This window comes from Squalius cephalus, assembly GCF_949319135.1.
Source record: "Squalius cephalus genome assembly, chromosome: 8".
NCBI lineage: Eukaryota > Metazoa > Chordata > Actinopteri > Cypriniformes > Leuciscidae > Squalius > Squalius cephalus.
Window position 1 is genome coordinate 22,289,029 of NC_137129.1, and position 72,089 is coordinate 22,361,117.

General features: G+C 39.9%; 2 protein-coding genes across 2 annotated transcripts; one reads left to right on the forward strand and one right to left on the reverse strand.

Moving 5' to 3' along the window:
* Positions 1-23,048: 23,048 nt before the first annotated feature.
* On the forward strand, positions 23,049-43,246 carry ppt2b (palmitoyl-protein thioesterase 2b). Its single transcript, XM_079878439.1, has 8 exons — positions 23,049-23,359; positions 27,072-27,225; positions 36,243-36,338; positions 36,543-36,650; positions 39,729-39,812; positions 39,913-39,997; positions 40,122-40,176; positions 41,976-43,246. Exons 1-8 carry the CDS (start codon positions 23,225-23,227, stop codon positions 42,117-42,119), a joined length of 861 nt encoding a protein of 286 aa, XP_079734565.1. The 5' UTR covers positions 23,049-23,224; the 3' UTR covers positions 42,120-43,246.
* Positions 43,247-51,430: 8,184 nt separating this feature from the next.
* Positions 51,431-53,851, reverse strand: LOC307163304 (uncharacterized protein; the record flags this gene model as incomplete). Its single annotated transcript, XM_079879344.1, has 4 exons — positions 51,431-51,643; positions 52,636-52,909; positions 53,045-53,155; positions 53,763-53,851. The coding sequence occupies 4 exons, from the start codon at positions 53,849-53,851 to the stop codon at positions 51,431-51,433; spliced, it is 687 nt and encodes a 228-aa protein (XP_079735470.1).
* Between the last annotated feature and the right edge of the window lie 18,238 nt (positions 53,852-72,089).

Genomic DNA, 72,089 nt, shown 5'->3' on the forward strand with positions numbered 1-72,089 from the left:
GGAATTGCACTAGCATGGTTTAAATCATACTTATCTGACCGTTATCAGTTTGTAGCAGTAAATTAAGAGATGTCTCATCGATCACAAGTTCAGTATGGCGTACCACAAGGCTCAGTACTAGGACCGCTGCTGTTCACTCTGTACATGCTACCATTAGGAGATATCATTAGGAAACATGGAATTAGCTTTCATTGTTATGCCGACGATACTCAGCTGTATATTTCTTCAAAACCAAACGAAACCTACCAATTCACAAAATTAACGGAATGCATAGCTGATATAAAAAATTGGATGACTCGTAATTTCCTACTTCTAAATTCTGAAAAAACAGAGATTCTAATTATTGGACAAAAAACTCCCACACGTAATAACCTAGAATACTGTCTAACACTTGATGGCTGCTCTGTTAAGTCTTCGTCGTCGGTTAGGAACCTGGGTGTGCTCTTTGATACCAATCTTTCATTTGAAAGTCATGTGTCTAGTATCTGTAAAACTGCATTTTTCCATCTAAAAATATATATCTAAATTACGTCATATGCTCTCATTGACAAATGCGGAACAATTAAGGCAAGGAAAGTTTATTTATATAGCACATTTCATACACAATGGCAATTCAAAGTGCTTTACATAAAATAAATTAAAATAATAACAAGAAATAAGAATAATTAAAACAGTTAAGAAGAATAAAAAATAAAATACAGTACAAACAGTCGGACGAACATTGGCACAGTGCTCATTCATTAAATGCATAGCTAAACAGATGTGTTTTGAGTCTGGATTTGAAAGTGACTACTGTAGGAGCACGTCTGATCTCCTCTGGAAGCTGGTTCCAGCTGCGGCTGGCATAATAGCTAAAAGCAGACTCGCCATGCTTAGAGTGAACCCTTGGTATTTCTAGCTGATATGATCCTAGTGATCTGAGTGATCTGTTGGGTTTATATTCATTGAGCATATCTGCAATGTATTGAGGTCCTAGGCCATTGAATGATTTATATACCAGTAATAATACTTTAAAATCAATCCTAAATTTAGCTGGGAGCCAGTGTAAAGACCTGAGGACTGGTGTGATATGTTCATATTTTCTGGTTCTGCTCAGAATCCTGGCGGCAGCGTTCTGTATGAGCTGCAGCTGTCTTATGGTCTTTTTGGGAAGGCCAGTGAGGAGTCCATTACAGTAATCCACCCTGCTGGTGATGAAAGCATGCACAAGTTTCTCTAAGTCTTGTCTGGAAACAAAGCATCTAATTCTTGCAATATTTTTCAGATGATAGTATGCTGATTTAGTTATTGCTTTGACATGACTACTGAAACTAAGGTCTGACTCTAGTGTCACACCAAGTTTCCTGACTTGATTTTTAGTTGTTTGACCCCTAGAGTGAAGGTATGCGTTCACCTTGAGAACTTCATCTTTGTTTCCAAACGCATTGACTTCAGTTTTGTCTTTGTTTAACTGAAGAAAGTTTTGACACATCCAACTGTTGACTTCATCAATGCATTGGCACAGGGAGTCAATGGGGCTGTAATCGTTAGGCGATAGGGCTAAGTAAATCTGTGTGTCGTCTGCATAGCTGTGATAAGCAATTTGGTTCTTTCTCATTATTTGGCTCATTGGGAGCATATACAGGTTGAACAGGAGTGGCGCAAGAATTGAGCCTTGAGGGACTCCGCATGTCATGGATGTCCACTCAGACTTATGATCTCCTATACTCACATAATAACCTCTCCCATCTAAGTATGACCTGAACCATTTTAGGACTATCCTAGAAAGCCCCACCCAGTTTTCCAGCCTGTCAAGAAGTATGTTGTGATCGACAGTGTCAAATGCAGCACTGAGGTCGAGTAGTACCAGCACCGATAATTTGCCTGAATCAGTATTTAAGCGAATATCGTTTATTATCTTTATGAGTGCTGTCTCTGTGCTGTGGTGCGGTCGGAAACCAGATTGAAAATTGTCAAAGTATCCATTCGAGCATAAGAATTTGTTCAGCTGATTGAAGACAACTTTTTCAATGATCTTGCCTATGAAAGGAAGATTTGAGATCGGTCTATAGTTGCTTAATATGGTCTTTTCCAGATTGTTCTTTTTCAGGAGGGGCTTGACAACTGCAGTTTTCAGGGAGTTTGGAAAACTCCCAGAGAGAAGTGAGGCATTTACCACTTCTAGAAGATCTGCTTCTAAACTGTTTAACACACTTTTGAAAAATTATGTGGGAAGTGTATCAAGAGCGCAGGTTGATGTTTTAAGGTGCTGTACGGTTTCTTCCAAAATTTTGCCATCAATTTCTTTGAAATCAGACATAGTAACTACTTTCTCAGGTGGTTTGATCTGTCTGACCCCAGGGCAACTCAAGGATGTGCTGATCACCTTTCTGATATTATTGATTTTCTCAGAGAAGAAAGAAGCAAACTCCCTGCACTTGCTGTCTGAGAGCATTTCACTGGCAATCTGGCTTGGGGGGTTTGTCAGTCTCTCTACAGTAGCAAAAAGAGTGCGTGTGTTGTTTAAATTACTGTTTATAATATTTGAGAAGAAAGTCTGTCTAGCTTTGCCTAGTTCCATATTAAAAGCATGGATGCTGTCTTTGTAGATGTTATAATGGACTACAAGTTTAGTCTTCCGCCACATGCGCTCTGCTTTTCTGCATTGTCTTTTCATATTTTGCACTGCTGTTGAGTTTCTCCAAGGTGCTTTTTGTCTGCCACTCTTCTTCCTGACTTTAACAGGAGCAATATCATCAATTACACTTTTTACTTTTGAGTTAAAAGAATCAAGGAGAAAATCAACAGTGTCAGCAGATATGCTTGGTGTTAAGGATATAGCCTTCATAAATAGTACACTAGTGTTCTCATTTAAGCATCTCTTCTTGACAGACACAGATCTAGCTTCAGTGGCAGGAGAGATTAATATATCAAAGAAAATACAGAAATGATCAGACAGTGCTACATCCTTAATAACAATCTATGAAATGGTTAGACCCTTACTGATAAGTAAATCTAAAGTGTGACCATGATTGTGTGTGGGTCCATGTATATGCTGAGTCAGATCAAAAGTTTTTAAAACACTTTTGATTTCTTTCGCCATATTATTCTCTGCACTATCTATGTGGATGTTACAATCTCCAGCAATGGCAAAACAGTCAAACTCTGATGTAATTGTTGATAACAGTTCTGTAAAGTCCTCAGCAAAGGCTGGAGAGTATTTTGGAGGCCTGTAAATAATGATAAGTAAAATGCGTGGAGCACCTTTTAACACAATACCCAGATATTCGAAAGACAAGTAATTCCCAAATGATGTTTGCTTACATTGATAGATATCTTTAAAAAGAGCAGCTAGACCCCCACCTCTCTTAACAGCTCTGCAGACACTCATAAAAGTAAAGTTAGGAGGGGCTGTTTCATTGAGGACTGTTGCACTGCAGCTGTCTTCAAGCCAGGTTTCATTCAGAAGCATAAAATCCAGATTGTTTGTGGTTATTAAGTCGTTGACAAGAAGTGATTTATTTTTAAGTGAGCGGATGTTAAAGAGTGCTAACTTAACAGACTTACTTTTCCCCACAGCAATATTAGTTTGACGTGTAAGAGGCACCAGATTAGTTAGGTTTGCTGTACGGCTATTGAAGGCCTTAGACTTTCTATCTTGTAATAGAACAGCAATAGAGGAAGATACAGGCACACTGGGTTCCCGTTTGTTCTGTAAACATTTGAGAAAGTTACTGTTATCAAAACGGGGACCCGACACATATCACTGAGAGCTGGTATCAGTTGTTTTTGGTTCACCTCGAGCTGATGGAGGAGGGTGTGGGCCCTGGCGTTGTGGCAGAGGCCGAAGAGCTCTCACAGGAGGGGGAGGGCGAGCTGGGCCCGCAGGCTTTGATGGTGGTTGTGGTGCCTGTCGTTTTTGTTTGGTATCTGGGGGCTTGCAGCAAAAGAGTGGGATAGTCTGGTTCCAGCATACACCAGTTCTTCCATTTTCTGTGAGAAGCAAAGGAGTGGAGTTGCTGGAGAGAGGGATAACGTGTCTGGTGAAAGGGGCTGTTGCTCTGGTGTTATCGGAGGCTGTGATATGCTGTCCTGGCTTCCCTGGCTGTTTTCCAGGAAGTCGTCCTTGGGTGCTGAATCTTGGAGCAGTTCTAATATGTCACAGTCTGTCTGTGGTGAGCTCTGTGGGCAGGGCTCAGCTGATATTGTGTCCGTGAGCAGAGGTTGTTGTGGCGGAGTGGTGTTATCATGTCCATTTTGCTGTAGTGAAGTCCCGTGGTTATTCATACTGTGTCCAGGTGTGTGTGTGCCGTTCAGATTGAGTTGATTGGCACACACTGCAGAAGGATGATTGAGGGAGAAGTAGATATTGTCCTTTAACACTCTTGAACCAAGTTTGTTTGGGTGATGGCCATCCCGATGAAAAAGTTGTCTCTGACTCCAGAAAAGATTGAAATTGTCAATGAAGTTCACTCCTTTTATATTGCAGGTTTTTTGCAGCCATGTATTAAGCCCAAGCAACCGTGAAAACCTGTTTGTTCCTCTTGCTGGGAGAGGTCCACTGATGAATGTTTGAACTTTCAGACTTTCAAGTGTTTCAAAAAGTTCATTGAAATCCTTCTTAAGGAGTTCTGACTGCTCTTTATCAATATCATTCTTCCCCACATGAATGATGAGTCAATTTGCAGTCTTATGTTTCATCAGAATGTTCTGAAGTTCCCTGTTTACATCAGAAGTTGTTGCTTGTGGAAGGCAGCACGTAGTTGTATCCCTGCTGCTAATGTTTCTGATTATGGAGTCCCCCACTATCAGAGTCCTGGGCTCGGCTGCGCTCTGAGCTGAGTGCCGCTGTCTGCTCGACCTTGAGCGCCAGTTAGCATCAGTGTTAGCTACTGGCTGATTCAGTCTGTGTTCGATCACATTCATCACATTTGGGGATTCCTCATTTACATTCATTAGCACTTCAAATCTGTTCTCAAGATGTATAGGCGGTGGTTGGAGACCAGTGTTTGCAATCCTTGTCAGAGCTGTATCTGGGGTAGAGGATGCTACTGCGGCAATATGTGATGCTCGTGACAATCTGATGTCTCGAGTGCCTTTGGGTCTCGCTCCCTGTTTGTGCCATCGATTAGTAAGTTGATCGGCTTGTTTCTCTACCTGTCGAGGAGCACTAGTTTCATGGGACTCACCGGTATGCTGAGGGTGTCCATGACAAAGCTCTGTTGTGTGCTCCGTCTGGTTTGGTGGTCCCGTAAGTAACTTTGTTTCAAGAACTGCAATCCTTTGTAAAAGTCTGTGGCAGTTAGTGCAGCAAGTAGATTCCTGAAGAGGCATTTTCTCTTATCCTTTAGGCAGTTGTGTTTTCCTTTCCCGGAATGTAAGCTGGTCGGGTAAAAGAATTCTCAGTTTTTGTAGTAATCCAAACTTTGTCGTATGAGCACTGTGCTGATTTGCTGAAGTTAAAATTAGGTGATAAAAGGAAATAAAATAAAGGAAATAAAATATTAAAAAAAAATAGGAGATAAAATGTAAAAGCGATAGAGCAAAGCGCGGAGCAGTAAGCAAGAGCGTCCGAACAGTAGCTGAGCAGGAAGTCAGTTTTTGCGTTCATGCGTTCATGACCTCAAGGCTAGATTATTGTAATGCTCTACTGGGTGGTTGCCCTGCACGCTTAATAAACAAACTACAGCTAGTTCAAAACGCAGCAGCTCGAGTTCTTACCAGAACCAGGAAGTATGACCATATTAGCCCGGTTCTGTCAAAACGGCACTGGCTCCCTATTAAACATCGCATCAATTTTAAAATATTGCTGATCACTTACAAAGCACTAAATGGTTTAGCTCTGCAGTACTTGAGCGAGCTCTTAACGCATTATAGTCCTTCACGTCTATTGCGATCTCAAAATTCCGGCCAGTTGGTAATACCTAGAATATCAAAATCGACTGCTGGCGGTAGATCCTTCTCCTATTTAGCACCAAAACTATAATAATACATTATAGACTTCTATAATTCAGTGTTAGGCTGCATAGATTAGGTCAGCTGGAACCGGGAACACTTCCCATAAATCCTGATGTGCTCGTTACATCATAAGAAGAATGGCATCTACGCTAATTTTAGTGTCTTTTGTTTATCCCGAGGTTTTCCCGCAGCCTGCCGGATCCAGGCCGTATCCAGATCTGATGAAGGACCTGCGCCTGGACCCGATGACAACGCAGTGCTGAAGTGCCAACTAGTCTCTCTCTATGGAGAATCCCTTTACCACTCTACAGATAAAGCGTCGTCGGGAAACTCAATTCACGTATCTACCCCGAATTGATAAAATAAAATAAAATTCTGTATCAAAAATTATAAGGAAACACCAGTACTTTGTTTAGGCTTGGTTTGTAGGGAATTCCAAACCTGCACACATATATTCAAACGCACATAACTATAGAACCAATTCTTAATGCGCATGTTGAACGCCATCAGCGTTTCTCACAGGTTCGCGTTTAAAGTCTGTGTAGAGAGAATGGTGTCGTCTTAGCGGCCCCTAATTTAATAACAAATGATTGTTGCGACGGAAGCGAATCAATCAAAACTAACTTTAGCTGGAAAATAACTTTATTAAAGAACCACTATAAAGCCAAAACAATCTCTGTTACCTTAAATTATACATTTGTCTCTGTAAAGCTGCTTTGAAACAATCTACATTGTTAAAAGCGCTATATAAATGAAGATGACTTGACTTGACTTGACGCGATTCATATTTAGGCTAAACAGTCTTTACAAATATGTACCCTTCATTCATCTCACAGAAACGCGATTCATATTATAGAAACGCGATTCATCTTTTTGCGGTTTACATAGGCCTACACTAACGTTATTCCATAACGTTATTCCACATTAACACTTGAGAAAAGATAACTTAGCCTACCTCACTCCTCAGCGGAATCTATTGCTCCTCATATCAGCACTGTTTTTAGGAAACTTTTCTCCAGGATTATTAGGTAGGCTATATTATGCCTCACTCGCGGCGCGCTGTGTTTACAGCTGATGTGGGTGTTTCACAGGTCTAAAATGGTTCTCAGAATTCGCGTTTGAATAGCGCGCGCTCTCCGGGGCGTGGTCACATTACATTTGAATGAGCTCTAATGAGCTCGACTGGAATCGCTCTCTTTTAATACAGATTTCACAAGATGAGAATATTTGTTTTTTATATAAATTACTTCATTTAAAATAAGAGAATTCAAGCTTCATGCCTGTGCGTCTGTATGCCTGTTTGACTGAGTATTCGCTGAGTTACAGTTCATTTTCGGACGCGTTTCAGAATGGACTTAACTGACAGAGAGAAGGCAGAACTCGCATCACATTTATTTTTCTTTATTTGGCAAAAAGCACAACACTTTGTTTTTATTGTGAGTATACACAAAAATAATACACATTTAACAGAATCGATTGATGTATGAAACTTGTTTGTAATATCAAAGTCAACAGAGCAAAATGAATTTCTTTTGATCTGATAAGAAAAAGAAAAAAACCAGGGGGTTAATAGGCGTTCCCTCTCGGGAGCAAAATCCTCCACTATACCTTTAATGTTTCCAAATTATATGAAGCATAACCCATGAAGATAAAACGACTGTGAAGCTTTGGGGGTGTTGGACTCGATCTACTCCATCTGTGTTTTGATCACGTTTCTGAATCTGATCAAGGCGTAGTCTTTGACACCATTTCCCACACCATCCTCATCGACTGACTAGCTTCCCTTGGATTATCTGATACACTGCACTGGTTTAAATCATATCTTTCTGGCCGTACTCAGTTTGTACAACTTAAAACATTCAGATCCCATTCCACCCCCCTTTCCTCTGGTGTTCTCCAAGGTTCTGTCCTTGGACCCCTTTTGTTCATTATCTACCTTCTCCCTCTTGGCCATATTTTTCGTAAACATAACATCCAGTTCCATTGCTATGCAGATGACACCCAGCTCTACCTATCCACTAAACCCACCACATCCCTCCCTCCCAATTCTCTATCCAACTGTCTTCAGGAAATCAGATCCTGGGTTCTCCCTAAACTTTCTCAAGCTCAACAGTGACAAAACTCAACTCCTCCTTATTGGCACTAAATCCATTCTATCTAAAATAAATGACTTCTCCATCTCCATCGACAATTCATCTGTGTTCCCCTCCATCAGTCACATAACACCAGTCCTGCAGCAACTTCATTGGCTCCCCTTCAAATACCGTATAATTTATAAGATCCTCCTCCTTACATTTAAAGCTATCAACAATTCTGCCCCTAAGTATCTCACTGAGCTCCTCCATATCAAGATACCCACTCGTTCTCTCAGGTCCTCTTCCTCCATTCAGCTCATCCTCCCACATGCTCGTCTGGTTACCATGGGGTTTAGAGCTTTCAGTCATTCAGCCCCACACCTCTGGCACTCTCTGCCCCACTACATTCAACACTCCACGTCCATAACCATTTTCAAAACTCACTTAAAAACTCGTCTTTTCAGACAGGCTTACTCTCTTTAATTTTTTATTTGTTTTGACTGTAATGACCCCACCCTTTTTCTTGTTTTTTATTATTATTATAATCATGTTATTTTATTGCCTGTTTTTTCTTATTGCTTGTTTAATGGATTGAGTGTTTTATTGTTGATTTTGTAAGGTGACCTTGAGTGTTGAGAAAGGTGCCTATAAATAAAATGCATTATTATTATTATTATTATTATTAAAAATGTGATTTTCTCATCTTTTTCATTTAAAATGTTGCCTTTCTTTATGAAACTTACCAACATTCAAGTGTGGATAAAAAAGGATGCATGAAGCTAATAAAATGTTTTTAAAATTAAAGGTTAAGTTTAATAGTTTAATACAGTTAAAGGTATTTTTCAAGTATAAAAAATAACTTTTGAACATAGTAGTATAGGCTTACTGCAAGTACAAAAATTATATATAAATAGTAAACTATAAGTATAATGTTAAGTTTACTTAAAGAAAACTTGTAGTATAAAACTACTAAACTAGTAGTTTACTGAGAGTACACAAAATCATAAATCATACCTACCTGACCGCACAAATGCACTGGGTTTAAATCATACCTATCTAACCGTTATCAGTTTATAGCAGTAAATGAAGAGATGTCTTATCAATCACAAGTTCAGTATGGTGTACCACAAGGCTCAGTACTAGGACCGTCGCTGTTCACTCTGTACATGCTATCATGCTATCTCTGTACATGGAGATATCATTAGGAAGCATGGCATTAGTTTTAACTGTTATGCTGATGATAGGCAGAGCTCTATATTTCTTCACACCCTGACGAAACTTACCAATTCACGAAATTTACAGAATGCATAGCTGATAATGATATAAAAAAACTGGATGACTAGCAACTTCCTACTACTTAATTCTGAAAAAACAGAGACTCTTAATTATTGGACAAAAAATTACCTCACGTAATAACCTAGAATACTGTCTAACACTTGATGGCTGCTCTGTCAAGTCTTCGTCGTCGGTTAGGAACCTTGGTGTGCTCTTTGATACCAATCTTTCATTTGAAAGTCATGTGTCTAGCATCTATACATTTTTTCATCTTAAAAATATATCTAAATTGGGTCATATGCTCTCATTGAAAAATGCAGAACAATTAGTCCATGCGTTCATGACATCAAGGCTAGATTATTGTAATGCTATTATGGGTGGCTGCATTGCACACTTAATAAACAAACTACAGCTGGTCCAAAATGCAGCAGCTAGAGTTCTTACCAGAACCAGGAAGTATGACCATATTAGCCCGGTTCTGTCAACACTGCATTGGCTCCCTATTAAACATCATATACCTTTAAATATTGCTGATCACTTACAAAGCACTAAATGGTTTAGCTCCCCAGTACTTGAGCGAGCTCTTAACGCATTATAGTCCTTCACGTCTATTGCGATCTCAAAATTCGGGCCAGTTGATAATGGTGGTAGATCCTTTTCCTATTTAGCCCCAAAACTTTGGAACAATCTTCCTAACATTGTCCGGGAATCAGACACACTCTGTCAGTTCAAATCTAGACTAAAAACACATCTCTTTGACCTAGCATACACATAACACATTATAGACTTCTATAATTCAATGTTAGTTGCATAGTGCATTAATGCATAGTTTAGGTCAGCCAGAACTGGGAATACTCCCCATAAATCCTGATGTACTTGTTACATCATAAGAAGCATACTATAAATGACAGCAACACCTCCCCCTTTGCCTTTCAGACGAGGTTCATGTTTATAACCGTAATCTTGTGAGGTGGACTCATTTAAAGTCATGCAATCGTTTGGTTTTAGGCAGGTTTCTGTCAAACACAGCACATCTAGGTTATAGTCTGTAATCATAGCATTAACAATAAGTGCTTTTGAAATTAGGGATCGAATATTCAGCAACCCAAGCTTTATCATTTGCTCATTTGTATTATATATGTTTTTTATTTGTTCAATAAATACATTTTATTACATCAATACAATTTTTACCCTTAGATGGGTTTGGGAGTTTTTCAATTCCGCCACAGACCAGGAAAAACCGAGTCTAAAGTCAGTGGCGCATTCAGATGCTATTTTAAGGGCGCATGCTTGGCCATAATGTAGCGTGTGCACAACGCGCATACACTTTGCTTCTCTCATCTACACAGATGCAGCAGTTGACATTTTTGCAAACCATACATAATTACAAGGAAATATATTCCACACGAGTTAAATCATTGTGGTGTCCATGAAGATGTGAAAAAATAGGCATAAATCTAGCTTACACATTTACCCAAATTATTATACGCCTGTTTAACCAAAGCTTATTTGGGTGGGTTTCTCCCATCCCAATACAATGTCACTTCTCTGTCTTTTACGGCCCTGACGAGAACGTCGGTCTCCTCAGCTGTGAACCGCTCCTGGCGTGCGCCTGGCAAATCCGCTGTTATAATAGCGATTCACAGTGGGTGTTTCACTGAGTGGGGAGAATCTATTTGTTATGGTAATCGGAATGGAAGAGCTGTGTTTTGTCCCGCGACTACAGCGTCTCATGGTCACCCAGGTGCCCTTCTGCACGTGCTCTACAGCCGAAACAATGTACAGAGTTCACTAAGCTAGTTGCATCCAAAGCAGTATCTAAAGCCCTTGCACTCAGCTGAGTAAAGCATTTCAACTGAAATGAAGTTCTCCCTATAGACTGTAAAAAAAAATATGGACGTAGTGTCCGTGACGTCACCCATAGGTTTCTGAAGAGTATTTTTGAAGCCCAAGGTAGGCGGAGCCAGTCGTCGGCATCTTGGTAGCGCTTCACTCCTGGAAAAACGAAAATGGGCAAAAAGGTGGGATTAGCTGAGGTGACATGACGGCTAACAGACAGCAGACAAACGGCTAGTAAATGACAGCAGCGGCAATCCACGTCACTCAAGTGGTCACGCCCTTAATTATGCAGAACTTTAAGGCTTAATATAATTTAAACTGATGAGTTATAAAAAAATTCACCCCCCCCCCCCCTCTCACAGTTTTCATGAAGGGCAAAATTAGCTATATAGACCAAAACCACTTTGCACCAGGCTGTAAACATTTTTTTCTGCTATAAAGTTGGGCATTTTAACATTGGGGGTACTCACTTTTGCAGCCTGTCTTTAGCAGCTAGTCGATGAATTGCAGTTTAAGTCACTTCTGTGTTGGTTTTGAGAGAGAGAAAGGAGAAGGTTGCCACTTGGTTCTCTCCTGTGACTATCAGGTGAGACTCATAGAGCACATTGGGCCTCATTCACCAACCATTCTTACGAAGAAATGTGCTCTTAAACCCCACTTACGCACTTTTAGGAAGATTCTGACATTCACTTATGTTTACTTATCTTGGATTTGTTCTTAGCTTAGAACAAAATGTATGCACACTCAAGAGCACTCTTACGCACATTTGAGTGATGACAGTTTTCTCCAAATAATTGGTTACTGCATTTTATTTAATTCTACAGTAATTTACAATGATGGTACTTTACTGTAATGTATTTCTGATCATTTGTTGAAAAAAAAAATCATAGTATGCAAAGAAACACTAACACTGCAATTTACATCAGCAATTAAGCGAGTATTTGATCGGACGGTTTAGGCTTCCAAGACACGTTTTAATGGAGCTGTATGATACTTTGGAGCCAGTGCTGCAAAGCCATACCCAATAGTCCAATCCCATACCACCCCATGTGCAGGTACTCTCCACCTTGGGATTTTTAGCCACTGGGACATTTCAGCGGGAGTTAGCAGACCGGGTGGGCATATCACAGCCATCCATCAGCTGCGCTCTCCCACGAGTTGTGTAAATCAACTGGCCACACAATATATTTTCTTCCCCTACACCGCGCAACAACAGCTGCCGGTCAAGAGAGGTTTCTACTCTATTGCTGGTCTGCACAACGTAATCAGGGCAATAGACTGCACTCACGTATGCATTAAGGCACCCTCACCAGACCCATTCCAATACCTCAACCGCAAGCAATATCACTCAATCAATGTACGAGTCATCTGCCACTCCGTCAGCCATCTCTTGAACGTGGTCTCCTGCTTCCCAGGAGGTGCACATGACTCTTATATTATGCAGAACAGTTCTGTGGGAATGCGCCTGGAACAAGGAGCTGCTGGAGACGCATGGCTCATTGGTAAGCACCGTTGAGTAATTTCAAATTCCAATTTTTGGTTTCAAAAAGTGGGTTTCTTCATTAATGACTTGTTTCATTAGGAGATTAAGGGTATGCCCTTGCGCCCTGGCTAATGACGCCATTATTAAACCCTCAGACGCACCAAGAGGCCTCTTATAACAGAGGCACGCACGCACCCACTCCACCATTGAGCGAACCATCGGTATTCTGAAAGGACGCTGGATGTGTTTGGACACAGCAGGTGGTAAGCTGCTTTACAAGCCAGAGAAGATGAGTAGGACTACTTGTTTTATTCAGGTTTGAAAAATGGAGAACATGTTGTAGAATAATCTAATTCCAACAATTTAGTTTTAGTTTTTCTAGCTTTTGATCGTCTCTTCACCGTTTTTAGGTTTACAGAATAATCATGGCCTGTTGTGTGTTACACAACATCGCTATGAAGCATGGTGTTCCACTTCCACTTCAGCCACCACACCAGGATGTGCGTCCTGACCCATTGCTGGGACCAGACAACCGACTTGGCGTGGAAGTCAGACAACAAATAATTTCTCGTTTTTTATTTGTTTTTTCCTTTAAATACCACAAATTAAACACATGAAATGACACGGGTTTCAGTGCGCGTTCTTTATTTTTTAAAATGTGTGTTTATGTCTTTGAGTGTTTCTGATATTGTGGCCAGAGTAGAAGCGATTTCACAGAGACTCCTGGTTATCCAAGACCCCATCGACAACGATGACACGTGCACTTGGACGGGACCTGGGGGCATGTACAGAGGCAGGCCTACTGCAGGAAGGCCGAATGGTGTCAGGTCCCTCTTCACAGAGGGGTTGCCTGGATTGTAGATCGGTAAAAAACAAAAACGATTCTAAAACTAAAACAGTCACAGTGGACTGATTTATTTTTTATTTTTTTAGATGTTTCAGTTTGTTCAATATAAGCCTACTGCAAAAGCAATAGGATTTTAAACTGAATAAACTAGGAATTCAGGTGAGGACTCATTCACAGTCACATAGGCCCACATTTGGTTTGACAAACTGGTGTAAAATTCCTTTCCAATGGTTTCACCGTTGCTTTGAGTTAAAATTGTAAAAATTCAGAAAGACTTGCTTACCGTCTGATTCACTGGTGGGAGATGGCCTTGGAGGATATTAATCTGTTGATATAGGTCCCTGGTCAGTGTACAATTGCTCCGATGATGGCACACCTGAGAGTGCCGTCTCACCAATAATGGCCCCGATGCGCTGGTCAATCTCAGATAACTTGGTCAGCATATGTCTCTTATGTTTGGCAATGGATTTTTTAGTCTCTGATTTTAAATCAAACCATTTCTTTTTTACATCTTCAATTGAGCGACGTTGTCCAGAAACAGAGTTCACGGAATCCGTGATCTCCTTCCATGCCTCCGTTTTGTTGGTGGCTTTAAAACCACTGGAAACACTACTAAATGTAATGCCTCGTTTGGCATTTACCTGTTGCAGTAGAATTTCTATTTCAGAATTACTGAGTGGTGGGCTCCACCCAATGAGGGGTAGACTACCAGCTTCACGGCGGCTGGTGATGGAGCTGGCTCCATCCAGGGGAAGACTGGGTTCACAGAGAGGGAAACTGTACGGTGGAGGAATACATTGTATGGGGTCAACATAGGGAACCACTACATACAGAACACTAGCCAGATTACAAGGGCTCACATGAAAAGGGGGATACCAAGAGTAATGGGTCTGATAGTGAGTTCCTCCACCGAACTCATCCACCACAATAGTGCTTAAGTAATAGAGAAGGGTGACCCAGGTTTCACCATTCAAGGAAAACTCTAACTGGAGAAAAAAAGCATGTTATCACTAAAAAGCACACATCACCTCAGAGAGTATAAATGCATGCAGTTTGTCTGATTTTTACCCATTATAACCTAAGGCTCGTGAAAAAACTGTTTCCATGCGTAGATTATAAAATCTCGCAAAAGCGTTGGGTGTGGCCCAGCCTTCAGCTCTATATTTGTCTACTGACGAAGCACCGTTCGCTAGAGCCAATGTGGCTGCAATACCCATGGAAGAGTGAGCCCTCACTCCCAGTGGGCACGGTACATCCTGGGCCTGATAAGCCTGGAAAATGGCATCCACAATCCAGTGGGCCATTCTTTGTTTGAGACAGACTCCCCCTTCTGCTGACCTCTGAAGCAGACAAAGAGCTGCTCAGCTTGTCTGAAGCTCTGTGTCCGGTCCAGATATATGCACAGAGTGCGTACTGGACACAGCAGAGACAGGGCTGGGTCTCCCTCATCAGGAGGTATTGCTTGCAAGTTCACTACTTGGTCCCTGAAGGGAGTAGTGGGAACCTTGGGCACATATCCAGGCCGGGGTCTCAGGACAATATGAGAGTAGGCCGGCCACAAAATTCCAGGCACTATTCACTAACGGAGAAGGGCTTGTAGGTCCCCCACCCTCTTAACGGAGGTGAGAGCAATCAGGAGGGCCATCTTCATTGAAAGGGCACTAAGCTTGACAGACTGCAAGAGCTCAAACGCTGTGTCGTTAACTGCTAATGTGACCATGTACACTTTAAGGTTGGAGGCTGACAGGTGCCTCTCCCAGGCCATCCTGAAGAAAGGAAAGCATAGACTCGACGCCACAACTCTGTGGGTCTTCACCTCAGGAACCACACTATGTAGTGAAAACTTCAAGGCATAGAGACGTCTGGTAGAGGGGGCTCTGGCCTAAGAGATGGTATCTATCACCACTGGTGATAGCCCTATGAATTCCTCCTCGTCCCATCCAGGGACTAGACATGGAGGTTCCAGAGGTCTGGACACTGGTGCCAGTTTGTGCCCTACCCCTGAGAAAGAAGGTCCTTCCTCAGGGAATCCACCAGGGAGGGGCCGACGGCATCAGTGTGAGCTCCGAGAGCCAGGTCCGTCGTTACAAGGCAAGCAAACCAAGCAATTGCTTGGGGCCCCGAGCTGGCCTGGGGCCCCAAGACAACGACTGGTTAAGAATAAAATGCAACGACAAACTGTGTGAGCGCACCTTTGATAGTCAATGCAGTAAAGTGCAATGACACTGTTATCGGGATCCCCCTCAAGGGGGCCCCCCTCAGTAGTCGCTGACAGCAGCCAGCCAACCACGCGATCTCTGCTGCCGGCAAAATACAAAACCTCCTCGGCAGTCATGAAGCGGAATTATGCTTCAGGAAGCCAGAAAAGAAAGAAGAGAAAGGAAGAGGAGGATAAGAAAAAACAAGATAGTTGTAAGTGATAAATTACATTGGATAAAATAGCTCTACTTGTCTTGTACAAATGGTGTAATTTTGCAGCAGGTAGGTTAGCAAAAATATGTTTATTAGCTACCTGCCTGACGGCAAATGCTGCTTGTAACGAACAGTTAGTGCAACTTTTTTTCGAATGGACGGAATATGGTTACATACTGTAATATGTTTTTTAATGGGATAAGGAAGACGCAGATCTGTTCCAGAATCACTGTTTATCGTATTTAATGACATGACATTGCTATAGCTTTGTAATAGGTTTTGATGAAAGTGGCATAGCATGGAATATACTAACTATTCCACCGTGATAATCTATTTATTTACCAAATGGGGGTTAGGAAAACCACACAATAAATTCTGTGCATCAAACATTAGCTTGGGATGTTTTTAAGCATTGGTAGTTGTGAAAGCAGCTGCATTCCTTCCCTTCTAATATCAAAATATGGAAATGCTAACATATCTTTTCGGTAACACTTTATAATAACCATCATTAATAGATGGTAAATTGTTAGTTATTTAATCTTTAGTTAATTGTCATTTAACTGTTAGCAAACAGTCTTTTTACTTAATAAATACTTTTGTAACCCATCTATAAACATTATTTAACCAGAAAGGACAGGCAGAGGAACATGATTTTTTCATAGCTTATCTTAATGTGCTAGTGTCGGGATATACGGTAGTGACAGTTTATGCAAATATGACATTATTTTTATAAGTTACCAATGGATCTTGAACAGTTACTTTATTCTGTGTGGCAATTTTTACATTGTTACATTTTGTAGTACAAGTACAGTATCAGGACATGCTGTGGTTCCTGTAGGCTTTGCGTGCGTGCGCGGGGTGGGGGGTTGGGGGGGCCTCCATGTCCATTTTGCTTGGGGCCCCCAAATGCCTTCAAACGGCCCTGCCGAGAGCCAAGTCTGGTTGGGCCAGTAGGCGGATTCGCCTTGACGATTTACATACGCCACTATCGCTGTGTTCACTAACACATGCTTGCCTTGAAACAATGGTCGAAACCTCTTTAGAGCTAGTAGCACGGCCAACAATTAAATGTGTATGTTGTGCTGCTTTAATATTAATAAAGAAGGCAAGACAAAAGGCAGAAAATGGATGTTTTTATGCAGTTTTGTACTAAAATGCACAGTTTAAAACTATAAAGTTGTTTACAGTGACTGTCATTTTTACAAAATTATTCTGGCAACCACAGCTGCCAAATTATTTTTGTAAAAACAACAGGATTTTTTTGTATAAACAAACTTAAAGTCTGTATTTCTTACAGTAAATCCCTGTACATTTTACAGGATTTTTTTTACAGTGACTGTAATTTTTACAAAATGATTCTGGCAACCCAGCTGCCAAATTCTTTTTGTAAAAACGACAGAATTTTTTTTACAGTGTAACAATAGGAGGACAACAATATGCAAGTGCTATGACTCTCCCAGTTTAAGCTAATGCAATACACGTAGGCATATACTATATATATATATATATATATATATATACAGTGCAATGCATAAGTTAATACACCCATGCTAAGGTTGACTAAAAAGGGAAATAAAAAATCATATTTTGGAAATTGAACTTAATGCCTTAATTTAAAAAATTAGGAAAAATCCAACCTTTTAGGACACCAATTTTCTTTGTGAATGAATAATGTATCGTAAATAAATAAATGTTCTTCCTTAAAATACATGGTGCATAAGTGTTTACACCCCTATGTTAAATTCCCATAGAGGCAGGCAGATTTTTATTTTTAAGTATTTTTTTTTTATTAATTTTTAGGATACTATGCATCCTGATAAAGTTCCCTTGGCCTTTGGAATTAAAATAGCCCCACATCATCACATAGCCTTCACCATACCTAGAGATTGGCATGGAGTACTTTCCATAAGATCATCTCTCAATGCAAATCAAACTAGCTTTTAGGCTAACTGAAATAAAACCATGCCAATCTCTAGGTATGGTGAATGCTATGTGATGATGTGGGGCTATTTTAATTCCAAAGGCCAAGGGAACTTTATCAGGATGCATAGTATCCTAAAAATTAATAAAAAAAAAATACTTAAAAATAAAAATCTGCCTGCCTCTATGGGAATTTAACATAGGGGTGTACACACTTATGCACCATGTATTTTAAGGAAGAACTTTTATTTATTTACGATACATTCTTCATTCACAAAGAAAATTGGTGTCCTAAAAGGTTGGATTTTTCCTAATTTTTTAAATTAAGGCATTAAGTTCAATTTCCAAAATATGATTTTTTATTCCTCTTTTTAGTCAACTTTAGCATGGGTGTATTAACTTATGCATTGCACTGATATAAAGAGAGAGAGAGAGAGAGAGAATAGAAGAGAAGAGAAAAGAAAGTGTTGATTTTGTGCCAGTATATCACGAAACGCTCAGCATGAAACTTGCGCGTTAAGTTCATATTCTGAGTCCATCTGCTTGCCTGTAGCCCAGGGATGGGCAACTTCGGTCCTGGAGGGCCACTGTCCTACAGAGTTTAGCTTCAACCCTAATCAAACACACCTGAACAAGCTAATCAAGGTCCTCAGGATTACTAGAAAATTGCAGAAATTTTTTTTCAGGGTTGGAGCTAAACTCTGTAGGACAGTGGCCCTCCAGGACCGAAGTTGCCCACCCCTGCTGTAGCCTATATAGTAGTCTACACCTACATTCCCAATAAGGTGCGAGTTTGGTCTTTTATATCACTGTATTAGTCCATTAAAGGGATACTTCACCTCTGGAAAGATGAATGTGTATTTAAATTGGGTCATTTATGTAGTAGAAATGTGAAATTATTTTTGAATTTGGAGCCTTCTAGAATGAGAAAAGCCAGAAAATGTATTTTTGGCTCATGTGGATGAAAGACAACAACTCCCAGAATGCACTTGCTTCGCTGCTCTACGAGGCCACTCCCAAGCCACGCCTACCGGTAAACAATAAAGCTAAGCTACAAGTGAGTCTCCGTGACTGCCCGGGTTTTTAAGATCGCACAAAATGTCCGGCATTCGGCTTTTGCGTTCTACAGTCGCCATTCATCATGTTTACTGTGGCGAGCAGGACGAGGCTAGGGCCGCGGGAGAACGACGCGAGGCCGGTGGCGTGATTACTGATGAGCGACACCTGTGAGACGCACTGGTCGCGTATCTCTCACGGAGGAGCGGGTATTTTCTTAACAATGGTAAAACGCACATCAACCGATCACGCCACCGGCCTCGCGTCGTTCTCCCGCGGCCCTAGCCTCGTCCTGCTCGCCAAAGTAAACATGATGATGTAGTGGATTTTTTCCCTAAACCTATCTGGGGCGTCTGCACTCGACATCCAACTGATCTTAATATCTCTGGCGTCTGCACTCGACACCAATACCTTAAATCTGGGGCGTCTACAAATCGACACCCAATACATTTATACTCTAGCTCTTGCGTCTTCAGTCGACAACTGGCCGAGTTTCTAACTAACTTGCTTCCCTATAGCTTCCTGCGCAGGAATAAATTGACAAACAGACCTGCAAATGTCCTTTAAATGCTTTAATCACGGCCAGGAGATCTTCCTGAGCAGTTATCAGGGAATCTCTCCCAAGAAGCAAGGCTGGAGGATCTCAGACAAATTCCATTGAGAATCCCACCGAAAAATACATATGCAACAGTTTTTATAGTAGCCTATAGAGGTATGGCATAAATTTCATGCTGCATTACATAATTTCCCCACTATTTGATTGGTTCTTCATATGCAAACCCCTCTGTTACTAGGTAAAGCAAACTTTGTTTTAATGATGACTTCATTTTTGTTAATCACAAGATTCTAACAGACTGTCTAGTTTCATTTCCCAAAACTATGTTATTTTTACACACATACTCAAAGTCACAAGTTTTTCCCAAAAGAGTTTTGACACATTAAAAGCATATGAATGTCATTCCTGCAAGAAAAACAAATGTTAGTTGATTAATTATAGTTGATTAATTAAAATCCATTCACAATGAATGGCAACCGTAGAACGCAAAAGCCGGTGGCGTGATTACTGATGAGCGCCTGTGAGACGCACCGGTCTCGTGGGCTATCTCTCACAGAGGAGCGGGTATTTTCTTAGCAATGGTAAAACGCACATCAACCGATCACTTGTTTAGCGTTCATGTAAACACTACATTCAGATTCACCAGTCGGAATGAATTCAGTTAGATTGAAACAAAAGGTGTGCATGTAAACAATGAATGGCGACTGTAGAAAGCAAAAACTGAATCCCGGACATTTTGGATGATCTCGACGGCCGGAATGTCCGGGAAAAAGAGGATGTATGCCTACTACTCAGCTTTCTCCACAGAATAAGAACTCGATAGCTTAGCTTCCAAAAAAAGATGGCTGACACTGCTTGTACATTCTGTGAGTGAGATCCCACCCTCTATGGGTGGGTTGAAAACATGCGGAACAATGCCTTCTACTGGCTGTAGTCTTTAGCCTCTGGCCAAAAAATCCTCAGATGAAGCAAAATGAGGATTTTTGCGTCATCGGAGGATTTTTTCAGACAAAAAATACATAAATCTCTCATATCAGGGGGATATGAGGGGGGAAAGCATGGTAATTCGAAAATACTACAGGTTTTCTACTGATACAAAGCTTAATGCTAAATCCTGAAGTATCCCTTTAAAGTCCCCGTGAACCGGAAGTTGCAAACGACTTTTCTCCAGTGTTATGACGTATATCCAAGTGAAACGGAATATTGAACAGAGGGCAGGGTTTTACTTAGCGCTCCTCCTCTCAATCTCTCGCTCATAGCAGACTAACAGTTTGAGGGGAGTGGTTAAGCGTTTTCAAACCAAGCCGTCAAACCTACGTCATCAGAAAAAGACGCCATTCCAGACCGGAAGTAACTTTTCAGATTTTGATTAAAGATTACCATGGTAATTTTTTTTTTTAATATATATATTTACTTGCACGGATTAATTGTTCACCACAAGACTAGTAATATGCGCTAACAAAGTAAATAGGGTCAATTTTGATTTCATGGGGACTTTAAGCTACATTAAAGTCCAACTGAAATCAAAATTGACCCTATTTACTTAGTTAGCGCATATTACTAATCTTATGGTGAAAAATGAATCCGTTCAAGTTAATACACAGAAAAAAATTGTTTGCCGTCGTAATCTTTAATCAAAGTCTGAAAAGTTACTTCCGGTCTGGAATGGCGTTCGATGTAGGTTTGACGGCTTGGGTTGGGAAACGCTTAAAGGAATAGTTCACTTTAAAATGAAAATTCTGTCATCATATACTCACCCTCATGTTGTCTCAAACCTGTATGAATTTATTTCTTCTGCTGAACACAAAGGAAGATATTTAGAAGAATGTCAGTAACCAGACAGTTTCTGGGTCCCATTGACTTCCATAGTATATTTTTTTCCTACTATGGAAGTCAATGGAAGTCAGTGTGCTTGGCAATCTACTGCTTTTCCTGCAGTTCCTGGATGTCAATGTTGAATTTACTGTCAAATTTGAACCACTGAATTTGTGGAAGCGAATTTGCAAAGCGAAATAAAATGGACTGAAAAATGCCTGTTGAATATTATAGGTTGTATTTTTAAACAGTTTGAATATTTTGGGAGTGAAATATTAAAGGTGAATAATTTTTTATTTTTTTCACATTTTTTATAATGAAAATGTGTTTGAAATGTTTTTAATTGAAATATTCACATCTTAAATATTCAACCATGTTGAATTTCAGCCCATAAAAATACAATGCATTGAAATGCAAGCATGGTTAATGCAATGGCTATTTTTTTCAAGTAGTGCAATTCAACAGGCTTTTTGTTTCAAAAACATTTGGCATTATTTTGCTTCCATAGAAATTACTACTGTAATTAAATATTTGTTTAGTTCTCAGCTTGCTCTATTTTGCTGTAGATCGTTAAACCGTTACGCTTCCTCGGAAGTCTGTCCAAATTCAGTTTCGTGAGGTAATGCTGCGCCTGCAGAGTCATCTCTGCATCTCTGCGCGATCTCGAGTCACAAGACGGTCACAAGTCAGCTGTTTACGGATGCAGCCATAATTCAACGTTGATTCAACCTTGGTCCCTTGAAAAGCCGCTGGAACACAGCCTCTGAGTGTCGACTCTGAGCGCTGTTAATTCTCAAAAGTGACGATTACCCAGAATGCATTGTTTTCTACAGTATTGCCATTACTTTTTTTTATGGAAAATTCTGTAAGTTATTTTACAGAATTTTTTTATTTGCACTGTATATGATATTGGATGGCACTCACTAAATAAACACGCACATCGGTCATGTGATTAATGTAGCTTAATAATGTTTGAAATTGTTATTTTTGCATATTCCATTGCCCATGGTTCTTTTAAAAATGATTGGCTCAACAGAATAGTAAGTATGCAATTTCGAATTCAGCTTCATGTCTGGAAAGCATAGACAGTAAAAGAAATGGACACAGCGACCCCATTGGATTCAACGGAGACAAAGTGAAGCCAATTAGAAACTCTTACTTCCTGGGGGTCGAGCGTACTGCGCAGACTCAAACTGAGCTTGACGACGTAGATGTGACGTGAGCAACCCGTCTGTCTTCTAGTAGCTGTGCCAAGCGAAATCTAAATCATTCCCTTCCGAATCTTGCAGAGACGGAGAGTGTGAGTAGGAGGTGTCCATGAGCTAGAGGCAAGAGAAACGTTTGCTATGTATTCTGATTAATTATTTGGTCACTTTGCCTCCACGTCCCCCCGATTGCCCGCGAGCTTCTCCTCCTGTCCATACGGTAATTCTCTACTGTGCGACAGAGAGTCGCGTGGTTATGACGCAATCGTTAGCCTATTTTTACAAAAATTGCTTCTACGGGGCCATAACGGAAGCTACAAGGTAATGAAGCCTTTTATACATTTTCGTGTTTCTTTAGAAATAAATAATGGACAAATGGAGTCTTTAAACGCCTCAGATGTGAAGTTATTCGCTGTCAAAGTGACGCCAAAATGAATGGGAGTCAATGGGATGCTAACAGCAGGTGGGGGTCCGCTAGCCAATGGCGGCGCCTGGGGGTACCTTCAAAATAATATGAAACCCTGACCGCCTGCTGGAAAGACATCAGGCAACTGAGCCCGGAAGTGACGTAGTGAACGCTTGCGTTGATGCACTAACCGGAAGCAACACAAACCGCTACATGTAAGTTAGGCCTAAATATGATAGACGGAGGCGAAGGCACATGGCGCAAATGCGTTTGCAGTAACTCAAATAGAGCTTTCTAAGGAATTACTTATGATTTTTAAATGTTTTATTTTATAATAGTGTTTTAGACGTTATTTTACCTATATAAAATTTAGTGTTTTATTTTTATTGTTATTTTTTATGATGAAGTGTGTGTTGTCGTTGGTTGCTGTATGTGTGTTGTGTGTGTGTGTCGCGTATAAACCGGTGATCATCGTTCACGGGCTCTTCGACACTTCTGCTGACTTTATCAACCTACACCGATTCATCAACCTGGTAAACCATTAATGTGATCTATGTGTTACCTAACGTTTACTCTGTTTTAACAGTTACGAGCTGCTGAAGAGTATCAAGTCTGTAAATTTGCTCAGAGTCAATATACACACAATAACTCTACAGAAACTTAAATAATAAGGACAAAAAGTTGTGTGGTGGTACCATGGTACAGTGAGAATATAAAATGGTATAACAATCGTTTTGAATAAATGCTATATTAAACGTGCCATACATGTAACGTTAACTCTAAGATATGCCAAAAACAAAACATGTGGTTTATTTGTTTTAAGTGACCCATGAATTGTCATTTAGGAATGTAAATAGAGAATCAACAAAATAATTGTGCCAATTATACAGTCGTGCTCAAAAGTTTACATACCTCTTGCAGAATCTGCTAAATGTTAATTTTAACAAAATAAGAGGGATCATACAAAATGCATGCTATTTTTTATTTAATATTGTCCTGAATAAGATATTTTACATTAAGGATGTTTACATAAAGTCCACATGACAAAAAAAAAAAAAAAGCTGAATTTATAAAAATGACCCCGTTCAAAGGTTTACATACCCTTGATTCTTAATAGGCCTACTGTGTGTTGTTACATGGATGATCCACGGCTGGTTTTTTCGTTGTTGTTTTTTTTTTTTTTTTTTTTTTTTTTTTTGTGATGGTCATGAGTTCCTTGTTTGTCCTGAGCAGTTAAACAGCCCAACGTTCTTTAGAAAAATCCTCCAGGTCCCTCAAATTCTTAGGTTTTCCAGCATCTTTTGCATTTAACCCTTTACAGCAATGACTGTATGATTTTGACATCCATTTTTTCACACTGAGGGACTCATACGCTAGTATTACAAAAGGTTCAAACATTCACTGATGCCCCAGAAGGAAACACAATGCATTAAGTACTGGGGGGTGTACAATTTTTGAATTTGAAGATCAAGGTAAATTGCACTTCATTTGTCTTCTAGGAGACATGTAAGTATCTTCTGTTCAAGCTATTTTGAATAAATGCAGTTCTTTTTAACTTTTTATTCATCAGTGAATCCTGAAAAAAGTATCACATATACATAAAAAAGTATCACATATAATCAAATATTAAGCAGCACAACTTTTTACAGCATTGATAATAACTGAGTATTAAATCAGCATATTAGAATGATTTCTAAAGGATCATGTGACACTGGACTGGAGTAATGATGCCGAAAATTCAGCTTTGCATCACAGAAATCAAATATATTTATATAGGAAACCATTTTTTACAAATATAATAATATTTCACAATATTATTTTTTTTCTGTGTGTATATATATATATATATATATATATATATATATATATATATATATACACACACACAGAGGCGGACAGAGTACACAGCTACATTACTTGAGTAAAAGTACAGATACCCCTTGCTAAATTTTACTCAAGTAAAAGTACTACAGTCAGATGTCTACTTAAGTAAAAGTACTAAAGTACTTGTTTTTAAAAGTACTTGAGTATCAAGAGTGCAAGAGTAGATTTTCTAAATCATACATTTTCTAAATATTGCATTAATACTGCCACAGTGCTTACATTGGTAAACACAGCAAACAATTGAACCGAAAACTATCATTAACTTGTTCAGAAAATTGAAATAGTCTGGCGAGGTGGGGCCACGGCTTGGCACTTTCCCGGGATGCGATACCTACCCCTCCCCTAAACCTACCCATCACTGGGGGTCTTATGACCTCCATAACCCCGCCCCTAAACCTACCCGTCACTGGGGTTAAGACCAATCAGGGATGACTTCCCTAATGAATATTCATGAGTCTTCCCCTACCATCCTGGGAAAAAAAATATCGCTCCCGGGATGGACCTGCTGCGTCTTCATCCATTGTTTCGTCCATGGTTTCGTCTCTTATCTAAATCTGACCATGGAGTTGACTTTGGCGGAAAGCTGAAGGTGATTGCTGATAGGCTGTCCCAATCAGTGGCGCCTGCACAATCCAATCACATTTGAGAGGGTTTCCGAGATGTTTCTTTTTTCCTTTTTATTTTTTTTTTTATTTTTTTTTTTTAGAAGAAGTAACGGGTACTCACAGTTATGGATAGAAATGTAGTGGAGTAAAGAGTACAATATTTGCCTCTCAAATGTACTTGAGTAAAGTCATGAGTACTCCCCAAAAATGATACTCGAGTAAAGTACAGATCCCTCAAAACTGTACTTAAGTACTGTACTCAAGTAAATGTACTCAGTTACTGTCCGGCTCTGTGTGTGTATATATGTGAAGTGGATCAAAAAAGTTAATCAAAGTTGTCCTATAGGGCTGTCACTTTTGTTAAAAATCCTGTTCGATTTTTGAGACATAAGTGTTCATTGAATCGATTGTAAAATCGAAAATTGAAAAATAAAACGCCAAATATGGGCAAATCCACGGACAACTAACAGGCATTAAGACGAACGTAAAGAGGGCGCGCCGCGCCTGACGCGCTCAAGTCAGCAATATTTCTGATGATTTATTGGCGTGAAGTTTCGCGCACAATGACTAGTGCAACATTCTCGAAAAGCAATAAGCAGAGTGGACTGCCATAGCAGCATATATGAAAAACATTACCTCAGTCTTCAACATGGCTGTGTTTACGATTAGAAATGTCAAACAAATTTCGCCTACGTAGGCGTTTGTAGACCGTAGCCCGAATCTGTATCTGAATGCATGAAACTGTCTGAATACCGGGAAAATTCACAGTTTTGTAGTAAAAAGAGACACATTATGCAGAAGGATCATTTGCTGTTATGCGTGTTTGTCAGAGCCTGCAGTTGCAAATGACGCGCGTTCGCTGCGGGCATAACATGACGAGCTGGACGCGCTCCGAGAAAAGACCGTTAAAATCGATTCCCTATTTTCGTTTTCGAAACTTGCGTTGGTTGGTCCGATTGATTGTGCAATCGATTTTCGAACGTAAAGTGACAGCCCTATTGTCCTATGACAAGAACGGGTATTGTTTAAAGTTCATGTAGGCCTATAACTTTGATGAAAGGTTTTGATCCACTTTAAATGTTGACTACTGTATAAATATAGAACTGTCTGCTGTCATGTGAAAGGTATATTTACTGAAATAAAATAATGAGCCATTTCTAGAGAGATGGTCTATTGTTGTAGTTATGCTGCCTTCACATGCTATCGAAAATGTCCTACTTCCCATTTCTGAGTCGTAATTACGAGCTCATCGCATTGAAGTGCTTTGTTGCCGGAAATTACAGGACTATGAAGGATACCAGGTATTTTCTTGCCTATTTATTGGGAAAATCTTATTACCAAAATGAAATTTAGCATCCCATTTATTGACAACCATATAAATTCACTGCGCTATCTAGATGGTCAGCCTTCTTACGATTCTAGAATTTCTGATCAAATGCAGGCTATTTTTGCTATATATATACATACATACATACATACATATACACAAAATACCAGTCACAGCAGCAATCGTTCTCCCCTCTGCCATGTTTAAAGTTTATGGACCGCCCTACTCGGGAACTTGGCTATCAAAATTATCCCCGAGCTTGCCTGTGGTAAATACGAGGGCATTCATGTCCTATTTCCTTAACTAGGAAACTCGTATTTACGATAATTCCAATTGCACGTGAACGCAGCGTTAGTTAGTTGTTGTAGAGGTCAGATTGTTGTCTGTTCATATGTAATTGATTTGTGTGTTTGTTTTATCTGGTTACAGTCTCACCCAGGTACTAATGTGACTGTCCTAGACCTGTTTGACCGCAGTGCCAGTCTTCAGCCACTCTGGAAGCAAGTGGAGGGCTTTGCAGAAGCCATATATCCCATCATGCAGAATGCAGCTGATGGCATCCACCTCATCTGCTACTCACAAGGTCTATAACCAAAACAATAGTGTGTTAGGCATTAGATTAAGATAGGCCATGCTATGTTGTGAATATAGGTATGGCTAGGGTGCATTGTAAGGCACAATGTGCACCACATGTTGCAACAACATAACAGTCCGCCATGGATTGCTGTGCAGCGATTAAAAAAACACCTTTTCATCCTATCTTCTGTTGCTGTGCTGGGATTTTATGCATGGCTGGAACATAACTTTTCATTTTCTAACTTTTAATGTATGTTGGATGGTCAAATCTCTTAAAAACATGTCTGGGCCGCTTTTTTCGCGTATTTGCGTTGTTGTGACATTATTTTATTAACAATTTCTCAGGGTTTCTGCAGATCCTTAAAAAGTATTAAATTTGATTTTTAAAATTGAAGTCTTATTTTTACTTATGAAAGGTCTTACATTTTAGATAACACTTTGACTTAGATATCTAAATACTTTACCAGATTAAAACTAATTAGCATTATATGATTTTTCTTCTTTTTTTTTACTTTGTGGATTTACTTGTTTGACAATTCATGGCATTTACAGCAGCATATTATGTAATCATGTTGGAGAAAGAAAGAAAGGAGTAGTAGAAAATGGGTAAATGTAAGTTCAATTGAAAGTTCTTTCTATATCAAACAATAATTGCGATATCATCATAGACAATACATATCGCACAGCCCTACGCACATGTATATCGTCTGTGATGATATCGTAATTATTGTTTTAACATTGTGCTGACATGGAGTTTGTCACTCATGCTTTCGCCGCGTGATGTATGCAGTAGTGCTGCACGATTAATCATAGTGCAATTGCGATGTCAAGCCTATGCGATTATATGACGCAAAATTCTGCGATTTTATTAAATAAATAATGTGTGGACATGACAACCCATTCTCTCTGAGAGCTGTTTGCCCATTTTCTACACCGCTAATAAAAAGAAGATCAGTCAGTTTCAATTTAGGTAGTGGCACGTGTGGAGCGTATGGTCACGTCGTGACTTTTTCCGGCAGCGTGGAGAACAGGTGAAGATGGATGCCGAGCAGACGGACACTGAACTGGTGGCCAGAAAAAAAAATCTACCTCTGTTATATGGCGATATTTTGGCTATAAGATAACCGACACTGAGCAGAGAGAGCAGGGCTGCCAAATCTCACTAATTCAGCGTCATGATTTCGATTCGAAATTAATGCTCAATCTCGATCATCGAATCAAAAAATGGAATCGTCGATGCTGCCACGCCCCATATGTCACGTCAGCTCGGCTTGCCTGTAATAGGTAAAAATCCTTTTCTCGAGAATATTGAAGCCTTTATTTTAAAACGCATTGCAGCTGCACAGCGAGAGCATCATAGCTCGTCTGAGCGAGCTGGCTGTGCTGTGCTGCAACTGCACGAACCTATGGCGAGTTAGCAGTGGCGTGCGGTCCAATGGGAGCGCTTGGCGCCCTGCCAACCTCGAGCGCGCCAATTTGGACGCGGCTGAAGTGTATAAATTCAGAGAAAACTCGCCAAAGGACTTTAGGTTTAAATCGTCTGAAGCGAAGTACCTATGAGCGAAGTAGCACGGCAAGGCAACGCAGTACTTGTTCACTTATCTCTAAGGGAACCGAGGTTACATAAGTAACCATGTACGTTCCCATACGAGAACGTTCTCTCGTACTGCGTTGCAAACACTGTGGGAACCCAATTTAAAATGCCGTGCCAGGGAACCCCGGGACTGTAAGGTTATATTGTTTAAGTTTCCAATTGACTTAAGATATAAGTTATTGTTACATTATGTTGTTAATAAACATTTTAAATTTGACAATGTAGTGTGTGGTACATTGCGAACAAAGGTCAGATATTATTATATTGCATAAAAGTCTAAAAATGGCATAGCTTGTGCTTTCAAAAAAATTTTTTTTTAAATCGAGAATCGAATCGAACCGTGACTTTAGAATCGAAAATGTAATCGAATCGAGCATTTGGAGAATCGTGACACCCTTATTCAGCGTGAGACTCACGCAATTGACACTTCACATGCTCTCACGCCACACATTCAATTCTGTCAGGAGCACTATCGTCGAATACGATTGACAATTAGCATACAGTTTGGATTGGCGGTATGGTTCCGTTCTGGGCAAGAACTCCCTGCGCATCCATGCAGCCTAGCATGGATAAGAGCAGGGAGAGCAGCAATAACCCCCCCTTAGGGTAAACAGAACAGAACCAACATGAATGTATTGCAGATATCATTAATTCAAGATTTTTTAAAGTACAACATGATTAGAGAATTGGGAATCAGAATGCCAAAACCTGACTGACGTGAGGAGGAGCTGGGGACGGAGGAGGGTAATTAGCTCCTGAGAAACACGAAAGTTGCTTATATATGTATACAGTGATAGGCGTCGTATTCCTATAGGTAGACTGGCGGGGAAGGAGCCTGAGATTGTGCGTGAGGTTAAGAGCTTCCGACTAGAGATAGTTGGGATCACCTCTACGCACAGCTTGGGCTCTGGAACCACACTCCTCGAGAGAGGATGGACTCTTCACTACTCTGGAGTTGCCCATGGTGAGAGGCGGCGGGCTGGTGTGGGTTTGCTTATAGCCCCCCAGCTCAGCCGCCATGTGTTGGAGTTCACCCCGGTGAACGAGAGGGTCGTTTCCCTGCGCCTACGGGTCGGGGATAGGTCTCTCACTGTCGTGTGCGCCTACGGGCCAAACGGCAGTGCAGAGTACCCGGCCTTCTTGGGGTCTCTGGGAGCGGTGCTGGAAAGTGCTCCAACTGGGGACTCCGTCGTTCTACTGGGGGACTTCAATGCCCACGTGGGCAACGACAGTGACACCTGGAGGGGCGTGATTGGGAGGAACGGTCCCCCTGATCTGAACCCGAGTGGTGTTCAGTTATTGGACTTCTGTGCTAGTTACAGTTTGTCCATAATGAACACCATGTTCAAGCATAAGGGTGTCCATCAGTGCACGTGGCACCAGGACACCCTAGGCCGTAGGTCGATGATCGACTTTGTGGTCGTTTCATCTGACCTGCGGCCGTATGTCTTGGACACTCGGGTAAAGAGAGGGGCGGAGCTGTCAACTGATCACCACCTGGTGGTGAGTTGGATCCGATGGCGGGGGAGGAAGCTGGACAGACTCGGCAGACCCAAGCATACTGTGAGGGTCTGCTGGGAACGTTTGGCCGAGTCTCCTGTCAGAGAGATCTTCAACTCCCACCTCCGGCGGAGCTTCGACCGGATCCCGAGGGAGGCTGGAGATATTGAGTCCGAGTGGACCATGTTCTCCACCTCCATTGTCGAAGCGGCCGCTCGGAGCTGTGGCCGTAAGGTCTCTGGTGCCTGTCGAGGCGGCAATCCCCGAACCCGGTGGTGGACACCGGAAGTAAGGGATGCCGTCAAGCTGAAGAAGGAGTCCTATCGGACCTGGTTAGCTTGCGGGACTCCTGAGGCAGCTGACGGGTACCGGCAGGCCAAGCGAACTGCAGCCCGGGTGGTTGTGGAGGCAAAAACTTGGGCCTGGGAGGAGTTCGGTGAGGCCATGGAGAAGGACTATCGGCTGGCCTCGAAGAGATTCTGGCAAACCGTCCCGGCGCCTCAGAAGAGGGAAGCAGTGCCCTACCAGCGCTGTTTACAGTAGAGGTGGGGAGCTGTTGACCTCAACTGGGGATGTCATTGGACGGTGAAAGGAATACTTTGAGGATCTCCTCAATCCCGCCGTCACGTCTTCCATTGAAGAAGCAGAGGCTGAGGGCTCAGAGGTGGACTCGTCCATCACCCGGGCTGAAGTCACCGAGGTAGTCAAGAAACTCCTCGGTGGCAAGGCACCGGGGGTGGATGAGATCCGCCCTGAGTACCTCAAGTCTCTGGATGTTGTGGGGTTGTTTTGGCTGACACGTCTCTGCAGCATCGCGTGGCGGTCGGGGACAGTGCCTCTGGGATGGCAGACCAGGGTGGTGGTCCTTCTTTTTAAGAAGGGGGACCGGAGGTGTGTTCCAACTATAGGGGGATCACACTTCTCAGCCTCCCTGGGAAAGTCTATGCCAGGGTACTGGAGAGGAGAATACGGCCGATAGTAGAACCTCGGATTCAGGAGGAACAGTGTGGTTTTCGTCCGGGCCGTGGAACACTGGACCAGCTCTATACCCTCTACAGGGTGCTGGAGGGTTCATGGGAGTTTGCCCAACCAGTCCACATGTGCTTTGTGGATTTGGAGAAGGCATTCGACTGTGTCCCTCGCGGCAGCCTGTGGAGGGTGCTCCGGGAGTATGGGGTCTGGGGTCCTTTGCTAAGGGCTGTCCGGTCCCTGTACGACCGAAGCAGGAGCTTGGTTCGCATTGCCGGCAGTAAGTCAGACTTCTTCCCGGTGCATGTTGGACTCCGGCAGGGCTGCCCTTTGTCGCCGGTTCTGTTCATAATTTTTATGGACAGAATTTCTAGGCGCAGCCAGGGGCCGGAGGGTGTCAGGTTTGGTGACAACACGATTTCATCTCTGCTCTTTGCGGATGATGTTGTCGTGTTGGCCTCATCAAATCAGGACCTTCAGCATGCACTGGGACGGTTTGCAGCTGAGTGTGAAGCGGCTGGGATGAGAATCAGCACCTCCAAATCCGAGGCCATGGTCCTCAGTCGGAAAAGGGTGGCTTGCTCACTTCAGGTTGGTGGAGAGTTCCTGCCTCAAGTGGAGGAGTTTAAGTATCTTGGGGTTTTGTTCACGAGTGAGGGAAGGATGGAACGGGAGATTGACAGACGGATCGGTGCAGCTTCTGCAGTAATGCGGTCGATGTACCGGTCTGTCGTGGTGAAGAAAGAGCTGAGCCTCAAGGCGAAGCTCTCGATTTACCGGTCAATCTACGTTCCTACTCTCACCTATGGTCATGAGCTTTGGGTCATGACCGAAAGGACAAGATCCCGGATACAGGCGGTCGAAATGAGCTTTCTCCGCAGGGTGGCTGGGCGATCCCTTAGAGATAGGGTGAGAAGCTCGGTCACTCGGGAGGAGCTCAGGGTGAGAAGCTCGGTCACTCGGGAGGAGCTCAGAGTAGAGCCGCTGCTCCTCCACATCGAGAGGGGTCAGCTGAGGTGGCTCGGGCATCTGTTTCGGATGCCTCCTGGACGCCTTCCCGGGAAGGTGTTCCGGGCGCGTCCCACTGGGAGGAGACCCCGGGGAAGACCTAGGTCACGCTAGAGAGACTATGTCTCCCGGCTGGCCTGTGAACGCCTCGGTGTCCTCCCGGAAGAGCTGGAGGAAGTGTCCGGGGAGAGGGAAGTCTGGGCATCTCTGCTTAGACTGCTGCCCCCGCGACCCGGCCCCGGATAAGCGGAGGAGGATGGATGGATGGATTTATTTTATACTATTTTACTATTGAGACAATAACAAGTTTGCAGTAATGCAAAGAAGTCATTATTTAATTTTGTAAAAAATATTATTTTAATTTGAAAACACTGAGTTGAGAAATACACATTTCAGCATTATCACTAATCTGTGTGTGCATTTTCCTTGAGAGTTAAGCAAGTTGACTCATGAAACCATTTGTTTATTATACCGCAATTGCATATCGCAATCACATTATTGACCTCAATAATCACAATATGAAATTTTTCCCAAATCGTGCAGCCCTAGTATTAGTCGGGGAGCCAAAGTCGTTGAACGGGTTGAACCTGACATGGTCTGCCATACTTTTTATTCGTGTTTTTTCTGTTAACTTTGACCCTAAGAACCAATAATTGGAGGGTCTGCTCTGCCGGAAATATCGCGAAAAAAAATTGTGGCCATTTTAGTGTAAGCACTCTTTATTTTTTATCAGAAATATGTGAAAAACATTTTTTGGCAATAACTTATGGGTCACTCTAGGCCAGGGATGGGCAACTTCGGTCCTGGAGGGCCACTGTCCTACAGAGTTTAGCTTCAACCCTAATCAAACACACCTGAACAAGCTAATCAAGGTCCTCAGGATTACTAGAAAATTACAGGCAGGTGATTTTTTTCAGGGTTGGAGCTAAACTCTGTAGGACAGTGGCCCTCCAGGACCGAAGTTGCCCATCCCTGCTCTAGGCAGTCAAAAATGACTAAACACCTTATTTGGTCATTTTTGACTGGCTAGAGCAGGGGTTTTCAAATTGGGTGAATGTGAGCCTCCCCTTAGAGTAGGTAAGGACAGCCGAGCCCCCCCTTCCCCAAAATCCCGTCCGGCTGCCCTAACCCACACACGCCTCTGCAGTAAATGCCATCTTTTGTGTGTTCCAGGCAATGATGAGTTTCAATAACAACTGATAAAATGTAAATATTATTTTATTTCCACAACTTTTTAAAAAGTGCATTCATAAACGATTCTTTGCAACAGCAAATAATTTCCAACTTCATGCAGGTCTAATTGAGGCTACTTTTAAAATCACTGAACATCAGTCGGCCTAACCACAAGTCAACAAAACATGCTTAACGTGTAATCGGCGCCAAAGCTACCGCCTATGACACCTGACGGCTGAAATCGGCACAGTGTGTCTGGGCTTTAAGTGCACATTTGAAGGAGATGCACATCGTCTCAAACAAAATCAGCACAATGGACAGCTCTCTGATCAATGAACAACAATGCTGTTTGTTCACGGAACACATAACATTTAACAGTCAACTGCATTGAAGGCATGTTATTAGATCGAACAGATTATTTTTTACGAACATTTTTTTAACGATTTCAGCCACATTGATTTAAGCAACAAACAAAATGCGCCATTCACGTCATTTGCGCTACAAGAGCGACATCAACCCTATGGCCCAACCAATTTATGCATTCAAGACAACATAACTTTGAGTTTCAATTTAATCGTCCATATCAGTGGGAACAAATAGACTACACTTTTGATGCGCAGAGGTGTTCGATGGAGGGCTGCACTTCAGAGAGAAATAAACGCAAGTCGTCCTCCATCTGCAGTCTTTATCTGTATTTGTATCAGGGTCAGTGTGGAAAACCCACACTCACACACAAGTAGGTGGAGGTTAGGGGATTAGGACTTTCGTAGCCTTAGTGGAGATCTGGGGGAACTCGCTCTCCACAGACAACCAGAAACGCATGATCGGCATTTCTCCCAGTCTCTGCTTCAAGTCCATATTCGAGCTGAGCTCGACCAGGACCTCCTCCTCCTGCAGGCTCAGTCCATCACGGGGTGTGGCGGGGAAAGAGAACAGATTTCTCACCCACTGATTTCCCATTGCATCCACTCCGAAATACTCGCCAAACTGGTCACGCAGCCCATTCAAATGCGCAGTGATGACCGGTTGGACAGACTTAAGAGGCAGCCCTGTCTTCTCCGCAACATCCTACAGGGTTGGGAAAATTTCCACCGAACACCGAGAAGACGTGGCACTCTTTGCCCTGGAGAGAGGTGTTGAGGGAGTTGATCCTATCGAAGATGTCGGAGAGATAGGCCAACATAGCAAGCCAGTTCATGTCTGCCAGATGTTTTGCCAGTGGGGAGTTAATCACGGTGAGGAAGAGAAGGACTTCTTCACGCAAATCGCACAGCCTGGACAGGACTTTCCCCCCAAGAGAGCCACCTGACCTCGGAGTGCAGGAGCTGCTGCTGGAAGAGCGCGCCCATCTCATTGCAGAGGATTGAGAACAGACGGGCATTTAAGGCACGTGATTTAATTAGGTTCACAATTTTGACAGCCTCATCAAGAACGGCACGCAATTCTTGGGGCATCCTTTTTGTTGCTAAAGCCTGGCGATGGATAATGCAGTGCTTCCAGACAGCCGCAGGGACAACTGCCTGCACCTGTTTTACGAGACCGCTGTGACGGCCGGTCATTGCTCTTGTCCCATCATTGCATATCCCACAACACCGGCCCTAGTCAAGGCAATTAGCCTGGTAAAAGTTATTCAAGGCCTGGAAAAGTTTGTCAGCTGTTGTGCGGGCGGGTAGAGGACCGCAAAACAAAAAATCTTCCTGGACACTGTGCTCTTTGATAAACCAAACGTACACCATCAATTGACCACAGTGTGCAACGTCAGTGGACTCATCCAGCTGAATGGCGTGAAAGGGGCTTTCACGAACACAGTCCAGGACCTGCTCTTTGACATCACAAGCCATGTCTGATATTCGTCGCTGGATGGTATTGTCAGAGATGAGGATCGCATCAAGTTTAGCAGCAGCTGCTTTTCCCAGCATCACTGAACACATATCTCTAGCTGCAGGGAGTAGCAATGTTTTGCCAATGTTATGGGGTTTGCCTGCCTTTGCTATACGTAGCGCGACACGATAAGATACTTCTGTCGCCTTCATGTTAATAGTGTAAAACAACTTTATTATGCTTTTTTGTGACTGCAAATCATCACGTTTCATCTAAAAAAAACTCAACTGGCTTGTTCACTAAATTTGTGTGCTTAGTTTCAATGTGACGCCGAAGTTTGCATGGTCTCATGCTATCATTTGCTAGCACCTCCTTGCAGACCAGACACTGTGGCAGAGGTGCAGCCTCAGACCCTGACCAGTGAAACCTAACTTTAAGTACCCAGGATCATTTTTCCTACATTTTTTGCTGTGTCCTGTCTCCTCCCTTAATGCTGACTACTGTTGACTTGGGACAAGGAAACGACGCATTTTAAAGCTAATACTCGCACACACAATTACCGATATCAGTAGAGCTGCATACAGTTATTTTTTCTTTGCGTGTTGCGCCTCCCCTGTGGCTCTTTGGCACCCCCAAGGGGAAGCGTGCCTCACCTATTAAAAACCGCTGGGCTAGAGTGACCCATAAGTTAGGTGCACCAGAGGATTAAGCAAAATATAAATTTTCTTTGGAATTAATATGGCCTGGACCTTTTTTATATATATAAACTAATTTCCCAGATTTTTACGGCTTGCTTTTGTGTTTATCTGTAAAAGTAAAAAAATGTTAGGTTATAGAGTCTGTGCAATCAGTTCTGTTGTGTATTTCTTCATAAAAACATTTTTATTTTTTTTTCTCATTTGTGTGTCACCTTGACTTATATAAACATTAAAGCAAGGGCATGTCTAAATCTGCTGCAGGTGGCCTTGTGTGTCGAGGAATCATGTCCACTCTTCCAGACCATAATGTGCACTCTTTCATATCTCTGTCTTCTCCGCAGGCGGGACAGTATGGAGGTAACACACTTTCTTTAATTCTGTTGAGGAGCACATTTACAAACTTGCTGACCTGATTAAACATTAAATTGAAAAGCTTTGACTCATTGAGTGTTATGTGAAACCATTCAATATTAGAAACTTTTGACTTCTTTTGAGAGAAATTGTTCTGTTTTGCTCATGTTTTATAAGTGATATTTGCTCTTTTTTTTTTTTTTTTTTTAGACACAGACTATCTGAAGTACCTCTTCCCTCAGTTTGTCAAATCCAATTTGTATCATGTATGCTATACTGCAGTGGGCCAGAAAATCTCAATCTGTAACTACTGGAATGGTGAGTGAATGGAAGGATCAGAAGATAGACACATAAATCATGCATCAGTCAAAATTGTGGGGAAAATGAGGAAGCTACATATTGCCTTGTCAAATGATTGATCTATGATATTAAAGAGCTAAGGAATAAGTTAATGACAATTCACCCTTTATTTTACATTATTAATGGTGCTTGCATCACTGTTAATATTGTTCCTCCATAGTGATTTGAGCAAAAACAGTAAAAAGTCCAATACATAACTAGCCCACACCATTTGTACTATGGCTAGAATGATCACACAAATGTTGAGGTCGAATTTAAAGAGATGGTTCACCCAAAACTTAAATTCTCTCATCATTTACTCACCCTCTGAGCAGCTTGTATGACCTTCTTTCTTCTGTGGAACACAAAAGAAGATATTTTAAAAAATATTATTTACTGTTTCTGTCATTATGATGGATATTATCCATCAATTGGATTGTAACGAGATCAATTCGATTGTAACGAGGCCATGTATTGATATCAGTGCAGATCAGGGTCAGAAATAACGGGGGTTTAGGAAGAAAAAAAAGCCCCAGCACAATAAAAGTAAATCGGCTGGGGTTAGGACTGTCAAGATTAAAGTGAAATATAAAAATTTAAATTAGTGTCAATTGCACCATTGCATTTGATGTGCTCATGTTGCATCAAAGATTTATTTTTGCTTGTCTTTTTTGCAGCGTGCTGTTGAGCATTACAACTAATCACACATTTTTGTTGAGCATATGAATGCAATGGCCAATCAGATATGTTTGAAGTAATGTATAGTCATTTTTGAAGAAGAAATCTGCTGAACGCGCTGGAGTTTTAGTGCACGCTCACTGACTGAATGTACTTTGGTAGTTTTCTGTATAATATATTTCTAGTTTGAATAACTGTTATAACTGAATAACTAAGATAGCCAGTATGAAGTCTTGATTTTCTAATGCAAAAAAATGCACAAACTAATTCATAAACAGTTCTCAACCGTTTGTGTCTGCTTGTTTAGCCCACAAGAATATTACATTTTCTGGTTATTCAATAAACCAATATTAATATTCTTTATTACAATATTATGGGCAATAAATAACTGTGATTAAAAAGGGGAATTTGGTGTACGCCAAGCTTCAGGAACATGGTTCCATTACTAAAAAGCAGAAAAAATTAAGAGCAGGGATCGGCAACCTTTTTGTCATGAGTGCCATTTTTAAGTTTCCTAGTTATTACCTTGCCAGATTTCCAATGTGACCCTATTGAACCCCACTACGTGTGAACAAAGTTTTCACATCACTGTTATTTTGATGTGTGTGGAATGTTTAATAGGAATCTATATTGAATACCTCAGAAATGTATAGCATTAACTTATTAGCTTATTTTCTTAATTCTCAAAGCTAAGTGCAACAAATACAACAGAACAAACTGTAAGCTGTCAGTGAAAAAGATTTAACTTGTGTGATACGTCTACTGTCTTGATCTGTGTCCTGTTTTGAGTGGATCTTAATAAGCAGCGGTCCCGCTTATGGTTTGTCAGAGCTGTGTGCTTTCATTGATTTGCGCAGTTTAATTCACACACTTTAATAGTATTTATAGCTCCTAACTTAAAAACGTAATATTGATATAATGAGCGAGTACACCATGAATCCATCTTCTAAACAGTGTTCTTATCTTATCCTGAATCACTATGGTAGCCTATAATAAGTTTTAATATTCTGATTTAGCCATAGTACCTGTGTGACTCGTCATAAACGGAGAGAAGAAGCTCCGGCTGCAATGTTCTATCGCAAGACGCATGCAGTTTTGTTTATTAATCGCTAGAGCACCAAAAGTTACATAGTGCGCCTTTGATAAAACAAGCTGTGTTACAATGAGGAATGATTACCTTAAAATGTAGATCTGTATGCAGGTGCAAGGTACTTTATCTAAATTAAGTGGTGCCATAGGCTGTCGACCCCTGCTCTAGAGACTTTTGCACAACAATTGTACTTTTTTGTGTTAAAAGTTTCACTTGAAACGTTGTTTGCTGTTACAAGAAAAAAAAACATGCACTGAAAAGTTATGTAGATGGTTGATTATTTTTATGACTAAGGTGTGTCAAGCATTGCAAAAAGTGGCAGTTTTATTTCCTAGATTGAAACTGCTTTGAAATTATGCAAACTGCCAATACATATCTTCTTACCTTAAGATGCTATTGGTCTTATTTAAATAAAAAACTATACTGTATATTATTGTTTTACCCCAAATTGCTTAAAGTCCCCCTGTGGTGAAAATCAAGTTTTAAATGTTGTTTAGATGCCAATGTGGTGTTTTTAATATGGTTTAAGACCATGTTAAGTCCATGTGCAAATTCATGTTAAGTTCAAATGCAATTGCTGAGTATATTCTCCTTAAAACTGCAGTGAACCAAAGACATTCACAAAATTGGGGTTTGAAATTGCTGGTGTTTCTGACTTCACAAACTACCTTGTAACCAATCACGTCAATGTGTGATCCTCGAGTGGATCTCTGAGCTGGTGTAAGTGAATCGAGGCGGGGCTAATTTACATATTCATAAAACCATTTATACTAAATGAGGCAATAGTGTAAAATCTATTTTAAGGCATTAAGAATATTTTTTCAAGGAAAAAACACTTAAATATGCCATTTTGGTGATCAAAGATGAGTTTTAAGGGATAAAATTATTGAATACAGGGGGACTTTAAATCCCTGATGTCATGCATGCTTAGAATGACATGAGGATGAGTAATTGATGATATAAATTATATATATATATATATATATATATATATATATATATATATATATATATAAAAATTTTTTTTTTGGGTGGACTAGGGGCCAGAGGCAAATCTAGAATATCACACAATGAGACAATGAGTGGGCTCTTTTGACTTGGGCCAGTAAGCAACCACCCAGAACAACCAAATAGCCTCACACTAAAAGCACTCAGAACAACATAGTAACTAGCAATGCCCTGATCATTTATTGAGTGGTTATTTATTATTACAGCAAAGATATTATGTTGAAAATTTCTAATATCTCTTTAAGACCATATGTGATGTTTCTGATGTTTTTTTTTTTCAGACCCTCATCACATAGACTTGTACATCAACAGCAGTGACTATCTGGCATTACTGAACAATGAAAGACCAAATCCCAACTCTACTGGTAAGACACCAGATCACAGTTCCAGCTTTTTAAAAAGTACATCTTCAGTAAGAGGATGGTAATTGTGATTTCTGTGTGATGTAATATTCTCCTTGCACAGCTTGGAAACAAAATTTTCTGCGAATTAAGAAGCTGGTGCTGATTGGTGGTCCTGATGATGGGGTCATCACACCATGGCAGTCAAGGTTGCTTAAATCACTTGTCAATCTTTTATCTTATAACTCAGATTTTCGGAAGCTTGAAACATGATGGTATTTTTTTACTTTTTCTCAAAGGATTTTTATGATGTCTCATGTTCTTGCTTTTCAGTCAGTTTGGTTTCTATGATGATAATGAGACGGTCGTTGAGATGAAAAACCAGAAAGTAAGCATAATAAATATTACTTAGCCTTTTTTTGTAATTCTGGAGTGATATGTCCTCTGACAACATTGTTGAAAAGTATGTATGTACTGTATGTATGTACTGTATATTTTCTTTCTTTCTTTCTTTCTTTCTTTCTTTCTTTCTTTCTTTCTTTCTTTCTTTCTTTCTTATCATGGTTTTAAACATTAACCTATTCAGGAACTACAGTGCATTCAGAAAGTATTTAGAGTTTATCATGCCTTAAGCTAAAATGCTTTAATGTTTTCCTTCACAATCTACACATCATACCTCATAATGATAAAGCGTCTTTGTCATATTATTGTCCTATTAGAAAATTAACCTTTACCCAATTTGAGGTTTAGATCAGGTTTTCATTAAAGATATCTCTGTATTGCCATGTGTCCAACTTCTACACTGACCAGTCCCTGAAAAACACCCCCACAACATGATACTACCAGCAGTATTGTGTAGGTGATGAGCGGTGTGTGGTTTCTTCAAAACTTGATGCTTGGAATTGGGGTCAAACTGTTTTCATTTCACTGAATCAGTGCTTTTTTCCCCTTCAATTTCTAAACAGGTTTTCATGTGTCTTTTGGCTCACCACTCTGCCATAAATCCCAAATTTCTCAGTTTGGCTGGAAGGCCTGCTCTAGGAAGAGTCCTTCTTCCATGTAGTAATTATAGAGGCCACTTTGGGAAACTTCAGTGCAGAAGATGTTTTTTGTTTTTGTAGTCTTGCCCAGATCTGCCTTGACACAATTCTGTGTCTTATCTCTGCAGGCTGTTCCTTTCAGGTTTTCTGGTAGGAAGGACCCAAGAGCAGACAGATGCTTAATTAGACTTTATTGAAAAGTTCAGAAACTGAAACAATGTAAGCCTTCTGGCTCCAGGCCAACTCAAGAGCATAGACAGAAGAATAATCACCCAGGCAAGGGTCAAACCAGAAATCTGCCTAAACAGCGACCAAATCCAAATTGTCAGCAAGAGGGGAGGTCAGACAGACAAGCAGATTAGAGCCAGTGAGAGATAACAGGGCAGTACCAGAAAAACATTGTAAAAAACATTTAAAAGGTGATCCAGAGAAATGGGACGAACCTGAGCTAAATATACACATCATAGCAAAGGGTCTGAATACTTGCATACATTTATTAAAAAGAAAAACCTGAAAGGTTACAAAGTCAAAACAATTATGTTTTATGTGGAATGGAGGGTAGATTGATGTGAGAAAAAAAAAAAAAAACGTAAGTGTAAAATTGCTGGTTGCTGTCGCAGTTAATTCACACATGCATCTCTCTCTCTCTCTCTCTCTCTCTCTCTCTCTCTCTCTCTCTCTCTCTCTCTCTCTCTCTCTCTCTCTCTCTCTCTCTCTCTCTCTCTCTCTCTCTCTCTCTCTCTCTCTCTCTCTCTCTCTCTCTCTCTCTCTCTCTCTCTCTCTCTCTCTCTCTCTCTCTCTCTCTCCCTCTCCCCTCGTTAATTAATTCAAATAAACGCTTTAGTTCATTAATTCAAATTAATGTAATCTTCCGCACTACTTTATCTCAATAATAGTTTTAAGTTGCCAATGCTGGCAAATGGCCATGATGTAAGCAGGACAACCCATGGCTAGCTATGCATTAAATGTTTTGGATGCACTCAGTTCTTTGCCTCAACATCGTGCATTAAAATTGTTTAATGCACATCTAGCTGTGGATTATCCCTTACTTATCCATGCCTGTATTCACAATATAGAACTGCTTCTTGTACCTGTAGCTTAGGTCATATTTATCAGCTTTTCCTCATGATTCTGGCATGTTTTCCAGGTGTTTTTAATGGACTTATTTGGGCTGAAGACGCTGTATGCTCGAGGAGATCTGGCTCTTTGTTCAATGGCAGATGTTGCACATGTCTTCTGGCACTCCAATGAAACCGTGTATAAAACCTGCATTGAGAAATGGCTTACGTAGATACTGACACACTTACACAAAGATCTACACATGATCACTACAGATCATTCTCTATTATTAATTCATACATATTATGAATACATACATCTTGCACATTTTGTTACAGTATGCTAATGCATTGCATCAGAACATACATTTCTGTTACTGTGCCCATTGAATGTCTCTACAATAGAGACACAATCTCAGTTTTGATTATATGTTAAAATATATGTATAGAAAGGTAAACACTAAATATAAGGAATAACCATCAGTGCCTGATTTCTTATTTTGCTAAAGGGTTTTGGTTTTAATCTCTATTTTTCAATGTGTGTAATTATTTATTTTTTAATTCCGCTTTATATGTATGTACTGTGTTTGATGTGGACTGTGCTGCTGCAGTAACATTCATGCCTTGCATTTAAGTTATTGGACATGTTTTGCTCTGTCTTTGTCTAAAAATGCACATAGTAAGTGCAATGAGAAAGGAGAAAATGAGGGAAGGAGAAAAAAGGGATATACATAAAGGAAATATGGAAGGAAACTCATGGAAGTGCTGTTGCATTTGCTGTATATAACATTACCTCTCATTTCCCATACTTCAATCCTCAGTCCCAACATTGCTTGTTTACCATAAAGGGATTTGTCTCTGAACATTTAATTCATATGCTAGGATATTTTACTGTTATTTCATGCTTGAAGATAACCATGCTTTAATAAGGTGTTCTATTCACATAGTAGTCACTTTAACAGTTTTAGAATTTCTAAAAGGGTTTGATATTTTTAAGCACAATTTGATTATAATGCATTTAAAAGTGTGCTATACAGATGAGTACTGTACAAAACATATTTTGCCATATTTATTGAAATCATAGCATTGTTATGTGTATTTTATGTTTTAGGCTATTTGAACGGTTTTTAATTAAATGGAGGTTAATGGACAGTTTAACAAAAGTAGATTGTCTGAAGTCTTGACCATTGAAGTACACTTTTCAGCTAAAACTGTTATTGTTTAATATTTCACATTCAGTACCATGATGCATCTCCAGTTTGTAAATTTTGTAAGTGACTTAAGCTGCATACCAGTGTGCTTTACAGTTTTTACAGTTTAAGTTAACTTTCAGAATAAATTTTTCATTTTTTTGATGTTAGCAGTGTTGTCAAAATTTTGTCGAAAGTCGCCTATGCATTTTATTTTACGCCTATTACGAGTGTTTGTGACATTGAGTGAAATTTCATGTGAAAAGATTTCTGAGATGTGACCCTTGCATAATCTACAAAATGGTAATTTTAGCTTTAGTATTTTAAAGGTGCAGTGTATGATTTTTAGCGGCATCTAGTGGTGAGGTTACGAATTGTAACCGTCAAAAGTTACGGTGGCCGACAGGAGATGTTGTCCTCTATGGAAGTAAAATAATGTCAAATGTTTTTGAAACAAAAAGCATGTTGAATTGCACTAATTGAAAAAAATATGCATTGCATTAACCATGCTTGCATTTTAATCCATTGTATTTTTAGGGCTTGCATTTTTATGGGCTGAAATTCAACATGGTTGAATATTTAAGCTGTGAATATTTCAATTAAAAACATTTCAAACACATTTTCATTATTAAAAATTCAATAATCCATATTCACCTTTATTATTTCACTTCCAAAATATTCAAACTGTTTAAAAATACAACCTATAATATTCAACAGGCAATTTTCGGTCCATTTTATTTCGCTTTGAAAATTCGCTTCCACAAATTCGGTGGTTCAAATTCGACAGAAAATATTACGTTGACATCCATGAACTGCAGGAAGAGCAGTAGATTACCGAGCGTACTCTCCATCTGCTGTTAGTCGGCTTCACCAGCAGGTGGTGCAAGCGCGTGTTGACAAGCACCAAAGCAACAGCTAGAGACGAGAGGCCTTCACAAAACGTCATTTGCTGAAATGGACAGAGCGGTGAGTACGAGTTATAATTTAAGACACAAAACACACGAGCTGTTTACTCAAGTGTCTTATGAGACTTATTTTTACCCCCGTGCAAAGTAAGGTGATTTGTCCACTGCAAAAGTGATATAACGTAATACAAATAAATCCAGAATTCTCTCGCCGTTGGCATTGATATTAAGTTTTAGTAAAACAACTGGAATACGCTGAGACAGAATGAATTGTTTGTTTTAGTCACTGTGATAGAATACTAAATTGATGGCTGGGTTTTACATGATGGCAAAGGCCATTTTATTCAACTATAGCATCATTAAATACAACCCAATCACAATTATAAATTAAATTCAGCAATTATAAATTAAAAGTTACATCTCTAACGTTACCACGATATCTGTTCATCTCTGTGTTATAACGTGAATTGTCTCCGCCATTAACCAGGGCTGCGTATCTCAAAAGCATCGTAGGCCTGAGGTGAACGTAGAACGGAACCATTGGCACCAATAGTCTTTACGATCAACTTAGCTCCGCAATGCTTTTGAGATACGCAGCCCTGTATCTGCATTAATAATTTGACATCTGTGATGACGTGATATATTGTTAAGCTACGCTCTATCTTCAATCCATGTCGTGTTTGTTTCACAAGGGAGACAATGAAGTGCTGAGATCAGCAAGGCACCTTTTGTCACTTTTGACTCAAGCAAGAGCTGATGGACCTTCTATGAGTGAGGGTATAAATAGGTATAGCAATACTTTTTTTCAAGAATTTCAACTGAATGTCATTGTCAACACATACATTATGAAACTTAATCAAACCTTTTTTTTGTTTGTCAGATCAACTCATGTTAGAGTCCAACCTCAGGAGCCATCATCTTCTGTTCAAACAGAGATGACCAGGTCAGTAAAAACAAAAATTGCATTCCTGGTTATGAATTGTAGGTCTGTTCATCTACAATGTTCTGACCTACATTTTACAATGTTTACAACAGGTCCTTTCCTGGATTATTCTCAAATCGCAGAGGAAAACGACGCTTCACTGGAACATGTCCTGTGCCCATTAAACCAAAACCATTTCAGGTCATGTTCCACCTGCTGCCGGCTCAATGTGAGCGGACCCCTAGTGGCCCAGATCAACTGCTCCATACACAGGCAGGACTAGGACGCAGAACTGCCATTCTTGATGAAAGCATGACTCATCAGGAGGTAAAGTACATGATGTAATGTGCCATTACACTTAATGTCAAAAAGAACCTGTACATATTATTATCTTTGTGAATGGTCATAAAGAGTAGCGATAGCAGCTAGATTAACTAATCCTGTTTTCTTTAACAGTTATGCGATAAACTCACCGAATTATATCCCAGACTTGGTGGGGTAACTGGTGGTTGGCTCCTGTATAAAGCATCAGGTAATATTTACTGCTTAGTGTAACTGGTTGTTTAAGTATTAAATATATTGTTATTGATGACACACACAAATCTGCTTTAGTTTATAATTAGGAAACAAAATTTATATATATATATATATATATATATATATATATATATATAAACAGTTTGGTACGCGTTTGTTTCAGCAGAGGGGAGTAAAACACAAAATTACTGTTTATTAAACAGTGTCTTTTTATGAACAAATTGTGTCTCTTTAAATAAATTGAACTTTTTTAAGCTGCAGTCTGTAACTTTTGCTGCTCTAGCAGTTAATAAAAAGAACTACATGCGTCTTGCAGAAGAACATTGTAGCAGGAGCTACTTCTCTCTGTTTATGTCTATGACGAGTCACTCAGGTACTTGCCTGAGGTAAACGTAATGATTCGTGATTTTTTTCTCTCAAGCTGTTTTAATGATGCCTTTCTACATTTAAAACACTGATTGAGAGGTTACAAAGTAAAAATATTTATTCTATGCATAGATCATCTGTTCTAATTCTAGTTAGTAAACAGTGTTGCATTACCACGCACCCCCTTCTGGATTGTAGCTTGGATTATAGTGTGACAGATTTAAGGAGTCTGTCAAAAACTTGTTTAAAATAATTTTAAAAAATTACTTTTAGAATAATAAGCAACAAACTGAAACAACTAAATAGTCTTTATTCACATGCACAATAACAAAAAATACTTTTTGGTTGTTTCCAAAGACTTGCCTTTGTTGAAACTTGTGTGTGATCTATCTATGAATCTTCTAAATCCCAAATTTGTTAAATAGGATTCAAGTCTGGACTTTGACTTAGCCAACTGTGACTAAAGAGCTTAGACATACTGGTGAATTAACCATTAGAGAAACATAAAAAATTATTTTGGTAATCACTAGTACTGTTAGTTTAGGGCAGCCGTGGCACAAACCTTACATTGGATGGTGGTGTAATAAATATGTTGAGCACTGCATATATATATATATATATATATATATATATATATATATATATATAGTATTAGTAATATATTACTCAAATTTACATCTAATTGTTTACATATAATAAACACAATTTTGTTGTTTATACTTTCAGGGGGTTGGGGAAGTCGGAAGCTCATCCTATTGGCACCTGCAGACTGTGGGTACGCAGGCTTATTAAAACGACAAAAATAGGGGAGAATTCTATTCTGTACATTGCTCCACTTCAAGATGAATTGGACACTGCTCCCTTGCCACCTTCATCAGACGCATTTCGCAATATGCCTAAGGCATTATGCAAAAAGTGCAACATATCGTTCCCCCTTCAGGTCCTTACAAATCACATCAAGACTTGTTCTGATGTTGTTTTGGTCGAAGATGAAAACGAAAGTCAAGATGAGGCTAGATGTGGGCAGGATGTGGAAAGTGTGAAAAAGAACAATGAACAGGTAATTTCTCTCTGTACAATGCATGTCTTGCTAAATATATTTGGACCCAATGCAATCAAAAAAGGTCAATTGTAAACTGAAAGTGAAAAAAAAGTGCATTTTGTTTTTTTATAGTTATGAATTTTTTTTGTGGTTGGTCATCTATATTGTAGGGTTGCTGTCCTATTTGTCAAGAGGAAATGCCTCTTGACATCTTGGAATTGCATGCCAGTGAATGTGGCGAAAGGTGTGCAAGTTGGAAAATATTAGTTTTGTGATAAACATAATATGATTTATAAAAGTACACTTTACCTCACACTAGAAACAGGATTTTAATTGTTTTTTTCCCCTTTCCTATATTGTAGAACAATGGATGATGAAATAAACACAGCGGAGTTGTCATGTATGGTTAACGAAGTGAATGACACTGCTGAGTGTTCATACATGGATAATGGTAATTAAATAGTTTCTCCTTTGGCTTTTTTTTTTTTTTTTGCAGTGCTAAACAGAATAACATGAATGTTTGCTTAAATCATTCTATTGCTGACATTCTAAAGAAGTCTTTATTTTGTATTCCATCTTAAATTTGTGGCAAACAAGTAAAGATGAAAAAATATTACACTTATGTTGATATGCAACAGAGCTCTTTTGATTTGCCATGATTTAGGAATATATATATATATATATATATATATATATTATTATTATTTTTTTATTTTTTTTATTTTTTTTTTAACCAGATTGGAAGACCCATCCGGATCCTAAAATGGCTGCAACCTTGTACAAAAAGGAAATTCTCCAACTGCACGAGACAGGGAAACCTCTTTTTATGTGTATGGATTTGAGATCATGTACTGAAGAACAGGAGAGGCAACTGATCAACTTCTACAAGCAAAGAAATGTAGAGTGGGCATGTCCTGTAAAATGTCAACTTCAAGGTACAGCTGTAGAAGATGAAACTATTTATGCAATAAATTATGCATCTCATATAGTGTATTCATTGTTGTCAACTTTAACTACTGTAAGTTCATTTTTTTTAGGAGATGCTGCAGTTGGCGATGGAGTCACCAGGCACTTTTTTTCAACAGTTCTTGAAAAACTGAAGTATGGTTTCAGTTTGAACTTGGGTATGCAGTTTATTAGTTGCACTGCAAAATGCACATTTTTAATAATTGTTTTGATGGGATTTACCTAACGCTGATACGTAATTAAATCAACAGGAAACACAGGAGTTACTTGCCTCTTTGAGGGAGAGCCAGACCACTTGGTTCCCTCATCATCACAATTCCTTATTGAAAGCGATCTCTTCCTAGTAGCAGGGAGAATGCTAGGCCATTCCTTTCTGCACGGTGGCCCGTGTCTTGCAGGGCTCAGCAGAGCTTTTGTTCATGTTCTGCTGCAAGGTTCTCAAGATACAACCACTTTGCAATTGGAGGACTGCCCAGATGTTGACATACGAGAGACCATCAACTTGGTAAGTGTGTGTATTTTTATATATATATATATATATATATATATATATATATATATATATATATACACACACACACGCACACACCCATAAACACGTGTGTGTATATTTAAAAAAATATTATCGGAGACTCATGTTTAATTTTCTAATGTGAATTTTTGTGCTTTCCAGTCTTTTCATGGTTGAAATGTTCAAGGTAGTTTGATATAATGCACTGGAATATATATATATATATATATATATATATATATATATATATATATATATATATATATATATATATATATATATATGATTTGTTTGTTTTTTTTAGCTCAGTGAGCAGTCTCCATTGAATGAGGACCAGTATAGTAAAGTCTTGGAACTTTGTTTGTCCTGGGATCTTCCTGGTCCAACAGAAGAAAATACAAGGTGGCTTTATGAACGTCTGCTGTCACATGCGGTAATTACAATTTGTAGTTATTGTTTTTGAGAATGGAAAGTGCCCTTATTTTTCTATACATTTCAATTATATTTTGAAACTAATTTTACTTGAATACTTATTAATGCATTTATCATGTGTTCTAATGGCATTGTTACATAAGTATAAGAATACTTTTTTACTCATTTACTGTTTAGATTGCATTCATGATCTTTCACACAGAGCTATATAACGCATGTTATGTGATATCCTGATTCTTTTTAATTTATGACTGTTTCATTTTACTGTAAACTTCTTTGAGGCGGTAGATCATAACTTTGCCCTTCTGTGATTTTATTAGATTTTCAGTCGCCAGTTGTTATTTTATGTTCTTTGTATAAGGATGTAAAATTATAAGAAATTTATTATAAGAATAACAGCAGGACAGCAAGAACATGCTCTGGTGTGGATTTTTTATTTTTATTTTTTTAAATGAAAGACCTTTAGGTACTTGGTCTGTCTGCATGCTGATATTATACTTTGAAATTTGGATATAATTCATTTTTTCCATTTCTTTGTACTTTGTAGGTTCTTGGGAGAAGAACACGCCAAGTCAAACAAATCAGACGAGGACTGAAAGACACTTTTGTTTGGCCTCTTCTAACTGAGAGGAAGGATGTGGTATTCTTCCCCAAAGAATCAGAGGACTCATGCACTCCTGAGGTAAGGCTTCCTTCTCGTTAAGAGGACTACAAATGGACTTTTCACTTAAACAATGTCAGTAGCTATTTTCTTGGGAAACATCATTCTGTTATTTGTTTAGATGCTGCTTTCCCATATCTCCTGGCCTAAAGAGAGTGATGACGAAGATGACGACGAATACTCAGTTGATACCAAGGAACGGATCACAGGGTATTTAAAGCAGTTCATTGAGACAGGTATGTGCCTCAGAGTTTGAAGAGTACAGCAGTATCTTACATAGTTTTTTTATTTTTTTTAAAAAAGCAGTTGAATTCTATGTACTGTAAGAACCTATTATTGGAGATTCATGTTTCATTTTCTAATGTGAATAATGTGAGTCTTTTCATGGTTGAAATGTTCAAGGTAGTTTGATATAATGCACTGAAAAAAAAAACAAAAAAAAAAACATATATATATATAATAACTACGAGATAACATGCTTGCTAATATTTAAATAAACTTATTAAAGATTACATAATGATTAACAGATCATTAGTTAACATTGAAGGTATCGTTCACCCAAAAATGAAAATTCTGTCTCATTACTCAAATAATAATTACTCATCCTCATGTCTTTTCAAACCTGTAAAACTGTCGTTCATCTTCGGAACACAAATGAAGATCTTTTTGATGAAATCTGAGAGATTTCTGTCTCTCAACTGATAGGCAACTACCACTTTTGATGCTTCAAAAAGTTCATAAAGAAAACGTAAAACTAATCCATATGAATTGAGCGGTTTAGTCCAAATTTTCTGAAGAGACACGATTGCTTTATATGATGATCAGATTTAAATTATGGTGAACTATCCCTTTAACAAGCACATTATCTCATATTTCTAGCTATGTGAATATATATTAACTAATTATCTGATCATAATATAATGTTTGTTAATGAATTATTAAAGTTATTATAAAGTGTTACACCATTTTTTGTGTCCTGTTTAAAACTTACATTTTTGGACCCCCTGAAATTATATTATATGGATATAAACACCAATATACTTTAAAGAAAGTCATAACAGTTTGAGATTCTGTAAGACTGAGTAAACAATAAGATAATTATATTTTTAGGGTGAACTGTTTCTATAATTTCTGTGTTTTTTGCAGCATCCAGCAAGGACTTAAAAAACCTTCTGAAGTTCTGGGTCGGATGGGAGCAGATGGAGGGAAATATGGCTGTGGAAATTGTAAAAAGTGATCTCCCAAAATCCTCTACTTGCTTCTGTGTTCTCCGGCTCCCAGGGCACTACAGCGATTTTCAGTCCTTCACCAATGATTTGATGATGTGCATTGGCACTTGCAAGTATGGTTTTGGCCATGTGTAATTTTTAGACATTTACAGTATATGTTACATTTGTTACACACTGATATACACTTTTATTAGATGCTGTTATTACACTTAGGTCCAATACTTTAAAATCCAGCTTAGAAGTTGTGCTTTAGTGTACATGATGCATGTTGTTCATGCCGTTATATTTTTGATACTATGCTATAAGACATAGTACATTCTATGTTTAAGTAACAGGTTAATGTAATGTACACGCACTCACTTACATTGTAAGCTTAATACTGTTCCACAGTGGATTTTTCATGCATGGGCTCATGCAGTGGTTTTAGTAATGTTGAATGTCTATTGTTCCAAAGCTTGTCAGAATCTGCAGAATATTGTGAAGTACTATATTCTTTTGAAGTATTTGTAATTGGAAATTTATGCATAATGTATATTTAAACATGTTCAGTGGGATCAGAAATATTAAATGCAAGCAATAGTTAATTCTTGAATAAAGTTTTTTTTCCCATAATCCACTGTATTAATCACTAACTAAAGGAAGTGTCAAATCATAGGAAAAGTACAAATTACACAGACAGCAATTCTTGTTTTTATTCAGATATTTTGTATTGTTGATTAAAATTATTAATTATAATTGATAGTGACAGAAGTCTGCAGAACAGAACAGAAGATGAAATCACAATTATTCCACAAGAACTGATTGGCAAAAATGGAGTGCAGCTAGATAGATGTCCCAGCCAAAAGTCTGTGAAGGTCCTTTGGGGTCTACAGTTTCTTTGAGTGCTTCCACTTGCTCATCAGTCAGGGGGCATTCGGTTTGAGGCACAACAATACTGGAATGTGTATCAACACTCAGTCCACTACTCTCCCAGTCTATTTGTGGTATGCTTAATCCCTAAAAACAGCAATATAGAGCATTTACTGTCACAAATGAGATCCAACTTACAGTTCTGGGTTCTCATTAATAACCGCTGCGTACGGACAAAACAGGCCCTGAAACGGCTCGTAAGCCACTACCGACGCACAAGTTGTGATTTATAAAAACAAACTTGACAGGAGAATGTGCAACTGTAAGTAACTCTGATCCTGCGTACGAACATATTTGAAACGGAGCAGTTTGGCGACACCGACGTTACCATGTTTTGGATGAAGGAAAAACACTTTAAATCTTCATTATGAGTACTAATCATAAATTCAATGCATGTTCACAATAACAGTTAAAAATAAATAAAAGACTGATTTAAACTCTGTTTTATATCTGATATACACATTTAGATTAAATGTGCCACTCCCATTAATGGAGTTATAATTTCAATTAATATAATTTTTTCTAGTGGATGCAATGCTTTTGAACACTTTCCTTTAGCATGCTGAGTTTAAATGTTTTAACTACAGTTTAGTGCATGCTAATAGCAGAAAATATTTTTGTGCAAATAATGATACATAATGCACAATAAGGCCTATCTGTTTCCATTTAAAATATAAAGCAATTAAAATTACCATTTGGCCAGTGGAGAAGATTGAGAAAAACTTTTTGATTTATTTATTCAAAAACAAGGCATCCGTATCTCATATTTTCCTAATGTCCTGTACTGTTAAACTTGGGATCATGTGGATAAATATGTAAATGATATGCAGAAGAGGATATGCATAGTAAAACGAGGCATTAAAAAAGTTACATGTATGGTTCTTTCAGGGAGGAGACGCATGTACACATTCTTCCACTGACTGGGTTTATAAAGGGAATTTTGCTCAGATTCTGGCTTACGGGCGCACATACACTTTTAGTAAGGTCCTTTGCACAGCTTTATAAATGAGGCCCTTGAACAGAGAATAAACTGCTTCAACATTAATATGTTTATTCAATGTCTGGCATTGAATACATACCTCTATGTCAGGCTCAGGTACAGGATTGCGGATACTTCCCATCACCCACAACTGGTTAGGAGTCATATTACCCTCTGTGCGTATTGGGTGATTGTCCCAGGTGTTTCGGAAAAGGTTGAGATCATCTTGAAGCCGTGGAAGAAATACATAGTGGCAACAGAACAGATGAGTGAGGTCAGAAATATCAAGGTGGCCACCTTCTTCCAAAGCATGTAGAACATCGTAGTAGACATTTGTCACTGATGTCCAGACGTCTCTCCACAACCTCTCTATACTGAAAAGAAATATATCAATTCAATCTAAGAATTTCAGACAGGTATTATGCACAAGATGATAATTAATTAAAAAATTAAATATATTTTCAACAAAACCTCAATTCAAAGTACATTATTTGAAAATTACAACTCACCGCTGATTGTGCACGCTCTTTCCTGAAATAAAGCTGCCCCTTTCTGTCCCACGAACTGTGAACATCAGACGAGCCACGTCCACATTTTCGACACCCTGATCTCCTCGTACCCTAAGAACATGGTGTTTTAGCACAGCGACTGAAACACATTTCTCAAAAAAATTTAATTACTCAATGTAAAATTCATAGACAGTAAATGTACAGAGTTAAAAAAATAAAATTAAAAAAAATTCATCAGATGTAAAATTGGTCTAAAATTCATTCATTCATACTTAGGGGAGCTTCTGTGGTCACTAGCCAGGTAAATACACAGACTGCAATGCATTATAATATATTTTGATTAGTGTGTGCCTTAAGTAGCTGGGGGAATTCTGGGGTATGACATAAGAGAGGGCAACACCAGAATGGCAGCAGCCATTTACTTCTTACTTGTAGTGGGCGCATGGAAATTTAAGGAAACAAATGCTCTCACAAATATAGTTATACCCTTTGGAAAAAAAAATGCTGTTTACATGTAATAAATTATGTTAGGCTATATTATACATTACAATAAGCGCAAACGTTTCTAATCGTGTCTTAATGTAGAAAGGCTGATTAAAAGTGTTTATGTAAATCATTTCATTCACTGAACTTGAAAAAAAAAAAAAAAAAAAAACTGAACTGAACTGAATAAACATGACAAGATTTGGCATCCAATTCTTACTGACTTGTCTCCTACCTGAGAGGGAAGCCAAATGTCTCCACTGCTTCTTGGAAAAAATCCAAGGTAGTAGCAGCAAGGTTATTAGATGAAGCACCAAGGTACATTATCTATAAAAAAAAATAAAAAAAATTGGTATGATGGATGATATGTCAATATAGATAAAACAAAAAGTAGTTAGAGGTGGCCTCTACCTTGCGTGAAAAGCCATCCACCCCCCCAAAGATGACTATATTGTATCTGAAGGAAGAATATTCATGCAAATGTTTTAAAAAGCCCACATCTATCTATTATAAGGTCTGCAACATGCAATAACTGAATAAACAAGCCTGACAAACCAAACTTACCGAATCAATTTATGGTTGGTGTCAATGTGCATTATTGACCTAGGACCTGAGACTGAATATGTCCTTCGTACTACGCAGCCCAATTGTGCCATTCGGGACATGACTCCCACTGTATCAACCCGGTGCATTGCTGCCCTGACCCGGTCGAACTGCACTTGGTGTCCTCGCGCTTTTAAAGCTGCTCTCATCATTCTGTATCCACACAGAGGCATGTGTTGCTTTACATCTGCCACACACTCATCTAACTCTTCATCCGAGAGACTGCTATATCTTGCACGAATGGAAAGGTTACATTCAGCCATTCGTCTAAATATTGTGCTCCTGCTTACTCCAATCATGCGAGCAATGGTTGGAACAGAACAGTTAATGTCCAGGAGATTGGTGATATAATCCGGTGATATTACAAGACGTGGTCTTCCCATCGATCCTGACTTGTGCAGAATAGTCGGAGTGTGCGTCTCAACGTCTGACAAGTTTAGTCGAATTAGTCTTAGCAGTTGTGTGATGCCCTCGAAAACATCACGTGGGATGGTAACTAAATTGGACACAGCACTTAAAAAGACCAACTCTTGCGAGCAGATAAACTCCAGGTAGTCCATGTCAAGGGGCAGTCGTCCAACAGCATTTTCCAAGCGTGAATGGAGTCTTTCCAAAACATAATCCAAAAGCAATTGCTAAAGGGAAATATATAATATGACATGTTAAGTACCTCGGTCTTGCTGGCCAGATGAATGAAACAAAAGTAAAATGACATCCAACAACAAACAAACTCACCTGTCCATTTCAGCAAATGACGTTTTGTGAAGGCCTCTCGTCTCTAGCTGTTGCTTTGGTGCTTGTCAACACGCGCTTGCACCACCTGCTGGTGAAGCCGACTAACAGCAGATGGAGAGTACGCTCGGTAATCTACTGCTCTTCCTGCAGTTCATGGATGTCAACGTAATATTTTCTGTCGAATTTGAACCACCGAATTTGTGGAAGCGAATTTTCAAAGCGAAATAAAATGGACCGAAAATTGCCTGTTGAATATTATAGGTTGTATTTTTTAAACAGTTTGAATATTTTGGAAGTGAAATATGAAAGGTGAATATGGATTATTGAATTTTTAATAATGAAAATGTGTTTGAAATGTTTTTAATTGAAATATTCACAGCTTAAATATTCAACCATGTTGAATTTCAGCCCATAAAATGCAAGCCCTAAAAATACAATGGATTAAAATGCAAGCATGGTTAATGCAATGCATATTTTTTTTCAATTAGTGCAATTCAACATGCTTTTTGTTTCAAAAACATTTGACATTATTTTACTTCCATAGTCCTCTGAGACAGCAGAGAGTAGCCAGTCAAGCAATGAGGTTTCTTTACAAAGATAAATTAAGAAATGATGTTTACTTCGTTATTCAATAAAACGATATGTTTATTGCAAATATTATTGTTATTTGTTCATCATAGTGTCTGTTTTATTTGCTGACTTTAGCTAGCTTCTTTGCATGAAGAACAACAGTGACGAAACGCGTTTGTCCGTTTAGGGCCACTGTAGAAACATGTCGTCGCAAAATGGCGCATTTCAATGTAAGGGGACCCCAGAGAAATGCTGCGTTCCAGTCCAAAATTGTCATGCCCTTCACTTGCTAACTTCCCTGCGTCTCGTTCACTCGGATGTACGTCATAGCGAGTGCCCACTACTGGCGGAAACTGCAATGGGCTGAATTGGGACGTCCTAAGCCCTTGATCACTTGGAATCAGCTATGTAGTTGATTTATTATTTACATTTGTTTTCCCTTTAAGAATTTGTTAAATGCAACATCCAAATGTATATGGTGTTTGGGTTGTTTAAAAAAAAAAAAAAATAGAATTAATATATCATAGAGTTGTTTGTTGTGGTGGTGATTAGACGAGATCTGTGGTGACGTCACAATCGTACTGCATTGTGGGATATATAGCTGCCTGAAGTGTACATATGAAGTAGACTTGCTCCCTCGGTCAAAATCGAGGGAAAGAGGGTCTGTCCATATAAACTTGCCTCATCCACTTCAGGAAGTGGAACTCACTTCAAAATGACGGCGGGGATTCCACCGAGGGGAAGTGCTTAGGGAAGTTCGCAAGTGCGTGTCTAAAAGTGGACTGGAACGCAGCAAAAGTCTAATGAGGGGAGAAGTGCCACTCAATAAACTTCCGGTTGCAGTTCCACTCTTGTTCCATATGAGGGCGCTCACATGACGAGTGCAGAATGAATGGAGGTCTATGGAGCTATACCGCTCAAAATCCACTTTTCTTAGGATATAATTTTTTGTCTAGTAATTTGAATGTTGTTTTCGAAAGGGGATGCAAAGAAATTACACATTGCTTGGTGTTAGATTTTTTAGAGTCACTTATTTGCTTTAAAAAGTCTTTCAAAATGTCAATGACGTCAGAATGCTGACGTCATTAGCAGAATGCTAGCGTGTTATGGGGCGTGTTATAGCGTGTAACTTTCGATCTATAACCCACGTTGAACTTGCAAAACCTATAATCAAATCTGAGATTTCTCAACGGCAATCGGGTGAGGGAGACAAATTTAGCCGTCTAGCCCCATTGACTCCCATTCATTTTGCACCCAGTGGAGCTCTGATTGGAATTACAACCAATAGGACTTAATAGGGCGTTGGAGTGAACAGGCTTTCGGTACACGGGCTTTGGGGACCCGCGGTGTATGTAGATAGAAATGGCTCATTCTAAGGTAATAAAAACATAACGGTTCATTAAGTAAGGTCTTTATACACCACTGAAAACATAGTTATGTATATTATATTGCATTTCTGTCTACAGATCCTACTAAATATTACACAATATTACAAAATATTAGACCGTACCATAGAACTGAGACAGCTCTCATTAGAGTCACAAATGATTTGCTCTTATCATCCAATCTTAGTTGTATCTCTCTATTAGTGTTACTCGATCTTAGTGCTGCATTTGATACCATTGACCACAACATTCTTTTAAATAGACTCGAAAATTATGTTGGCATTAGTGGAATTGCATTAGCATGGTTTAAATCATACTTATCTGACCGTTATCAGTTTGTAGCAGTAAATGAAGAGATGTCTTATCGATCAAAAGTTCAGTATGGAGTACCACAAGGCTCAGTACTAGGACCGTTGCTGTTCACTCTGTACATGCTACCCTTAGGAGATATCATTAGGAAGCATGGCATTACTTTTCACTGTTATGCTGATGATACTCAGCTCTATATTTCTTCACGCCCTGACGAAACTTACCAATCACAAAATTAACAGAATGCATAGCTGATATAAAAAACTGGAATACTAGTAATTTCCTATTACTTAATTATGAAAAACAGAGATTCTAATTATTGGACAAAAAACTTCCTCACATACTAACCTAGAATACTGTCTAACACTTGATGGCTGCTCTGTCAAGTCTTCGTCGTCGGTTAGGAACCTGGGTGTGCTCTTTGATACCAATCTTTCATTTGAAAGTCAAGTGTCTAGTATCTGTAAAAACGCATTTTCCCATCTTACAATTATATCTAAATTACGTCATATGCTCTCAATGACAAATGCGGAACAATTAGTTAATGCGTTCATGACATCAAGGCTAGATTATTGTAATGCTATTATGGGTGGTTGCCCTGCACGCTTAAAGGAGAACTCCGGTTTGGTTCAGGACAATTTTAACATTGAGCTCATTTTTTTGTAAATTTGGAGTGCTGTCAGTACAGAGAACAACGACAAAAATCGGTGTTGCCTACACCGTGTTATCCTCTTTTTAAAATTTGCACCCTGTTGACTTCAATGGGGCAAGTTTTAAACCTGCTTTTAGCCTCTTAACATCCTTGATGTGTCATTACAAGTGCCCAGCCATGTGAGTGATTCCTTCAGAGTGAACGCGGGTGAATCTGACTGCAGTAGATGTGCAAGATATGAATAAAAATGATGTTATTTCAGCCAGCGCACATACCTGTATTTACATCCTGTTTTCGGTCGAAGCCCACCGTAATCGATTGTCGAGTTCACGCGCATAGGTTTAGTACGTACGATCATTCGCCCGAACTCGACAATCGACTATTGTGGGCTTCGACCGAAAACAGGATGTAAATACAGGTATGTGCGCTGGCTGAAATATCATCATTTTTATTCATATCTTGCACATCTACTGCAGTCAGATTCACCGCGTGTTGACTCTGAAGGAATCACTCACATGGCTGGGCACTTGTAATGACACATCAAGGATGTTAAGAGCCTAAAAGCAGGTTTAAAACTTGCCCCATTAAAGTCAACAGGGTGCAAATTTTAAAAAGAGGATAACATGGTGTAGGCAACACCGATTTTTGTCGTTGTTCTCTGTACTGACAGCACTCCAAATTTACAAAAAAATGAGCTCAATGTTAAAATTGACCGGAGTTCTCCTTTAATAAACAAACTACAGCTGGTCCAAAACGCAGCAGCTAGAGTTCTTACCAGAACCAGGAAGTATGACCATATTAGTCCAGTTCTGTCAACACTGCATTGGCCCCGTATTAAAACGTCGTATACATTTTAAAATATTGCTGATTACTTACAAAGCACTAAATGGTTTAGCTCCCCAGTACTTAAGCGAGCTCTTAACACATTATAGTCCTTCACGTCTATTGCAATCTCAAAATTCCGGCCAGTTGATAATACCTAGAATATCAAAATCAACTGTTGGCAGTAGATCCTTTTCCTATTTAGCACCAAAACTTTGGAACAGTCTTCCTAACATTGTCTGGGAAGCAGACACACTCTGTCAGTTCAAATTTGTTCTAGATTTGTTCAGTTCTAGATTAAAAACACATCTCTTTGAACTAGAATACACATAACACATTATAGACTTCTATAATTCAATGTTAGGCTGCATAGATTAGGTCAGCCGGAACCGGGAACACTTCCCATAAATCCTGATGTACTTGTTACATCATAAGAAGGATGGTGTCTACGCTAATATTAGTCTCTCTGTTTATTCCAGAGGGTTAGGTTTACCGCAGTCCATTGGATCCAGGCCGTATACGGATCTGAAGGATCTGCGCCTAGACATGACGACAACGCAGTCCTGAAGTGTTAACTAGTCTCTCCCCTGTTAAGCCCTCCTTCCCTTTACCTCTGTACAGATAAAACGTTGTCGGGATAATTCCGGTTCATGTGGCTACGCGGAAGCGATAACAAATTCTGTATTATAAATTTTTCAAGGCTCGTACCTTGGATCCTATTTCATGGTTTGCGTTCTCGAGCCATTAGGCACTGTTTTGTGCAAATGAGCAGCCGGATCGCATTAAAGTCCGCGTGAACCGGAAGTTGCAAACGACTTTTCTCCAGTGTTGTGACGTATTTCCCAGTGAAAAGGAATATTGAACAGAGGGCAGGGTTTTACTTTAGCGCTCCTCCTCTCCATCTCTGCTCATAACAGACTAACGGTTTGAGGGGAGTGGTTAAGCGTTTCCCAACCCAAGCCGTCAAACCTACATCATCAGAGAAGGAACGCCATTCCAGACCAGAAGTAACTCTAGACTTTGATTAAAGATTACGACAGCAAACAATTTTTTTCTGTGTATTAACTTGCACGGATTAATTTTTCACCACAAGACTAGTAATATGCGCTAACAAAGTAAATAGGGTCAATTTTGATTTCAGTTGGACTTTAAGGGTTTTCTGTTAGAACGGTGTCGTGTTAGTGTCACAGGTCGGGGTGGAGCGCCAGCGGGCCGCCCACCCCTCGGTTGCGTGCCGCCCCTGAGGAGCTGGCCGTGGGCACGAAGGGAAAGGCAGACACAGAATTAAAAATAAATATGCTCTTTATTAAATAATAAAAACAATCTTAAAGTCTCTTCTCCAGCGTTCTCTTCGTGTATCTCAGCACTTTCAGACAGAGAGAGGAATGAACAGAATTCACAGCTTCCGCGTTCTCTTCTTCAGCGTTCTCTTCGTGTATCTCAGCACCTTCAGACAGAGAGAGGAATGAACATAATTCACAGCTTCCGCGTTCTCTTCTCCAGCGTTCTCTTCGCGTTTCTCAGCACCTTCAGACAGAGAGAGGAATGAACATAATTCACCGCTTCCGCGTTCTCTTCTTCAGCGTTCTCTTCGCGTTTCTCAGCACCTTCAGACAGAGAGAGGAATGAACATAATTCACAGCCTCCGCGTTCTCTTCTTCAGCGTTCTCTTCGCGTTTCTCAGCACCTTCAGACAGAGAGAGGAATGAACATAATTCACAGCCTCCGCGTTCTCTTCTTCAGCGTTCTCTTCGCGTTTCTCAGCACCTTCAGACAGAGAGAGGAATGAACATAATTCACAGCTTCCGCATTCTCTTCTTCAGCGAGCTCTTCGCGTATCTCAGCACCAGGACAGAGAGAGGAATGAACATAATTCACAGCTTCCGCGTTCTCTTCCTCAACGTTCTCTTCGCGTATCTCAGCAACTTCAGACAGAGAGAGGAATGAACATAATTCACAGCTTCCGCGTTCTCTTCAGCGTTCTCTTCGCGTATCTCAGCACCTTCAGACAGAGAGAGGAATGAACATAATTCACAGCTTCCGCGTTCTCTTCTTCAGCGCTCCCCCCGCGTAACTCAGTAGTTTCAGACAGAGAAGAGGGTTACGTATCTCACCAGCATAGCTGTACACTCACAGGGCTCAGGCAGAGAAGAGGTTAATAATATTTCACCAGCGCAGCTGTACACTCACAGGGCTCAGGCAGAGAAGAGGTAACATATCTCACCAGCGTAGCTGTACACTCACAGGGCTCAGGCAGAGAGGAGGTTAATAGTATTTTACCAGCGCAGCTGTACACTCTTCGGGGCTCGGACAGAGAAGAGGTTAATAGTATTTCACCAGCACAGCTGTACACTCACAGGGCTCAGGCAGAGAAGAGGTTAATGGACAGCTGTCACTGCGAGTGAACAGCAGAAACACAATTCCCACACTTGTATATTCACCACTCACTGTAAGGTTTCACTCGTGCTCATTTTCCATAATAAAACTGCAATTCAACAGACTCACGGTGCAACCAAGGCTTACACCCGCAACCCAGCCGAAGTCTTCTCTCTCTGTCTCTCTCTCTCACTTTCTCTCTCTCCCGCGGCCTCCCGCCACGGCCGCTCGCGTGCCTCACCTCTCCTCTCTCTTCCTGCCCCGCTTCTTTTATCTGCCACTCAGTACAATCGCCCCTTCAGGATCCTTCCCGCTGCCCAGCTGCCAGCAATCGCGCTCATCAACTCTCTTCCATTGCTTCTCGCTGCTTCCGTGTTTTCCCGGCCTCGTGTTACGCTGGAAGCGCTCCCCGTCCACAATTTTCACACATAAGGTTCCGTTTTTGGTCACCCCGTGACATTAGCAGCCCCTAAGTTAATAACTAATGATCGTTGCAATGGAAGTGAATCAATCAAAACTAACTTTAGATGGACAATAACTTTATTCTAGAGCTGCTGTAAAGCCAAAACAACATGCCGATTCGATTGCACCCTATGACTTCATTTTCCATAATAAAAATATGGCCGCCATTTTGAATTTTTCAAAAAACCTACTTTTTCGAACTCGTCCTAGACGGTTTGTCCGATTTGCACGAAAATTGAACCAGATCATCTTCAGGCAGTGCTGACAAAAAGTTATGGAATTCAAATTGATTCGTCAAACCGTTTTCGATAAACGCTCGAACAAATTTTACGTAGCGCTTGCGAAAACAGTCGTAAGGCTGTATCTCCGCAACGGTTTATTGTATTCAGACCAAACTTGGTACATGTCATCACAACCATGACATGAGGCAACATGCTGCGTTTCGGCGCAGCGCCACCTACTGGTCCAGAGATATGAAAAATGGCTATTTTAGCTTATAACTTCTGAACAATTTGTCCAAAAATCATAAAATTGGTCTCGTTAGATTCAGGGCATAATGCCGAGTCGACTGATATCCAATTTTACCATATCGGCCATTTTGACTGTCGGCCATTTTGAATTTTGTGCTAAAATGCTGTATTTTAAGAACGCATGAACGGATTGTTACGAAACTTGGTATGGGTCATCAGCACAATGTCCTGAACGAGCATGAGAAGTTTCGAAACAGCGCCTCCTAGTGGTGAATTTTTTTTTTGAAATGCTTATAACATTGGGTGTGGTCGACTTATTTTCACGAGACTCATCTAATTAGACTCCTGAAACCTTGCCGAGTCCAACGATACCAAACATGCTAGGTTTCGCCTTACGGTTTGTGTAGCGTTGTGATTTAGCGCTTAAAAAACATTAGGCTATATCTTCGAAACCGTTTGTCCGATCGAGACGAAACCACCGTCAGAAGTTTGGAAACATAGGTCGATAGCTATATGCCAATGCCCAAATGCGAAAAAATTGATGTTTAGGGGTAGTAATATTCAATCAAAGTCATGTGTCAGTCATTTTTTACGTGTTTTTTCATATAAATGTCTATAACTCCGAAGCAAATTGAGATTTTTGCACCAAAATCGACACATATATGTATGGGCTCACTCTGAGGACACATAAAAAAAATGGTGTGACTGAGCCTCTTGGTGGCGCTATAATAGAACAAAACATGAAATTCCCATTGACTTCAATACAGTTTTGTGAAATAAAATGCTATACTAAACAAATGCATTGGTGTAATATTACGAAACTCAGAATGTGCCAACACCACCATCCCCTGAAGGTACTCAAAATATTTCGAAACAGCGCCATCTAGTGGTCAAAAGTTATAACAAAATTTCCAAAAAGGCTAATAACTTTTGAATAAATCTGGCTATTGAAATGCCACTTATCTTAATAGATTCCTTGGGCCAAGACGAAAACATAGATACCGAGTTTTCCTTATTTGGCCGAACTTCCTGTCCGCCATCTTGATTTCAAGTCAAAACCTACTTTTTCGAACTCCTCCTAGACCGTTTGTCCGATTTTCACCAAAATCGAATCGTATCATCTCCAGACCGTGCCGACTAAAAGTTATGGATTTCGTGTCGATAGACGAAACCGTTTTCGTATAGCGCAGCAGCAAATTTGAGGTATAATGCTAAAAGCACTATTCAGGCTTTATCTCTGCAATGCCTTGACATATTGACACCAAACTTTGTATGTGTCATTGTCACTTCACTCTGACCACATCACATCAGTTTTGTAACTGCGCCACCTATTGGTCGAAAGTGATAATGCATTAAATCATATTTTTAATGACTGTTTATATGATTTTTCAGCAATTTCACCTAAAATCCTCTTTAAATGTCTTTAATTGCTCATTGTTGCAGTTGGTCTGACACTTTCAGACATGTTGGCATGTCTTGTCATCTGATTGTGCTTGGCCCCGATAATTGCTGCTTGCAGCTATATTTATTAGGGGCCAAGCACCGAAGGTGCGGAGGCACCTATTGTATTTGTTCCGGTTCTTATTATTAGGGGCCAAGCACCGAAGGTGCGGAGGCACCTATTGTATTTGTTCCGGTTCTTATTATTAGGGGCCAAGCACCGAAGGTGCGGAGGCACCTATTGTATCCGTTCGCGTTCTTATTATTAGGGGCCAAGCACCGAAGGTGCGGAGGCACCTATTGTATCTGTTCCCGTTCCTATTATTAGGGGCCAAGCACCGAAGGTGCGGAGGCACCTATTGTTTTCGTTCCCGTTCTTATTAGGGGCCAAGCACCGAAGGTGCGGAGGCACCTATTGTATCTGTTCCCGTTCCTATTATTATTATTATTCTTCCGTTTCTTCCGACTGGGAGTCTATGGCAGCCCATAGAACCGATTGCGGGAAAGTTGTTTTGGTTTGACATTCTGATAGAGGACAGTCCCAACATTAAATACACCAATTTTGATGTTTCTAAGTCATTCCCTCTAGCGCCACCACCTGTCCAAAGTTTCACTTTTATTTTGCTAATAACTTTTGAACCGTAAGGCCAATCAACAAAATTCTTTTTTCCTCTGATTCCTGAGCTCATGCTGATTCGATTGCACCCTATGAAGTCATTTTCCGGCATATAAATATGGCCGCCATTTTGAATGTACTGAAAAAGCTACTTTTTCGAACTCGTCCTAGACGGTTTGTTCGATTTGCACGAAAATTGAACCAGATCATCTTCAGGTAGTGCTGACAAAAAGTTATGGAATTCAAATTGATTCGTCAAACCGTTTTCGATAAACGCACGAATACATTTTACGTAGCGCTAGCAAAAACAGTCGTAAGGCTGTATCTCCGCAACGGTTTATCGTATTCAGACCAAACTTGGTACTTGTACTCACAAGCATGACCTGAGGCTACATGCTGTGTTTCGGCGCAGCGCCACCTACTGGTCCGGAGATATGAAAAATGGCTATTTTTGCTTATAACTTCTGAACAGTTTGTCCAAAAATCATAAAATTGGTCTCGTTAGATTCAGGGCAACATGCCGAGTCGACTGATATCCAATTTGACCATATCGGTCATTTTGGCTGTCGGCCATTTTGAATTTTGTGCTAAAATGCTGTATTTTAAGAACGCACAAACAACACGATGTCCTGAAGGAGTGTGAGAAGTTTCGAAACAGCGCCACCTAGTGGTGATTTTTTTTTTTTAAATGCTTATAACTTTGGGTGTGATCGACTTATTTTCACGAAACTCATCTCATTAGACTCCTGAATCGTTGCCGAGTCCAACGATACCAAACATGCTAGGTTTTGACTTACGGTTTGTGTAGCGTTGTGATTTAGCGCTTAAAAAACAGTAGGCTATATCTTCGAAACCGTTTGTCCGATCGAGACGAAACCACCGTCAGAAGTTTGGAAACATAGGTCGATAGCTATACACCAATGCCCAAATGCGAAAATATTGATGTTTAGGGGTAGTAATATTCAATCAAAGTCGTGTGTCAGTCATTTTTGTTGCAGTTGGTCTGACACTTTCAGACATGTTGGCATGTCTTGTCGTCTTATTCTGCTTGGCCCCGGTAATTGCTGCTTGCAGCTATATTTAGGGGCCAAGCACCGAAGGTGCGGAGGCACCTATTGTATCTGTTCCCGTTCTTATTAGGGGCCAAGCACCGAAGGTGCGGAGGCACCTATTGTATCTGTTCCCGTTCTTATTATTATTATTCTTCCTTCTTCCAACTGGGAGTCTATGGCAGCCCATAGAACCGAATGCGGGAAAGTTGTTTTGGTTTGACATTCTGATAGAGGACAGTCCCAACATTAAATACACCAATTTTGGTGTGTCTAAGTCATTCCCTCTAGCGCCACCACCTGTCCAAAGTTTCACTTTTATTTTGCTAATAACTTTTGAACCGTAAGGCCAATCAACAAAATTCTTTTTCTCTCTGATTCCTGAGCTCATGCCAATTCGATTGCACCCTATGACGTCATTTCCGTCATAACAATATGGCCGCCATTTTGAATTTATCTAAAAAGCTACTTTTTCGAACTCGTCCTAGACGGTTTGTCCGATTTGCACGAAAATTAAACCAGATCATCTACAGACCATGCTGACAAAAAGTTATGGAATTCAAGTTGATTCGCTTAACAGTTTTCGATAAACCCACGAATAAATTTTACGTAGCGCTTGCGAAAACAGATGTAAAGCCGTATCTCCGCAACGCTTTATCAGATTCAGACCAAAGTTGGTACATGTCATCACAAGCATGACCTGAGGCTACATGCTGTGTTTCGGCGCAGCGCCACCTACTGGTCCGGAGATATGAAAAATGGCTATTTTTGCTTATAACTTCTGAACAGTTTGTCCAAAAATCATAAAATTGGTCTCGTTAGATTCAGGGTAACATGCCGAGTCCACTGATATCCAATATTACCATATCGGCCATTTTGGCTGTCGGCCATTTTGAATTTTGTGCTAAAATGCTGTATTTTAAGAACACATGAACGGATTGTTACGGAACTTGGTATGGGTCATCAGCCCGATGTCCTGAAGGAGCGTGAGAAGTTTCGAAACAGCGCCACCTAGTGGTGAATTTTTTTTTTCAAATGCTTATAACTTTGGGTGTGGTCAACTTATTTTCACGAAACTCATCTTTTTAGACTCCTGAATCATTGCCGAGTCCTATGATACCAAACATGCTAGGTTTCGCCTTACGGTTTGTGTAGCGTTGTGATTTAGCGCTTAAAAAACATTTGGCTATATCTTCGAAACCGCTAGTCCGATCGAGACGAAACCACCGTCAGAAGTTTGGAAACATAGGTCGATAGCTATACGCCAATGCCCAAATGCGAAAATATTGATGTTTAGGGGTAGTAAATTCCAAACAAAGTCATGTGTCAGTCATTTTTTACGTGTTTTTTCATATAAATGCCTATAACTCTGAAGCGAATTGAGATATTTTCACCAAAACTGACACACATATGTATGGGCTCACTCTGAGGACACGTAAAAAAAATTGTGGGACTGAGCCTCTTGGTGGCGCTATAATAGAACAAAACATGAAATTCCCATTGACTTCAATAGAGTTTTGTGAAATAAAATGCTATTTTCATTCAAAACCTACTTTTTCGAACTCCTCCTACACCGATTGTCCGATTTTCACCAAAATCGAATCATATCATCTCCAGACTGTGCCGACTGAAAGTTATGGATTTCGTGTCGATTGACGAAACCGTTTTCGTATAGCGCAGCAGCAAAGTTGAGGCATGATGCTAAAAGCATTATTCAGGCTTTATCTCTGCAATGCCTTGACATATTGACACCAAACTTTGTATGTGTCATTGTCACTTCACTCTGACCACATCACATCAGTTTTGTAACTGCGCCACCTATTGGTCGAAAGTGATAATCCATTAAATCATATTTTTAATTACTGTTTATATGATTTTTCAGGCATTTCGCCTAAAATCTTCTTTAAATGTCTTTAATTGCTAATTGTTGCAGTTGATCTGACACTTTCAGCAATGTTGGCATGTCTTGTCGTCTTATTCTGCTTGGCCCCGGTAATTGCTGCTTGCAGCTATATTTAGGGGCCAAGCACCGAAGGTGCGGAGGCACCTATTGTATCTGTTCCCGTTCTTATTATTATTATTCTTCCTTCTTCCAACTGGGAGTCTATGGCAGCCCATAGAACCGAATGCGGGAAAGTTGTTTTGGTTTGACATTCTGATAGAGGACAGTCCCAACATTAAATACACCAATTTTGGTGTGTCTAAGTCATTCCCTCTAGCGCCACCACCTGTCCAAAGTTTCACTTTTATTTTGCTAATAACTTTTGAACCGTAAGGCCAATCAACAAAATTCTTTTTCTCTCTGATTCCTGAGCTCATGCCAATTCGATTGCACCCTATGACGTCATTTCCGTCATAACAATATGGCCGCCATTATGAATTTATCTAAAAAGCTACTTTTTCGAACTCGTCCTAGACGGTTTGTCCGATTTGCACGAAAATTGAACCAGATCATCTACAGACCATGCTGACAAAAAGTTATGGAATTCAAGTTGATTCGCTTAACAGTTTTCGATAAACCCACGAATAAATTTTACGTAGCGCTTGCGAAAACAGATGTAAAGCCGTATCTCCGCAACGCTTTATCAGATTCAGACCAAAGTTGGTACATGTCATCACAAGCATGACCTGAGGCTACATGCTGTGTTTCGGCGCAGCGCCACCTACTGGTCCGGAGATATGAAAAATGGCTATTTTTGCTTATAACTTCTGAACAGTTTGTCCAAAAATCATAAAATTGGTCTCGTTAGATTCAGGGTAACATGCCGAGTCCACTGATATCCAATATTACCATATCGGCCATTTTGGCTGTCGGCCATTTTGAATTTTGTGCTAAAATGCTGTATTTTAAGAACGCATGAACGGATTGTTACGGAACTTGGTATGGGTCATCAGCCCGATGTCCTGAAGGAGCGTGAGAAGTTTCGAAACAGCGCCACCTAGTGGTGAATTTTTTTTTTCAAATGCTTATAACTTTGGGTGTGGTCAACTTATTTTCACGAAACTCATCTTTTTAGACTCCTGAATCATTGCCGAGTCCTATGATACCAAACATGCTAGGTTTTGCCTTACGGTTTGTGTAGCGTTGTGATTTAGCGCTTAAAAAACATTTGGCTATATCTTCGAAACCGCTAGTCCGATCGAGACGAAACCACCGTCAGAAGTTTGGAAACATAGGTCGATAGCTATACGCCAATGCCCAAATGCGAAAATATTGATGTTTAGGGGTAGTAAATTCCAAACAAAGTCATGTGTCAGTCATTTTTTACGTGTTTTTTCATATAAATGCCTATAACTCTGAAGCAAATTGAGATATTTTCACCAAAACTGACACACATATGTATGGGCTCACTCTGAGGACACGTAAAAAAAATTGTGGGACTGAGCCTCTTGGTGGCGCTATAATAGAACAAAACATGAAATTCCCATTGACTTCAATAGAGTTTTGTGAAATAAAATGCTATTTTCATTCAAAACCTACTTTTTCGATCTCCTCCTAGAGTATTTGTCCGATTTTCACCAAAATCGAATCGTATCATCTCCAGAGTGTGCTGACTAAAAGTTATGGATTTCGTGTCAATAGACGAAACCGTTTTCGTATAGCGTAGCAGCAAAGTTGAGGCATGATGCTAAAAGCACTATTCAGGCTTTATCTCTGCAACGCCTTGACATATTGACACCAAACTTTGTATGTGTCATTGTCACTTCACTCTGACCACATCACATCAGTTTTGTAACTGCGCCACCTATTGGTCGAAAGTGATAATCCATTAAATCATATTTTAAATGATTTTTTATATGATTTTTCAGCCATTTCATCTAAAATCCTCTTTAAATGTATTTAATTGCTCATTGTTCCAGTTGGTCTGACACCTTCAGCCATGTTGGCATATCCTGTCATCTGCTTGCGCTTGGCCCCGATAATTGCTGCTTGCAGCTATATTTATTATTATTCTTCCTTCTTCCAACTGGGAGTCTATGGCAGCCCATAGAACCGAATGCGGGAAAGTTGTTTTGGTTTGACATTCTGATAGAGGACAGTCCCAACATTAAATACACCAATTTTGGTGTGTCTAAGTCATTCCCTCTAGCGCCACCACCTGTCCAAAGTTTCACTTTTATTTTGCTAATAACTTTTGAACCGTAAGGCCAATCAACAAAATTCTTTTTCTCTCTGATTCCTGAGCTCATGCCAATTCGATTGCACCCTATGACGTCATTTCCGTCATAACAATATGGCCGCCATTTTGAATTTATCTAAAAAGCTACTTTTTCGAACTCGTCCTAGACGGTTTGTCCGATTTGCACGAAAATTAAACCAGATCATCTACAGACCATGCTGACAAAAAGTTATGGAATTCAAGTTGATTCGCTTAACAGTTTTCGATAAACCCACGAATAAATTTTACGTAGCGCTTGCGAAAACAGATGTAAAGCCGTATCTCCGCAACGCTTTATCAGATTCAGACCAAAGTTGGTACATGTCATCACAAGCATGACCTGAGGCTACATGCTGTGTTTCGGCGCAGCGCCACCTACTGGTCCGGAGATATGAAAAATGGCTATTTTTGCTTATAACTTCTGAACAGTTTGTCCAAAAATCATAAAATTGGTCTCGTTAGATTCAGGGTAACATGCCGAGTCCACTGATATCCAATATTACCATATCGGCCATTTTGGCTGTCGGCCATTTTGAATTTTGTGCTAAAATGCTGTATTTTAAGAACACATGAACGGATTGTTACGGAACTTGGTATGGGTCATCAGCCCGATGTCCTGAAGGAGCGTGAGAAGTTTCGAAACAGCGCCACCTAGTGGTGAATTTTTTTTTTCAAATGCTTATAACTTTGGGTGTGGTCAACTTATTTTCACGAAACTCATCTTTTTAGACTCCTGAATCATTGCCGAGTCCTATGATACCAAACATGCTAGGTTTCGCCTTACGGTTTGTGTAGCGTTGTGATTTAGCGCTTAAAAAACATTTGGCTATATCTTCGAAACCGCTAGTCCGATCGAGACGAAACCACCGTCAGAAGTTTGGAAACATAGGTCGATAGCTATACGCCAATGCCCAAATGCGAAAATATTGATGTTTAGGGGTAGTAAATTCCAAACAAAGTCATGTGTCAGTCATTTTTTACGTGTTTTTTCATATAAATGCCTATAACTCTGAAGCGAATTGAGATATTTTCACCAAAACTGACACACATATGTATGGGCTCACTCTGAGGACACGTAAAAAAAATTGTGGGACTGAGCCTCTTGGTGGCGCTATAATAGAACAAAACATGAAATTCCCATTGACTTCAATAGAGTTTTGTGAAATAAAATGCTATTTTCATTCAAAACCTACTTTTTCGAACTCCTCCTACACCGATTGTCCGATTTTCACCAAAATCGAATCATATCATCTCCAGACTGTGCCGACTGAAAGTTATGGATTTCGTGTCGATTGACGAAACCGTTTTCGTATAGCGCAGCAGCAAAGTTGAGGCATGATGCTAAAAGCATTATTCAGGCTTTATCTCTGCAATGCCTTGACATATTGACACCAAACTTTGTATGTGTCATTGTCACTTCACTCTGACCACATCACATCAGTTTTGTAACTGCGCCACCTATTGGTCGAAAGTGATAATCCATTAAATCATATTTTTAATTACTGTTTATATGATTTTTCAGGCATTTCGCCTAAAATCTTCTTTAAATGTCTTTAATTGCTAATTGTTGCAGTTGATCTGACACTTTCAGCAATGTTGGCATGTCTTGTCGTCTTATTCTGCTTGGCCCCGGTAATTGCTGCTTGCAGCTATATTTAGGGGCCAAGCACCGAAGGTGCGGAGGCACCTATTGTATCTGTTCCCGTTCTTATTAGGGCCCGAGCACCGATGGTGTGAGGACCCTCTTGGAATTGCTCTGTTTATTATTATTATTATTATTCTTCTCCGCATTGAATTGCATTTTTGAGGGCCTAAACATGCGCGAAAACTCACGAAACTTTGCACACGCGTCAGAACTGGCGAAAATTTACATCTGATATAGGTTTCAGAATTGGACGGGGCAAAATGGCTCGATAGCGCCACCTATAAAAGTTCAACGGAGTGCGCCTCCTGCAACGTTCCACGTACGTGCACGAAATTCGGTACATACGTGTAATGACCTAATACCTACAAAAAAGTCTCTTGGAGCATAGCCCTAAACACAACAGGAAGTCAGCCATTTTGAACTTCCTCTCAGATTTTTGTGCAGTTTTTGCCATTTTCAGGCCTCGTACTTTAACGAACTCCTCCTACAGTTTTAATCTGATCATCTTCAAATTTGGTGAGTGTAATCTTAAGGCCTTTGCGACGTTAAATTGCGAAGATCTTGAGTTTTCGTCAAAGGGCGGGTCCTCGGCGGCCTTACAAATTTCGATGTTTCGCCATGAAACAGGAAGTTGCTGTAACTCAGGCATGGAATGTCCAATCTCCCCCAAACTTCACACGTTTGATAAGAGTTCTGTCCTGAACACATGGCCATGCTCATATTCAGTTATAGTCATAGCGCCACCTGCTGGCAACAGGAAGTGACATGTTTAACACTGTTATGGACTCCTAATAACATATAAAAAAGTGCCAGCAAGTGCGAAACATGCTAACAACATACTAGAAGCATGCTAAAACATGCTAGCAAACTCTTAGCTAAGTGCTAAAGCATGCTATTATTGCAATTAAATAGGAATTTGCTGTAACTCAGGCATGGAATGTCCAATCTGCCCCAAACTTCACACTTTTGATAAGCGTTCTGTCCTGAACACATCTACATGATAATATTCAGTTATAGTAATAGCGCCACCTACTGGCAACAGGAAGTGTCATGTTTAACACGTTGATGCCATTCTAGCAACATGTTAAAAATGCCATTGAGGTCTAAACATGCTAGAAACATGTTAAAACATGCTAGCAATACTTAGCTAAGTGCTAAAGCATGCTAATTCAATGAAACAGGATGTTGTTGTTACTCAAGAAGGCAATGTCCAATATGCGCCAAACTTCACACTTTTAATAAACGTTCTGTCCTGAACACATGACCAT

What these genes read in the sequence shown, in the direction of transcription:
- ppt2b (XM_079878439.1), top strand. Translation starts at nt 23,225, where the DNA reads ATGATGAAGTGTGTGTTGTCGTTGGTTGCTGTATGTGTGTTGTGTGTG. An exon ending in TACACCGATTCATCAACCTG is followed by an intron (nt 23,360 to 27,071) that starts GTAAACCATTAA and finishes ATCTGGTTACAG; the next exon opens with TCTCACCCAGGTACTAATGT. An exon ending in TTGAGATGAAAAACCAGAAA is followed by an intron (nt 40,177 to 41,975) that starts GTAAGCATAATA and finishes CATGTTTTCCAG; the next exon opens with GTGTTTTTAATGGACTTATT.